The sequence below is a fragment of the Macaca fascicularis genome, chromosome 10 (genome assembly GCF_037993035.2).
Source record: "Macaca fascicularis isolate 582-1 chromosome 10, T2T-MFA8v1.1".
Lineage (NCBI taxonomy): Eukaryota > Metazoa > Chordata > Mammalia > Primates > Cercopithecidae > Macaca > Macaca fascicularis.
In genome coordinates, this window is record NC_088384.1 from 52,358,529 (window position 1) to 52,430,617 (window position 72,089).

Sequence of the window (72,089 nt, forward strand, 5' to 3'; positions counted from 1 at the left end):
ATGAGACCAACTTTTTAAAGTCCACCTATGAGTGGAGTAGGCTTCCATTTAAATCACATTGGCCTATGATTGGATTAGACTATTTGTCTTTACCTTTGGAGCTGATAGAGGAATCCAGATTTCTTAAGAACATTGCCACAACTTTATTCCAGAAATTCGATATCTTTAAGGAAGAAAATGGAATATGTCTTTGATTTTTAAGCAATGAACAGTGTCTGAAACATAAGATTACTCTGGAAACCTAAACTTAAATTTCTTTAAAACATGTGAACTAAGTTAGAAGATTTAATGTTAACTCCTGTTATCGGAATCATGCTTGTTCAGGAAGAACAAACTGCTAAGGTGGACGTAGCAATAGAAGTGAGGCTTTTTTTTTTTTTTGACTTATAGACTGTATTACACTTCTACATACTGCCTATTACTAATATCAGACCCTATTGTGTTTATAAACTTTGCATTTTTTTTTTTTTTCAGATGGAGTCTGGCTCTGTCGCCCAGGCTGGAGTGCAGTGGCTGGATCTCAGCTCACTGCAAGCTCCGCCTCCCGGGTTTACGCCATTCATCCCCCTCAGCCTCCCGAGTAGCTGGGACTACAGGCGCCCGCCACCTCGCCCGGCTAGTTTTTTTGTATTTTTTAGTAAAGACGGGGTTTCACCGTGTTCGCCAGGCTGGTCTCGATCTCCTGACCTCGTGATCCGCCCATCTCGGCCTCCCAAAGTGCTGGGATTACAGGCTTGAGCCACCGGGCCCGGCCTAAACTTTGCATTTTTAACAGTAAAGTAAACTTATACTTTTGAAAATCATCCTCAGGGTCTTGTAAGTTTCAGAGACTAGAATAGAATGTGATAATAAACATTGAGTTTAATTAAATGGCTGACTGAAAATAGGAAGACTTTTGAAATTATTACTAATTACATAGAAAATGATGATTTAATTTCAGAGAGAAAAACATGTTTGGTATGACCCAGTCAAAATATAGACATTGTTTTAAAATTGTAATTTCACCATCCACCTTATCTTTTAGAAACTAACCGAGAAACAATTTCTACAGCTATAATTGAAGAATACAGTTAATATACTAAAGTTAACCCTCAATAAATATTAAAACAACATGGTATCTGTTCTCAACTTCTCATCGAGTTTGGTAAAGCATTTTTATATTTTAAACAAATAGAAATTATACAAATATATTCTTTAGGAAATTTATTAGAGAAAAAGCTATTTTAAAAATGATTGGTCCGTAGTTGGTAAATAACTGAACCAAAGGAATCACTGAACACTGTACAATTACATGCAAAATTGTGTATACATATGGTTCACATCAGTTTACACATACAGTGCATCCAAAATTATTATTAAATCAAATATAAAATATTAAATTTATAAATGCAATAAACCATATTTTGGTGTTCAAATCTCTTTATTCCCAACTTAAATATTACATGGTATTTATAACGCCATGCATGTTATTGAAATTCACATTACATTTCATTTGCATTAATTTAAAAATACCTCTCGAGAGCCAATAATTAGTTAAAAGTTTTACAAGAACTAGTTTTTATAAGAAGCATTTTTAAAAACATCATAATTTACGTATAAAGAAAAGAATTAAAATTTAAACATAATCCACTTTGGAAAGTTCAGTCATATATAATCAAGTTAATAATTAAGGAATATGAATTAGTTTGGGTCTATAGTATGGTAAAATCAAGGTATTATATTATATTTAAAACTGTTTGATGATATTCAATAATTCTAGTATCAAGAAGTACCTTGATTGTAAAAGTAAGCAAGAGGCCTAGACTATTGTAAGAGGCATGCATACCACCTTAGAGAAATACATTTAATTATAAAAGACTTTCAAACACTATAACATTAGACAACAAACTCTAGAGTACAGCCTTCTTTTACAAGGATTTCTAGCTTTAGAAAATTAATCCATGGAAGAATGTACATTGACTTCTATAAAAGAAAATATATAACCAAATAGTTATAATAAATATGCATATTTTATGTCTGTTTTTCAATATCTCTCATTTAAGGAGCAGTGAAATTTACACTCTGTTACAGTACTTTTACGTTTAACTATCCAAAGTTTTTTTTTTATTATAAACAGCATTATTTGTTTTTTCTATCCCTCCAGAGGCTTTCTAAAAATTAAAAAATAAAACACAAGTAAGGCAGAAGCAACTCGATTCGGCTATTTCAGCATAGACAGCTGAAAGTGTGGAAAGTAGTACTGAAGGGAGGGAAGAAACAATGATTGATATCCTTGTTGGAAAGATAGATGATATCAGTCTGACAGTTTCTGTCTAAAATTCAATTTCCTGCTGCTCAAGCAACTTAATTTCATTTATGGTTTTTTAAACACTATGGCTTTGTAGAAAATATTTCAAAAGGTAATTTGATCTTTGTAAGTTCATAATTATAACATGAATGTTCAAAGATATTTTTCATTTGTTAATTTTGTGTTTTCTTTGTGCTCCTAGTTGGAAGGAGGTATACTTCATGCTTTTCTCTTAGTGTCAATATATCTAGTGTATGTCTTGGGTTGAAAACACAGCAAACATGCATCTATCTGTGGAGTTGTCATTTGTCTTTCTTGCCTATATTTATAAGACAGGTATCTCCTGAGAAGACTAAGTGACATAATAGCAGATCAGCAGGAAATTTAAGTTCCATGTTCTATGTGTTAATGTATCAAACACACCAACATTAAGATGAAGAATGGCGTCCTGGGATGAGGATTGGAATGTGTTTTCAAAAAAAAAAAAAAAAAAGGATCCCTGTGTGAATCACGTTTCTTGCTTAGAGACCAGATGCAAAGATTAAATTGTATTGTTAATGTACTTTTCATAGAAACATTCATTTTCTGTTTTTAAAGCATAATATTATGATAATTAATGAATTATTCTCTGCTTATCTCTTCCAGTCCTGTGGGATGTCTTAAGTTGAAAATTACACCCTGATTAATGAAGAAAACTGAGTTAGAATTAAAGAATGCTTTCAGAACCTATATAATTGAATGATCACAGCATTAAACATTAGAGAAAATATTGCACTCTTTTTTGTGATGATACAAAACGTGGTATAAAGAAGGTAAAGGGAATATGAAGCAACACTTCATTTCTGCAGCTATTCACTTAAGATTGATCATATAAATAGAGGTTTTTGGGCATCACTATAAAATATAACAAAATATAGATATTAATCTTTGAGGTTTCTGGACCTGTATTTGTTAATTAAACAAAGATTAATTGAGTGGCAAACATATTTACCTTTGATTATAGTGAGATATACAAATAGGCAAGATTATTACCTTCAAACATATTAGATACTGTGGTGGAGGGGAGCATTAGGAACAGTAAAAACAAAACAAAAGCATGAACACAATTAAGCAAGGTTTAGCTGACAGATTGAATATGGGGATTAAGGGGTGAAAAGTATGATTTCTAGGTGTTTGCCATGTGCATCTCCCAAGAGAATATGTAATTAACTGAGATGAGAAAGAGTTGGGGAAAAAGGGCATATTTACAGGATTGGAATCAAAATTCTCTTTGGGACATGTTAATTTCATAAATCTACTAGACATCAAAGGTGAACCCCTGGCCCAAAGGAGATTGGCCATGGCCAATGATATAGCCTATCAAGGAAACACTTCCTAAACTAGCCAACTTGTCTGGAATAGGGACTTTGGAAGCTAATTGTATCAATTTCCCCAGGATATTGCACCCATTCCCCAGCTGCCACAAATGTTGGCTGTCTGGCCCCACACCATATCCTCCTTTGGAAAATCACCTTCTCTAGCCTCCTTAGAGGAAAATGACACTGTGTTGCAGAGGTACAAGGCCAGTAACTGACAGGGAAGAAGGGTACAAGAGTCTAATTCCTGGCTTTAAGGTTGGATCATCTTTGTGTGTAGATTGAACTCTATGGGAACGTGACACAAGCATGAAGCTAGTTTCCAGTATAGATCACATCTTTCCTTAGTCATTTTCCTGCCCTTTCCTGCTTCTTTCAGTCCCCCTTCTGAGAACACTTTAAAATATGTATGCATGTATTTATTTATTTTTAATTGATCCATGATGTTTATACATAGTAATGGAGTACACTGTGATGTTTCAATACATGCATGTGTTGTGTCATAATCAAATTGCAGTGTTTGGCATATCCATCATCTTATACACTCATCATTTATCTGTCGTGAGACCATTGAAATCCTCTTTTCCAACTAAAAATATACAATACAATATTAGTAACCATAATATCCCTACTGTGCAACAGAACACCAGAACATATTTCTCTCATCTAACTGTAACTTTATACCTGTTGACCAATCTGTTCCTAACACACACCTTTATTCTCCCTAGCCCCTGGTAACCACTATTCTCTTTCTATTTTAATGAGATCAATTTCTTTAAATGTCACATATAAATAAATAATGCATTGTTTGTCTCTCTGTATCCAGCTTATTTCATTTAATGTTCTCTAGGTTCAACTGTGTTGCTGCAAATGGCAGGATTTCATGCTTTCTGTGGCTGAATAGTATTCCATTTTGTATTTATACCACATTTTCTTTATTAATTTGTCAGATTATGAACACTTAGGTTGATTCCATATTGTGACTCTTGTAAATAGAGGTGAAATAAACATGGGAATGCAGATAACTCTTCAACATATTAATTTTCCTTCTTTTGAATATATATTCAATAGTTGGTTGCTGACTCGTATGGTAGTTCTGTTTTAAGAAACTATCACATAATTTTTTTTAGAAAGCTCCACCCTGTTTTGTATAATGGCTATACTAATTTGCTATTCTCACAGACTGTGTATAATTCCCTTCCTTCCACATTCTTTCCAGCATGTATTTTTGTCTTTCTAATAATTGCCATTCTAGCAGGAATGAGATAATATCTCATTGTGTTTGATTTGTATGTCTCTAATAATTAGTGATGTTGAACATGTTTTAATATACATGTTGACCATTTGTTTGTCTTTTTTTGAGAGAGCTCCATTTAGCTTATTTGCCCATTTTTAATCGAATTATTTACTTTTTTTTACTGTTGAGTTGTTTGAATTCCTTGCATCTTCTGGTTATTAATTTTTTCTAGAGTGAATAGTTTGCATAGCCACATTGTCTCTGTATTTTCCACTTAAAAGGATCCTTGTTTTTATATGGTAGAATTGTTTTCATAATTGAATTGTATTCCATTTTGTATATATACCACATTTTCTTTATCCATTAGTCTGTTGATGCACATTTAGGCTGATTCCATATCTCGGTTACTGTTAGTAGTGTCTCAATAAACATGTCAGTGTAGAGACATCTCGTTGACATACTGCTTTGATTTCCTTGGATATACACACAATAGTGGGATTGTTGAGTAATAGGGTAGCTCTATTTTTAACACTTCGAGGTACCTCCATGTTATTTTTCAGTATCATTGTACTAATTTACATTCTTAAAGTATGTAAGCATTTATTTCTCCACATTTACACCAACATTAGATTTTGTGTGTGTGTTTCTGATAGTAGCCATTCAAATTAAAGTGAGATATCAGATTTTCATTTTGATTTTCATTTCTTGAATGATTAGTAATTTTAAGCATTTTTTTATATACCTCTTGGACATTTGTATATCTTCTCATGAGAAACGTTGCTTAAGATGTTACTTTTGTCTATTTTTAATAAGATTATTTATTCTTTTGCTATTGAGTTATTTGAGTTCCCTATAAATTCTGGATGTTTACTCCTTGTCAGATAAATAGGCTGCAAATATTTTTGCCATTCTGTAGGTCATCTCTTCACTTTGCTGTTTACTTTGCTGTACAGAAGCATTTTAGTTTAACGTAATTCCATTTGACTATTTTGGTTTTTATTTGCCTGTGCTTTTGAGGTCTTATTAAAAAAATTTCTTGGCCGGGCATTGTAGGTCGTTTCTTCACTTTGTTGTTTACTTTGCTGTGCAAAAGCTTTTTAGTTTAATGTAATCTCATTTGTCTATTTTTGTTTTTATTTGCCTGTGCTTTTGAGGTCTTATTAAAAAATTTTCTTGGCTGGGTGTGGTGGCTCATGCCTGTAATCCCAGCACGTTAGGAGGCCAAGTCAGGTGGATCATTTGAGATCAGGAGTTCAAGACCAGCCTGGTCAATATGGTAAAACCCCATCTCTACTAAAAATACAAAAATTATCTGGGCAGTAGTGATGCATGCCTGTAATCCCAGCTACTTGGGAGGCTGAGGCAGGAGAATTGCTTGACTCCGGGAGGTGAAGGTTGCGGTGAGCCTAGATTGCACCACTGCAATTCAACCTGGGTGACAGAGCAAGAGTCCTTCTAGAAAAAATAAAATTAAATGAAAGAAAGAAAGAAGGAAGGAAGGAGAAAGAAAGAGAAAGAAAAAAGGGAAAGGAAAAGAAAGAAAGAAATAAAAAGAAAGAAAGAAAGAAAGAAAAAGAAAGAGAGAGAAAGAAAATTCTTGTTTAGACAAATTTTATAAAGCATTGTCCTTCAAGTAGTTTTATCATTTCAGGTCTTACCTGTAAGTCTTTAATCCACTTTAAGTTTGTTTTTGCATATTGTGAAAGATAAGGCTCTAGCAATGGAACATGATAGAGAACATAGAAATAAAGCTATTCACTTACAGATGACTGATTTTTGACAAAGGCAACAAGATCACACATTAGAGAAATGACAGTCTTTTCAAAACATAGTATTGGAAAAGTTGAATATCCACATGCAGATGAGAACACCTCTTTAAGACTTTCACAGAAAGCATTAACTAAGAAACTTCTAACAAAATAGATTTAAGATACTAGTGTAACTAACACTCAACTGCTGCTAAAGAACTGACAAAATAATAGGTTCCTAAAGCTGAGCTATATCTTGAATTATAATTCAATTGATAAATACCGTGTTAATTTCCAGGAGGCCTGCTTGAGGAACAATTCTTATTCTTTCTTAAGACTTGACTGTATATATAATATTGTTTGCTTCTTCCACTTCTTGCACTTCAAAAATTTTTTATTATCTAAAATACTCTGAATGTATCAATGGCTCTTGCACCATAAAAGAGAATAAGGGACAGAATACCTGATTCAAAGAGGCATACTCAGAAATAGTATCATTTCTTGTTTATGTAAATATTCTATAAATAAATGAGTAAAACTAATTTTTTGAATTTTTAGAATATAATTTAATTGAATGATTTTCTATAAGTTGCACTTGGAGAGATGACTCATGAAACTTGAAATAGAAAAATATTATTCATGCCAAGAATTTTATACCTTTTCTAGTCCTTCATTTATTCTAATTAGTGGATCTTTATGATTTGGAATATCATAGGATTTTAGAAAACAAAGTGGTAGCAGATTGACATCTCTGATTTTCCATATTCCCTTTTCCAACTTATATAATACCTCCTGCCATCACTTGGGGGACATTATGGAATATGACCACCTCCTGCTGTCATTGGGGTGACATGGAATATGGCCATATTCACAATCACATCTTCAATTGGGAAACTGTGCTTTGTTAGATTTTATTTTTTAAAAACTTCCACAATTAAATTGAGAAATTACAAAGCAGCAAAATGATGCAGTTAATCCACTGGGAAAAATTATGTGCTTATAAAGTAAAATACACTGTCTCTTTCATGAACAGTGTGTGAGCTATTTGAAAATTCTATGCCATTAGCACTTTCAATATGTCATTAACCTAGAAAATAAGAGGGAGTAATGAAAGTCATTAAAAGTGGTTGAGTGTCCTGCTGTAGCCTGGCCAATAAGGGTATAAAGCATGAGAGACAGAGCAAGCCATTCTGCTGTGTTACAACTTAGCAGGGCTGTGTCTTCAAGATACACACACACGTACAGTCACTTGCAAATGGGTGTGTATTTTTTCTGCCTCCAAGCTATGCTTCTTGTAAAACAAAAAGGTATTAAATTTTTGACAAGAGTACCAAGTGCCATTCATAAAAATGTTGACTAATATAATATAAATGTAATTATTCTTAATTTTCAAGGTACTGAGAACATCATACACTGTATGTACTCCTAAAACCTGGTCCTGGCATAACCTTCTAAGCTGTTTTGTTTGGGTAAAGTTTGATGATAGAAGATACAGTTTATTGCACTATAAATGACAAGATAATTTTTTTTCTTTAAATACTACCCACCACTGCCAAAATTATTTTTCATATAGACTGCCTATAGATACACCTCAACCCACTCCAGGAAACTCTATGAATTGGCTGATTTAAAACTCATTCTGATACAATCCAGTGATGATTTTGTGCAGTGCCCAAGTTATCAGCTTTATTATCAATATTAGACTGAAAGGAGATCCAAAATCACCAACAGCTTGGTACATAGCCAAGGATAAATTCATGGAAGTTAATGCTCTTTTAGGCAATACAGATGGCAGAATATATGCTATCGTTTATCTTTTTTTCTAAAAGAAATTATACTAAATTATGCTAAGAAATGTTAAAAGGAATCATGCTGAGAAATGCTAAAAGAAATTATACTAAATTATGCTAAGATTAGAAAGAAAAAAGTTAGAATATCAAAATATCAAATGATTGCTCTGAATAGTATAAAAATACATTGGATACAGTCAATTCATATGTGAAGCAGTATGACACAGACACATCAGTACTAACGATGTGTTGAAGGAAGTCATACACTTGAGGAACTAACTCAAAGTGCAGAAAAATAAATAATATAATTTACAGTGTATTTCACTAAGGTGAAATATATAGATAGAAGTATAGATAGAAATGTATATACTACATAATAGAATGAACACATGTATGTATATATGTTATGTGGTATATTAGATATACTGTATAGTAGAAGGAATTTTGTACACCTGACACAATACTTGAGATTGGATATAGTGGAAACTCTCACACGGTACAGTAAAGAATGATGATAATATAGGGGAAAATGTAATGCTTACAACAAATGACTGTATTTTACAAGTTTTAAAAATTCTAAAACCCAGTAGTTTCAATTCACCCTGAAAAACAATAAATCTCACAGAATAGTGAAGACTTTAGAATGTCAAATAACTTGTATAAAAATATGAACTTTGAGACCCTCCTGGGCAATGTGGTGAAACCTCATCTGTAGAAAAATAAACAGAAATACAAAAATTAGCCAGGAGTGGTGGCACACACCTGTAGTCCCAGCTACTCAGGTGAGCTAAGGTAAGGTTAATCATCAGAAGTGCTGAAGGTGGAGATTGAAGTGAGCTGTGATAGCATCACTGTATTCCAGCCTGGGTGATGGAGTCAGACCCCGTCTCAAAACCAGAAAAAAAAATCGAACAAAATAAAAAATTTGATGCTTTGTCAAGTCGTCTTTTTTTTTTGGAAGAAAAAAATGGCTTTGTACATGGGATTAAACAATATAAATTCAGAACTGACAGATAAGGGGTTAAGTCTATCACTCAACTCTTTAAAAAATTTATATGAATATCCAGTCAAAACCAATGAGGTATTGCCCTTGAAATGTTATCTACACGGATTTGCAAAGAGACCACAGCACTGTGTACTGTCTTGGAATGTCCTCAGAAGGCTCTGTCATCAATCAGGTAACAATGAAAACCCCAGAGTTCTTTCTTACAAATGGAAAAGGGAAAGCAGAGGGACAGAAGCTATTCAAACTTTGTCTTCTTTCCTTGTGGCTAGTAGTCGTTGTTTAAAATGATAAAGTTCTTTCAAAAAAATCCAAGAATTAAAAAATTTTCCATTCAGGCATCATTTAAAATAATAAATTTTAATTTATATACTTTCGATTCAGAATGTGGCTAACACTTAAATTTATTAGGTCAAGCTATCTTGGCACTATGACTGCATTTAGGGAATATTCCTGTATACATATGTGTGTAATCAACAAATAATATGGCAAAAGTTGTATTTATTTATAACCTAAGCATTCTTTGGCAAGATGCTGCCATAACTGAATGGAACCCTAAAAGTGAGAAAGTTTTTTTTTTTTTTTCTACCAGCATATATGGGGTTCTGTACTACACAAGTGACCACAAGTACAGCCCCGGCACGCAAGAATTCCTTTCTTGACATAAAAGTATCATGACTCTAGTACATCCAGATTATCAGTGGCAATATGACCCAGAATAACAGAAAACAAAGCAACCAGGTGGTGTAAAGAAAAGGTTTCCTATAATGTGTTAAACATTTCTGGGGTTCATGAAGCCATCACAAAAGAAGAGACATTAAAGAAAGAAGACATGCTTCAGATATGCTGAAACATGTATTAACTCATTAAATATTCCAAGACAGTGAAGTGAAAAATCATTATTATATACATCAGAAATATTTGCATACATGTGTTCACACAGACATACGCAAACACACAGACACTATTTTACAGGTATAAATTAATATATTTATTTATAATTTATTAATTTTATACAAAAGCTGCAGCTTTTAGGAACAGTGATGATTAATTTTATATGTTAACTGGGGGAGTCCTGGTACCCAGTTTTTTGGACAAACACTAGTTCAGTTGTTGCTGTGAAAACATTTCTTTTCAGATATAATTAACATTTCAATAAGATATTGAGTAAAGCAAATTACCTCCCATAATGTGAGTGGGTCTTATCCAATCTGTTGAAGACTTATGAGAAAAGACCTGAATATGAACTAATTCTGCTTCCAGACTGCCTTTGTATTCAAGATTACAATATGAACTCTTGCAAGAGTTTCCAGCCTGCTGGTCCCCCCAGCACATTTCAGACCTGGCACCACCCATAATAATGTAAGCCAATTCCTTAAAATCTCTTTCTCACTCACTTTCTGCATATATATGTATATGTTTCACATGCACATAGGTATACATATGTGTATACATATGTTTATTGTATATGCTGTATATATTATTACAATATACATATATAAAAATGTATGTATTGCTCTACAATATATCTATTATATCTGTTTTCAGAGAAATAGATATAATTTCATCTATTTCTATGGAGAATCTTAATGTGAGAGTTAAATCTGATTTATGGAGAAAATTATAAGACAAAGGAAATAAAAGTGAACAAGGACAAGCCTTAAGTGCTGATGATTCAAAAACAGATACGGGATTAATTTGAGAGGAATATACCACATATAGTAAGTAATAGCAATCAGGTGACAAAAAGTCATGAGAAAATATCATTAGAGTTGAGCCACAGGGAAATCTGCAAAAAATTTCCTTCCTTAACACAGTAGCTCATTTGACAATTTCCTGAAATAAAATTTGACATTGTCCTAGATATCCTCTGTCCTGTTTTTTTCTTGATGGGAAGTCTTAGGAAATTAAATTTATACATACATACAGATTTACCACACATACAAATTGTTTATTCAGTAACTTTTTGAAATAATGGTATTTGAAAGCTTTTTGAAGAAAACCTTTAAGGAAAATTTTATCATTTTTGCATAAATAATTTTTTCCTTAGTAGGCAACTAAACAATTGCTTTAAGAATTGCTATGATATCATTACAATTTCAGCCAAATCATTCTCAAATTGACTCAGTACCACAGATTCTAGTAAGACAATATCAAACAGAAAAATTTTCAACTATCTGCCAGGTTTTGAAAAAATCTAAATAAAAAAATATGTGTGTGTACATGTGTGTGTATTTGTGTATTTGTGTGTAATAATGATGTAACATCCATCATCAATCTGTGATGTGTGCGAGCTTCTTCAATGTGTTTTGAAATGACTTTTTAAGCCTGGACTGGAAAACATTTTTAAGCATATGCCAAAGCCTTCTACATGAGTGGGTTACATTTATCAAAAGTCTCTCACAGAAAAAAAAAAAAAAAGATCATCAAGAATCCCTGATTTAATCACCTGATATATCACTTTCCAAATGATGATCATTTCACACCCTTTCTTCACCACCCACTACTCGTCACCAACTATCAAGCTGTTTCTTCTTTCTTTGACAAGTTAAAACACATGTGTTAAATTTTTATACTAATTATATTTACTTTCAATTTTATTTTGTTTTTTTATGTTTATTACAATTTATGTTGATTACTGATATAAACTTTTAAAATTATTTCATTGATATATTTTACTATCTTTGATAATTAATTGAAAAACTTTTTCTAGAATGGAGGATGTGCTTAATTTTTTACCTCATTAAATTGAAAAACTTTTTCTAGAATGGAGGATGTGCTTAATTTTTTACCTCATTAAATTGTCAGCCTTTCATTCAGTTGCAGAGTTTACATGAACTCATTTAAGTCTTTAAGAAAAAACAGCTTTTTACATTGTTTCTTTTCTCTTATGAAAATGGAATAAATATTTTTACTGTATGTATTAGGGTTGTACAGAGAAACAGAAGCTGTGCGATATGAAGTGTGTCTATTTAATGCAAACATGTTAACCTGTTTTATTGTAGGGAGAGATTTATGATTTTTAAAAAGTGGCTCATGGGATTCTGAAGGCTGACAAGTCCCAAAATCTGCAGGTCAGGAGGCAAGCTGGAGAGCCAGGAGTGCTGATGGTTTAACTCCAGTCTGAGCCCAAAGGTCTGAGCGAAAGGAGAAATGATTGCGTCGTTTCAGTTCATCAGCCAGCAGGTTTGAGACCCTGGAAGAGCCAGTGATTCCCTCTGAGCCTGCAGGCAGGAAAAAAAGTCAATGACCCAGTCTAAAGGTTGTCATAGAGAAATAATTCTACCTTTACACAGGGGAGAATCAGTGATTTGTTCTATTCAGGCCTTCAGTTGATTTTGTAGGATCACCCATATTAAGGAGAGCCACTTGCCTTACCCATTTTATAGATTTACATGCTAATCTCATCTTTTCTTTTAGTATTCGTATGTTTTATTTTAATATTTACTTTAGAAAACTTGTAAATTATTTCTCCTCTTCTTTGAGATGTAAATCTTTTTAAAAGGTTCTTTTCAGTGTTACAACCCAGAAAAGTCTTTTTCAAGAAACTATGAGCTATCCCTGTGAAAGACAAACATCAAGAAATATAACACCTCTCACTCCCAGTTTGTGTGGCAACATAAAAGTCTAACTTCAGCCTAACTTCAGGCTCCCAGTTCTAAGTGGTAAAACTGTCTTGTCATGAAGATGAGAGAAAGTTTATTTTCCTGAAGGTCAAGCCAATTAGCAAAGGTAGATGGCCTGCAATCCCTCACTTCATTCTTGAAATATTTCCAGCTCTTTGTTTTAGGAGCATTGTCCTCGGACTAAAATTCTGGCTTCTCTACCTATTACAGTAGACTTGAATACAGTCTGTCTTGCCTGGATAACATTGTCTTTTACAATTTTTGCTTTGTTAACACGGAAGGAACAATTACGATCAGGTCTCTACGGCAGAAAGAAATGTAGTGTTTTTAAGTAACAGAAAAGTGTTATTTATGATTCTGTATAATAAGCAAAATATTTGTGAATATGCTTGTAGATATAATCAAAGCCAAATAATGTAAAGTCTTCACGGGTTTCTTTTTGCAGCTAGAAACTATGTGAATATTGATTACTAGAATATGACATCATTTGGATTGTTTGTAATCATGCATTTTAGGTGTTATGTGGTACATAAACTTTATGAGTCCAATTTTAGAAGAAAAAACTTTAGCTACAATTTTCACAATTCATATGAATCTTATGATGGTTTATGACATAGTAGTGACAGATATAGAAAGCATTTTTTTAAATGGTACATATTTAAGGTAGAATTGGCAAATCTGGTTTGCAGATTGGAGAAAGATTAAAGAAAAAGGAAGATTTTGTGTTTCAAAAACTAAGTAACTATTAACTAAATTATATTCAACAGCAAGAGAATGAGAGTCAAAGTAACAGTAGCTTTCAAGACATAAACTTATTTCTCTTTCATGCAAACTTCAGAAATGAACTCAAGTCTAAATTTTTCAAAGTTCTCATGGGCCATGGCTCACTATTCTTTAATCTTTGAGATGTTTTCTTCATCTTCCTAGTCTAAGATGACATAATCTTCATTACAGAAAGCAATCTGGATGTACGTAAGAGAAAAAGGAGAGAAGCTACAGTATACACCCAACATTGATTTTTTACAGTTCCTGGAAACTGCCACATAAAAATATAACTTATGTCTTAATGAATGGCTTTTGTCTTAATAGAAACATGACTGGCTATATCTAGCTAATATTTGTTTTTGGTTTTAATAATAAATTATTTGATAATTCTTAAAATAATATTTTAGAATATTTTCTTCTATTTGATTGGAAGTTATGGAGAATGGATATTATAAGACCAAAAGGAGATTTGGCAAAACACCTAATTGTGGTTCTGAGTTTACCCAGCTGGGAGTACTGGCACACAAATGGCCAGATGATTCAAATCTACATAATTAGCATCCTAACCTGGGGCTATATAGTAAAGTGGTAGCAAAGAACAATCTCCCAATCTCATGTATTTAGTATTATTACATTGGGATGATGTAAACTGACTATATCCATGCTGACAAGATAGTGACAAGGTAACAGTCCTGAAAGTATGATAAAAGTTGTACAAAGGAGAAAGAGGGAGAGAGACCAGAAGAAAGGAAGTACCTTAGTGACATTGAAGAATGGCTTTAGTTCCCCCTTTCCCTACTTATTCTCTCTCTTTCTCCTCTCTCTCTCCCCCACGACTCTCCCCTCTAATCTTGAGCTTTGTTTCTTTTATACGCAATAAAATTACTTCTGAATTATACTTCTGAATATGCTTGCAAGAACATAAGGTAAACATGTATTCCAAAAGTCAGAGATCTTCGTTTTTATACATGGATATATCGCAAGAGAGCCTGTGACAAGACCTGGAAAGTGCATGTGCATGTGTAGGCTCATAATGTGTGTGTGTGTGTGTGCGCGCGCACATATTGGAAACTTAAGAATCAAAAGAATGGTAGAAAAATAGTTACCATAAGTAAGTGAATTTAGCCTGTAGAATTGGTCAAGCTATTTTGGGGATAGAAGCAATGCAGATTGTTTCTAGGTAGCAATCATTGTTACCTGTTGTTGAAGCAACTGAATGTACCATTACCTTTTCTTTTTCTTTTCAACATATTTTAAGTTCAAGGGTATATGTTCAGGTGTGTTACATAGGTAAACTTGTGTCATGAGGACTTGTTGTATAGATCATTTCAACAATGGGTATGAAGCCTAGTACCCATTAGCTGTTTTTCTTGATCCTCTCCCTCCTTCTATTCCCCACTCTCTGATAGGCCCCAAAGTGTGTTGCTCCTCTCTATGTCCATGTGTTCTCATTATTTAACTCCCACTTACAAGATAGAACACGTCTTATCTGGGTTTCTGTTCCTGCATTAGCTTTCTAATGATAACGGCCTCCATCTCCATCTATATTCCTGCAAAAGACATTATCTTGCTCATTTTTATGGCGGCATACTATTCCATGGTGAGTATGTGTACTATTGCTTTTTCTATCAGAATGAGGCAGGAGGATGGTTGGAGCTCAGGAGTTTGAGACCAGACTGGGCAATGTACAGAGACCAGTCACTGCAAAAAAAAAAAAAAAAAAATTAAAAAGTAGCCAGGAGGCTGAAGTGGCAGAATCGCCTGAGCCAGGGAGGTCGAGGCTGCAGAGGCTGCAGCGAGCTTTGATCATACCACTGCACTCTAGCCTGGGTCGATAGAGCAACACTGTCTCAAAAAAAAAAAAAAAAAAAAAAAAAAGGAAAATACTGCTTGCTGTATTCTTTCTTAATCTAAATTAAGATTACTGGCCGGGTGGCTCACTTTGGGGGGCCAAGGTGGGCAGATCACGAGGTAAGGAGATCGAGACCATCCTGGCTAACACGGTGAAACCCGTCTGTACTAAAAATACGAAAAAAATTAGCCAGGCATGGTGGCGGGAGCCTGTGGTCTCAGCTACTTGAGAGGTTGAAGCAGGAGAAAAGTGTGGACCCGGGAGGCGGAGCTTAAAGTTAGGAGAGATCGCGCCACTGCACTCCAGCCTGGGTGACAGAGCGAGACTGTCTCAAAAAAAAAAGAAAAAAAAAATACCTAGCCAGTGATGTTATTTTTTCCTCTGGTGTCAAGTATAGAGCATGTGCATTAAACCTAATGACGAAAGACCTAGCTAACTTATACTACAGTGAATGCAAATTTGTAAATTTTATTATTGAAAAGTAGAATTTCTTCTCCCTGATATTCTAATACTCACTTTAAGAATTTTTGTGGCCGGGCGCGGTAGCTCAAGCCTGTAATCCCAGCACTTTGGGAGGCCGAGACGGGCGGATCACGAGGTCAGGAGATCGAGACCATCCTGGCTAACACGGTGAAACCCCGTCTTCACAAAAAATACAAAAAAAAAAAAAAAACTAGCCCGGGCGAGGTGGCAGGCGCCTGTAGTCCCAGCTACTCGGGAGGCTGAGGCAGGAGAATGGCGTAAACCCTGGAGGCGGAGCTTGCAGTGAACTGAGATCCGGCCACTGCACTCCAGCCCGGGCGACAGAGCAAAACTCCGTCTCAAAAAAATAAAAATAAATTTAAAAAAAGAATTGTTGTTATCTTTGGAACTGAAATTTTTTCTGCATTATCTTATTATATACACTTCTTATACATATAATTAAAAACATGGAACTCAGCCTAATTTTAGGATTTAGTATATTCTCTACATAATAAATAACCTACTCTGCTTTATTGATTGATTAAGTCATTCAGTTAATATACATAGACATATCATTTATACTGAATGTTTCACTAACACATGTAAATAAGACTGTCTAGTAGAAACTTTGATATTAACTGGGAATGATTATTTTAGTTGTGACTAACCACCTCTGATTCTTTCTCAGCATTGAGTTATCTGGGAAAACAAATGGTAAATTAAAATATAGCTTTTCCGAAGGATATCAGGAAGTTACTGCATCCCAGAATTGTAAATCCTAAAAAATAATCTCAGTTATCTCATATATATTGACATTTATATATGCAGCAGCACATCACCCATCTAATTAGATAATGCAATATAAATACTGAGAAATTAAAAATACATTCAACTAATATTTCGTATATTTTTTAGTCCAAAAGGAACATCTTTATGGAAGTTACTGAATAAAAATGTCTCTCCATTTTATTAGATTTTTATATTTTGTTCCATTCTACATTACTTGGCTGGAATATATTTCAGGTTTACTGCTTTCATAACGATACAGGTGAGTCTTACCAAATTTCAAAGCCACATAGACAGCATCTGTGGAGGCACCTTATAAATAGTCCTATTCAAAGCCACATAGACAGCATCTGTGAAGGCACCTTATAGATAAATAGTCCTATTCAACTTGCTTTCCTGTTTTTGTTTTAAGGCAGACCAATACTTATAAGTATTTACTTGTATATTTGTATATATACTTGTACTTGTCTCTAAGGATTGTCTTAGTTTAGAGACTGTCTTCAAGTATTTGATCCTTGCAATACTTTATGTGTCCAAAATTCATTTCTACAATTGCAATTTTCTTTTTTCTTTTTTCTTTTTTTTTTTTTGGGAGACAGAGTATCGCTCTGTCGTCCAGGCTGGAGGGCAGTGGCGCGATCTCCGGTCACTGCAAGCTCCGCCTCCCCGAGACCCTGCAATTTTCATATGGGAGATTTTTAAGTTATGTTTGTGCTTTTTCAACATGTCTGACAATAACAGGAGAACAGCCTACTATGTAAACAGAATATTTGAAGAATATGATTCATGGATTTTACTTTTATACCTTAGAAAGGGAGACATAAATGTAATGTGGAATTAACTTTTTTTTTTACGTTTTGAGGATATTTTACTTTTATATGTATAACATACTTCACTTTTTCCTGGCCACCAAGAACTAAGCGGAATATTGATTCTCACAAATTATTAAATTGTTTCTAATTGCAAAAGAGCCTAAGGGTCAAAAGGGATACGTTCTACATTATAACCAATTCTATGAATTGGTTATAATGGAAAACAAATTGATAATAGACTCTGCTTTCTTCTGCTGTGGCAACTTTGGCACAAGGTCAAGCAGGAATTCTCAGCCTCTAGTTCAAAGTGAGAATGCATTTGCCCCTAAGAAGGTATAAATCTCCAGTTGTAGTTCATCTCTCTGAGGTTTCCTCTTGCTGGAATGTTAGTCCTTATTGCTTCTATACATCTTTAATGGATGGTTTTAAAAATAGGTTAGACATAAAGACAGATTTAGTTAAATGGACATCAAGAAAATAGAAAATATACAAACTGAAGCAAAGAAATCAAAATAATGAAAACTATGTAAAGACTAAATGACATGGAAAAAAAAAGCTTGACTACATGCAACTTAAATTCAGTTGAAGATGAGTGAGAAAGTAAGGTAAAAAATATTTCAATAGACAATAGCTGATGAAAAAATCAATCAAAGGATTCAAGAAATTCTGGAAGTATCAAACAAGATAAACATACAGCAAAGCACACCTGGAAACATCATAATAAAACAACTGACAACAAAAATCAGAGCAAAACGTCAAAAAATATAGTGAAAGGAAAAAAGATAAAGACACGTTATATTGCTATCTTCAAAGAAACAATAGCCTGAAGGCTGACTTCTGAACAGAAATGATGAAAAGCAGAAGGCAAGAGAAGGACATTTTTAAAGAACTAAAAATAATGTTAACAAAAAAATTCTACTCCCAATTCCCACCTAAAAATATTTCAAATATAAAAGATAAAATAAGACTTTTTCAAATGAATATAAAAAGAACAGTGTTATCACTGTACCCAAAGTAATGTTAAACATCTACCTAGCAGAAAAAAAATCTAAGAGAGAAATAGAAAATACTAAAGTATAAAATCAAAAGCATCACAGGATAGAAATATATAAATACATTAAAAATGAATGTTGACTGTATAAAAATGTAAAATAATGAAGAAATTCATGAGAACAATAATACAAAATTATTGTTCATAAGTAGCATAAGTAAAACTCAACTGGTTAGTTGAGTTTTAGCATTATGCAAATAAGATAAAATATAACTATTTCTTTATTGAATCATTTATGTTGTAAACTCTAGATATTCCACCAAAATTTTTTTAAGTAAGTAATCACCAGTTAGTAGAAAACAAAATAATGAGTTGATGAATTCAAAGGAGCAAAAGAAAATAGAGATAATATTTAATGTTAAATGACTGGTCAATTATAGAATAAATGTGTCATATCAGATATAAAGTTAAATATGTAAATAATTATACAGAATATAAATATTCAAATTAAAGATTGAAATGATCAGAGTGAACAAAATACCAAAACCATAGTTTTTGCTGTACATGAGAAACTCATGAAAGGATAGTTGGTTATGAAAGGTTAGAAAAAGATTTTCTACATAAACTCTAACCAAAAGTAAGCTAGTATAGATATGCTAATATTTGATATAGCAAATTTTAATACTGAAGTCCTCACGTCACATGAACAGTTGCTTTATACAATTCAATTTGGCAGAAATATTTCAAAATTTAAATATGCAGACATACAATAACATGCCTTCAAATAAGTTTAATTGACAAAGTTGAGGTAGATATAGAGAGCTCCACAATCATTAAGGAATATTCTTCAAAGAAACACCCAGGACACAGAATAAACCACAATGACAACTAGAAAAATAATTTACATGAATGCCAGTAAAGATATATCAACACTTGTCAGGTGTACTTAAAGTAGTGTTTACAGGATACATTGATCAATTTGAGGGTATATATTAGTATTAGTCAGTTCAAGCTGCCATCACAAAATATCATAGACTGGGGGTGAAGCAACAGAAATTTATTTCTTACAGTTCTGGAGGATGAGAACTCCAAGATCAAGGTGTTAGATGATTCAGTTGGCCCATGAGAACTGTTTTTCTGGCTTTCAGACAGCCATCTTTTCACTACGTCTTCACAAGACAGAGAGAGAGGGAGAAAGCAAGTTCTCAGATATATCTTTTTATAAGGGCACTATTCACATTATAAAGGGCCCACCTTCATAACCTTATTTAAACCTCATTAACACCCAAAAGTCCCACCCATTTCCAAGTACATTGGGATTAGGACTTTATGAATTTGGGCAGGGGGATACAATTCAGTTCCCATAAAAAGATCGATTTTTTCCAATATTGGAAAAGAGAAAATGCTAAAAATTAATGATATAGGCTTATATTTCATGAAGCTAGAAAAAGTACAGAAGAATCAAAGTAAAAATTTAGAAGAAATAGAATTATTAACATACAACTAAGAGCAAAAATTATTGCAATAAGAAAAACTTACAATAGAGAATATTTTTAAAAGGTAGAATTAATTTTAAAAGCTAATGCAAAACAGACTAGTCAAGAAGAAAAGACAAAATTAGAATTACTTTTCTAAGTGTACAAAATAAGGCATTGCTAATAATCATAGTGCTAATAAGAGATTATTGTGTACGTTTGTTAATATTTTCTTTCTTGTTCTACATAATGCTCATGTGAGTGTTTTCAATTTGTGAATATTAATCAAGTTATATACTTAGGGCCAGTCTGTTTTCCTTGTGTATGTTGTAACTCATCAATAATCTTAAAATAAATAAAAATATATTATTGAAATTACTTTTTATGGCATGAATAGGTTCTCTGACCTGACTTGAAACGCATGTGCAGAAATAAAGTAACTATTACAAAAGAAGCAATAACTGTGGACATTTCAGATTGGCCTAAAAGTTTGTTTCCAAATAAAAATGGCATTCATTGCATTCTAATAACCTTATACAAGACATATTTTTAAAAAAGCATAACACTTTAGGTATATTACAATGATAGGTACCTAAAAGAAAATATTCTTATTTATCATTTCCTTCCGATGAAAAGAACCATATTCAGAGATAATACATATTATAGAATATAAATGCCTTTTTGTACCTGTCTCTCATTCTGGATTACCTTTTATTTAAACCACACAAATATACATTAACCAGGTCCTGGGAATAAAGATGAGTAATTAAGTATGTTGGAAAAATAATAAAGTAAAGGAATGTTTAATAAAGTAATGATGAGGACTGTACATATTACAGATACATTAGATGAGCTTAATTAGGAAATCCTAATTTTTCAAGGGTACAAGTGCTTTCAGGTCAATAAATAAAATAACTTTGTGTACGAGAGAAAATATACTCATCAAGAAAAATTAGCTATTTCACCTAATTAAAAAAAAACGGGGTTCATTTATGGATTCAAGATTAACAGATTGATCTAATACATTTCTTAGCCTGTTTCTCAGGAATCCATTCATTGCTAATAAATCCCATATTGTTCCCTTTACATACCTACAGAATCTGTGGTGTTAACTGATTTTTAACTGTGTCAGTTCTGTAGCTAGCAAAGACAAAGGCATTTTTTTTAGGCCCATCCTTAATTCTTTACCAGTTATTTGAGCTGAGACTTTATATGTCAGAGTTTACTTTTAGAGCTACAAAAAGATGTTAGAAAGCAATGAGTGCAGCTGTTGTAGTTCTCGCTTCAGCTGTAGTAACAAGAGACATACTAACAGGCATTTAGTCTCCTAAATTCTATCCGTCTATCTCTTTGTCCACTTGAAATAATTTAAAATAAGGCACAACATATAGCTATATACTGATTATGAGCGGCGCTGGTTACTTTTCCCAGATCATAAAAGCTTTCAGGAATTCGTACTGAGCAAGACCTATATATAAATGAATATCAGGGAACACAAATTGCCAGAGTGAGCAAAAACATGACCTGAAAATTGACATATGGCAACAATAATACACTCTGAAATGTGATTTTCAAAAGCAAGAGCGACTAATTATGGAGATATAGTCTCTAATCATTTAATATTTTCTAATATAACTTTACTGATATTTAAGGGGAAACAAGTTATAAGGTTTTTTGAGGTAAAATTGGAGTTTTGACTATAAACGCATTAAGTAAGAGAAACATGAGTGACGTAATTGCATTCTGGTCGTGGATCAGAAGAAAAGAAGTTTGGGTTAAAAAATGTAAATGACCCAATTCAAAAATCTGGAACAATATTATTAATTTTCTCTCCTTTTCCACTGTGATTGAATGATCTCTGGATACACATTCATTAACAAAAAACATCAGAAATATCATTTTATACAGTGAACATACTTGATAGAAACTAATCCCCTCCATTTACTACCTTATAAATCCCAATGTTTTCTTTAAAACCCAGTATTAACGCCTCGCTCTTCTTAAGATGAACACATTTTCCTACTTCAATGGCTCCAAAAACACTTTATAGATACATTTACATTGTTTTAAATTTTTTCATCTCACACTACTATTTATTTATGAATTTTCTTTATATATCTTTTCCCTTAGTATGGTTCCTAGATCATGGATCATAATAAATCAAAATGAACATAAGAAAAATTTTGTAGGGTCACTTTTTAAAAATAGAAATGACTTTTAGAGAATACGCAAAATGAAAATGACTAAATCAACTGAGATAGTTTTTCATATGTGTGTATAAAGGTATTTAGCAGTATAATTGGACAAACAAATACTAGATATTTTAAGAAACGTTCTAAAATCTAATTAAACAAATTTTTTTTCACAGAAAATAGGACACTATGAAACAGGAGACAATTAAACCAAAGTCAAATACTTATCCATCTATACTTGTCTATGGTCTGTCTATACATTTCCATATGGTCATCATTTATTATGTGTGTATAACAATATGTATATTAAGTATATATACAAACACAAACATATATGTATGTGTGTATATATATGTGTGTCTCTGCATATATATTCTATGTGTATGTTTGTGTTTGTGTGTGAGACAAAGTCACAAATACTATGCTTACATAAATAGGGTGTCAGGCTTCTGATCAAATTATCTTTTTTTTTTAAGGGATAATCTCTCCAATTAATGAATATTCAGTGTATAATAATTATCAAACTGCCACAGTAAGGTAATTCTTTTTGCTAAATTAATGGCTATGTTGGAAAGTATAAGTATTCCTCTTTTCTTCTGAGAATTCCAAAAGTTATTAAGCCAAAGGAGCTATTATGTGAGTCTTAGCCATTCTTATCATCTATGAATTTTTCATTATATTACTCTTTCAAATTTTGATTTTGTATAAATGGGTCTAAAAAATAGGCTTACCTAGACATATTTGAAATGAGCAAATGGAAATTTTTGACAGCTTGCGTAAACCACTGAAACTGCATTTAAATGACACTGAACTCCTGAGTCTTTAATAGGTAGTTAGTCACTCTTGCAAATAAGATTTTTCATTTTGATTCAATACAGCAGTCTTGCCCACAAAAACCTACATTTCAGAACTTCTAATGAATTTGGCAGATCATACAGAATTTTATTATGCGAAGTAAGGTATGCAGTAAATATGTATTATATTCCATTTCCTAGTTTGTATAAGTAATTTTAAATGTCTTTTATAGAAAATCATAATATTATAAATATTTTACTGAAAATCATAATTCCTTATGAATGATTCAATATAAAACTTGTTTGTATATTTTTTGAACAGCCAAAAATAATTTCCCCGTAGTTACTTAAATCAAAAATGATGAAATAAATTTCCTTCCAACTTCCAGAATGATGAAGTTTAGCCCCAAAAGTGTTCAGTGGAAAAGCTGTAAGACACGGAAAATGAGGTTTAAATTAAAAGTGCCATCTCAGAAGGCATAATAAAAATGGGTTTTCAGTCTGCCCCAAACACAAATAGTAATGCTATAAAATATGACATGTTGCAAGTGTGCTATTGCCATCTTTAATTTTTATAGTAGAATTTTCCCCAGATCTTTCTCTATGCTAGAAATAACCTTATACCCCATGAAAGTCATCCACTTCTTTTTCCAGACCTAGAAACTTGGATGAAGTATCAAAATATGCGAATTAAAATATGTGCTGATTTTGGAGATTAAAAAAAGAGTGCTGCAAATCATATAGACATATAATTTTTTTAAAAAATGACACAAATAATTGGAAACCATCCTTTGAAATGACACTTTAATGGGATAATTTAATCTAAATAATTTATAGAATGGAATTGGATTGATCCACTAGAATAGAATTGAAAGAACCTAGACCGATAGACTTTAGTATGGCTTTAAGACTCCATTGCCTACTGCTGGATTATAGTCAATTAGGGAATGCTCTCAAGCATGGGGCTCAGTGACTCAATCCTGCACTGTATTGTTTTATTGTTTATTTGCAGTGATTCAACAAGTGTGGGATTAAGGGAGTAGGATTGGACTTACCTATAGTAGGTACATTTGGAAGTATAAAACCTACTAGAATGATGATTTGCTGCCAGAGGCTATTACAGTAACTACAAAATCTTGAATTTCTAGACGTACAGCCTGTGTGATTGTGCATGTGTGTGTCCGTGTGTGTGTGTATGTGTGTTTGCACTGCTATTTTAGGATATGATCGCATTATTCCCTTTCTGCTATCATAAATTTCACTCCACAGGACACCTATCTGCTGGCCACACTTTTCCCCCATGAAACCAAACTAAATTGACCTGTTAATCAGTTCTTTATAAAAGGCATCCACCTTGTCTCATGGTTTTCCTGACATTTATTTTTGTAATGTAAATCACAAGTTCCGTAATTTTTACATTAATAAGTATTAGTATCATCTATTTGCAAGGACCAAACAAAGCAACACTGGAGAGTTTCCAAGGGTTCAGTGTATTATAGTCACAAATGTCAACAGTAACAGCAGTTTGCACGTTAAGTTGATTATAAAACTTACACTTATGTTTAATTACATAAAATGGGTACATTTAAGAGTGAGAGTCATTATATCACTAGAACACCATTATTAGTATTTCTGACATGAATCCTAGTTACTATATTCCAAATATCAACCCTTAATAAATGTATAATTTAGTGAGCTCCAACAAAATGATTCTAGTGAATTCCAATAAAAATCATTCCTACTTATCTGATTATGGGGTTTCCTCAATAGGTCTTTATTAATCTCACTTAAGTCTTTAGTTTGCATTCAGAACAATTTTTCAAATGAAGTGGGGTTGAATATCTTGTGTTTTATATTCATACAATGCAGAAATATCTGCTTTTTATACAATTGTTTTCTTTGTTCAAAGTTTTGTTGCAAAGTCCAGAGTAATAGAGGTCAAGTAGTAAACATTGTACCATGTAGAACAAAGGCTCCAGCTGCCAGAAACAAATGTGTTGATTTGTTTTTGCTTGGGGCTACTATGCCCTAGGCCTTGTTTTATGTAGCTCTTGGGTAGGCAGTGGTTTCCACAGAAAGCACATCCTTTAGGATAACAATCCCAGGACTAATTTGGCACCTAGAGGGACTAGTTATTGATTGTCCACTCAACATTAGGTTCCAATAACCCAATTGACCCTATATTTTGGACATAGTAATTAATCTTGTTGAAAATACTGAAAATGCTTATCAATGAACTTGTGCCTTATTTAAGATGAAAGTTTATGCCTAAAATGAGTTGTGACCTAATGCAATCAGTACCTTTAGACATTTGTATTTGTTATGATTTTGTTCTCTCCATCCTGACCTAAGAATAAAGATGTTGCTGATGTTACCAGTACATTTCCAGCATTGCCAATGTCCCGTAAATTTTATAAATTGAGTGTAAATCCTCGGTCAGATTCCATCATCCCTGGGACCCCAGTAACCAAATGCTTTGAAGTGATGTTTTTGATATATAGAGAATGTTTTTTGTTGTTAAAGTGGCTTCATTATTTTTTAATTCATTAAAAATGTTTATTGAATACCTACTATATGCCTGGCAATCTGCTCATGCTGGGGTTGTATCTATAAGCAAAACTATGGAAACTCCTGTTTTCAGAGCTTATGTTCTTCAAAAAAAGAGAGGTAACAAATGGGATAAATAAGTGAAATATATAGCATTTTTAATATAGGTAAGCTCAAAGGAAGAAAATAAAGCTGTAAACAACTATAGGAAGTTGAACGGGTATGATTTTAGATAGAATAAACAGTGAATATATTTTATATTTAAGTAAAGATGAAAAGTAAGTGCAAGCCATACAGTCAAAGAAATGCAAAAACAGTAAAATGAGATGTCATTACATACACATCAGATTGGTATATTTTTACAAAGCTGGTAGCAATTTTACAAAGCTATAATGGTTAGTCTTCTCAGAGATTCAGGTAAAAGCATATACATAAACTTTGCATGCATGTAATTTGTTCCACCTTTCTCAGGTAATCCTGCAATGTAAATTATAGATAAAATACACATACTCTTCACATTAACAATCTCATTCGTTTGTTTCTGCCATACAATTAGATAGACAGATATAAATATAGATATATACATAAGAAACAATATATGTTAAATGTGACTGTTGTTCCGAGAAAAAAATAAAAAATCACTCCGGTGAATGACTATCAATGAAGGATTGAGTAAATATATTACTCACTTTACAAGAAACATCATTTCATGAATAAAATTGAATTAGAGTAATAGCAGTTGCCTTTGAAACATCTCCAGGTTGTATATTTTGAGGCTTTTCTTTTCTTTCTTTCTTTTTTTTTTTTTTTTTTTGAGACGGAGTCTCGCTCTGTCGCCCAGGCTGGAGTGCAGTGGCGCGATCTGGGCTCCACCTCCCGGGTTCACGCCAGCCTCTTGCGTAGCTGGGACTACAGGCGCCCGCCACCACGCCCAGCTAATTTTTCGCGTTTTTAGTAGAGACGGGGTTTCACCGTGTTAGCCAGGATGGTCTGGATCTCCTGACCTCGTGATCCGCCCTCATCGAGCTCTCAAAGGATTACAGGCGTGAGCCACTGCACCCGGCTGGCGTTTTTTTAAATTGAACAAGATTACATCTTTTATTAGCTATGATTTGGGGACATTGATGCTTAGGCAATAGCTTGCAGTTACACCCTACTGAGTTTTTAAGTCTTCATGACCCTTAGTTAGAGATTAAGTACTTAAATCAAAATATGGAAAAATAAGAAGGGTAATCCAAAATGGCAAGCTCATATGAGTTGCCATATTGTGTAACATAAATAAAGGGATAGAAAATTGAGGCTAAGGAATGTAATGGTTGGGTAGGTACATATGTCTAAACACACGAAGATGTACATATTAAATGTACATAATACTTTTAATAACAATTATACCTCAATAATGCTAAAATAATCAGGTACTCTTAAAGATATTAGATATGAGCAATTTCAAAATACCAATTACATTTATTAATAAGTAATGTAATATTATTATGAATGATTAAACATTTTTTAATAGGTTCACAAATCACTTTTAGTGTCCTGATATGAATTCTGTATGACATATAGCCCTACATACACTTTTAGCAAGCCACCAAACAAGATTTGTAAATGATAATTCAACCAACTTCAGGGCACCTAAGAGGAAAAAAAAAAATTCAGGCTTATGCCTAATTAATACTGATAGTAAAATGTTTAGGGGTAGGAAGATTGCTCTTTATAGCTAGCTTTAGAAATGTTCTTTTTCTTCTCTGTGATTATTTTATTTCAGATTTGGTTATATTTATTTCATAATTTTACTCAAATATGAGAATAGAAAGTTGAAATAACAGCTTCAGTGTCTATTTGTTGTATCAGTATTTGAGTATGTCAATTACTAGTGAGTTTCATTTTATATTTAACACTTAGAACACAAAGTTTTACCAAAGTAAAATGTTTATCTTTCTGATAATAAAAATGTGATGTTTTATTACTAATATAAATTCAACCTGATAGAGATTAAGCACAGTCTTAGAGTTTAGCAGGGAATACTCATGTTTTCCTTCATCGAGTTTAAATCTATCAGGGATTACAAATCCTACAAGTGAGAAATGTATGTTGTTGTTGGACAGTTTTGACTAGATAGCCTACCCTAGTCATAGATGGCATTAAATCAGGGGCCCTTAATTTAGCAATTAATTCTAAAGAATGAGTTAGAATTAGACTGAAAAATAAAATACAGTGAGAAGTTAATTATGAGAGGAAAGTGAGAAAAGTCTCACGGGAGAGAGAAGTAGGATGTTGCAGAAACTGAAAAAGGCCCATAATACGGGCTTGAGAGGAAAGTAAAGTGTAGTATGAAGTAATCTATTGAGGTGAGTATGTCATGGTTAGCAAAGATAATAATTTTTAACTTAATTATCAGCAATGTAAAGCAAGTTATAAGCATTTATGACAATATGAGTGGTTAGATCATATAAACATTTTGGAAAGATCACTTTGATCTCAACATATAGCAAATAGGTTTGAATACAGCTGAAGTATCATGGAAAAAGAGAAACACTGCCATGAGGTATGAAGTGATCATACATTTAACAACCTAGGAGGCAATGGAGATGCAGATACAGGTTACACTTATGAATTAAACTAGTCAAGACTAAATCATGACTTAAATATGAATGAACAAAAAAAAACTGTTTTCAGGGAGAATCTCAGATTTCTGAGAAAGGACTGGCTAGAGATAGAATTTAGGAATGATTTATATGCAGTTGAACTTCAAAGTGGGATAGTGACCATAATAGCATAGGGATAAAATAAATAAATTGTGAGGAGAGGAAGCACAACACAGCATGTTAAGTAAGTGCAATGGCCTATAGAATAGTGTGAACCTACAGACTGGCACAGTGGCAGAAGAGAATGCAGATGAAGTAAAGTAAGTAAATTAGACCAAATTTTCAGCTGTGCTGTATGTACCTGATCTATCAAGAAAAATGAGACCCCATTGCAGACAAGTATTCCTGGACTGTAATATAAAACAAAACTCAAGAATAAGGTTTATAGAAATTTATATAAGCCTAACAAAAAAGAACATAAATAATCAGAAAAACAAAGATAATTCTAACATGAAAGAGGAAGAGTAGCAATTTGTATATAAGGCCAATAATATGAAAAGGGGTAAATATGCATATTACAATTGAGTAAATATACATATTATGCTATACTAACCATATCTATTTACTTGGAAAATAACAACATCAATTATATGAAACCCCTCCAAAAAAATCAACTCAAAAGACCAAAGACATGGAAATCATGGTATATAAAAATAATTTCCACAAAGTAAATAAAGATTGACTGTTTAAAAGTAATTACTGGAATAAAATAACTAGCTAGCTTAATTGCACAAAGAAGAACTATGCATCAATGAAAAATGGAAGCCATAGCAATGAGGTTCATAGATTATGCAACCTATGCAATTAAAACTTTACTGACTCTTTATGGGCATTCTTTACTATTCTTTTATGTTTGCCAGCATGATAGACAGATATATCCAAAGTTTTAGTTTTCCTTTCTTTGATTACTTATGAAGAGAATAGATTTTCACGTGTTATTTAGCAAGTTAATTTCTTATTAGATGAATTATTCAATTTAAATTTGGTTCACTTTAATCTGTAATTAGTTTGAAAAAAATAATTGTGGTAATACTACAAAACTCTTATCCATCATTGGTTTAAAACTATGTGTCCTGTTTTGAAATGTTGATATTTATAAAAGAGAAGTTAAAAATGATTACTTTATATAATCTTCAAATAATATACATGTAGTTTAGATAACTTCTTTTATTAAAATAATGTTTTCACCCTTATTATCTTATTTTCTTCCTTGCCCTCTGAATTTAGTGTTTCAAGTTTGAGGTGTCATAAAGTTTACAAAGCATCTAATTACTTCTGAAAAACACTACTACCTCTTAAGCCTGTTTGAGTTATCAGTGCTACTGACTTAATAGTTGAAGTGCCTGCCTACCTCCTCACCATGTTTTTTGGAAAAGGCTAATATAACTATAGTAGTAAACAGGTAGCTCAATGAAGCAATGTAACAATACCCGCAGCCCCAAATCTCAGAGCATTGACTTCTAGTCATATATTTTAGTCAAGAACTTTCTCCTAGGAATGTCCTCTAGTCATTTTGTGCATTTAGCTTTTATGCTTAAGGGTATAAACCTAAAGAAATAGTTGTAAGGGATTAATTATTTCTTTTAATTAGGCTAAACACCTTTTTTAGTTATTTGTTGTTGAAAATAATATCTGTTCACAATTGTATTGCCATGAAAGTGTGGGCATACACAAAATTGGAATCCCAATTTTTAACTTTTGTATTAACACCAACACCAACCATACCGTTCCTATTATTGTAGTTTTAGAGTATTGAAATCAGATTGATTTCAGTACTTGACTTTGTTTGCTTTTGTAAAAATCATTCCACCACTAACCTACATTATTATAGAAATAGAAATGTATAACAATAGTATAATTATGTGTACCTGTCTATTGATATACATATATGTATATGTATGTATATATATATCTCACAAAATTAACAGAAAAATATTTTAAATCATTATTTGGTAAAAGAAAAATTATAAATGAAAATTAATGAAAAAATTACAGATTAAAATTTATAAATGTACTCAAAACATACTTGGAGGGATATCCTAATGTAACATATACTTGTCTAAAATGAAGAGTAACTAAAGGCTAATATGCAAGGACTTGTTTATCATGCATCTTACTATGCAAAATGGGACTTTTAGGAGATTGCATTGTAAATAAGTATCTTAGCTATGAAGTGCATCTTAAAACTTATTTTCTCTAAACTCAAAATACAGCCTTCAGAGGTACTACATTTTTTTTTATTTTTCTCCCTTTCCTATCAGACAATCCCTTGTACCTTACCTAATATCATGCTTGTTCAGAAGCTCCTTAGGCCTATTTTAAGCCAAGCAGACATGGAGACCCAACTGTGGAACTCTTCCCTACCTAGATATTATCTAAAAGTAAGTAATTTACAACCTGTCCATGATCCAGATGATTTCAGCTAGGATTACAGGTAGATAATAATTCAGGATAGCCATCAGGACAAAACATTCAGATCTGCACCATACACCACTCCCATATGTTTCCCATACCAAGTGTCCTTTTATAAACCTCCTTGACCAACCCTAAAATTTTAAATGATCTTTTTGAAGCACAATTCTGGCCATTTCCCAAGTGCTAGCATTTGAACAAAGTTGGTTTCCTCACCTCACTTTGCTTCTTTTATTTTTGCTGTCAAGGAGGAAGTGGCCAGACTTATGTTCACTTACACATTTGGTGCCCTATGTGAGGAACTATGTGATTCGAGTAGCTTAGCCTGCTGTCTCTGCCTGGTTTCCAACAAGTGGAGCAATTGGTGGCAGCAGTGTGCCAGGACTTATCTGTTCACATTACCATGTGGAGTAATTGCTGTTCATAAATGTATTTGCTTGTGAATAGTAGACCCTGTAGCTGGGGACTCCAGAGACCTCTTGGCGGCTGCTGAGGATGCTTTTGTCCCAGGAATTTCCTTTATGTCCAAAGTGATTTCTTTTCTAGTTCCCTAAGCATCGGCTAGTCTGAGAAATAAAGGGAAAGAGTACAAAAGAGAGAAATTTTAGAGCTGGGTGTCCAGTGGAGACATCGTATGTCGGCAGGTTCTGTGATGGTCTCGAGCCATAAAACCAGCAAGCTTTTATTAGCGATTTTCAAAAGGGGAGGGAGTGCATGACTAGGGTGAGGGTCACAAAGATCACCTGCTTCACAAGGTAATAAAATATCACAAAGCAAATGGAGGCAGGGTGAGATCACAGGACCACAGGATGGGGCAAAATTAAAATTGCTAATAAAGTTTCGGGCATGCATTGTCATTGATAACATCTTATCAGGAGACAGGGTTTGAGAGCAGACAACTGATCTGACCAAAATGTATTAGGCGGGAATTTCCTCCTCCTAATAAGCCTGGGAGCGCTACAGGAGACCGGGGCTTATTTCATCCTTTCGTTTATGACCGTAAAAGACGGCCACCTCTAAAGCGGCCGTTTTAGAGGCCTACCCTCAGGGGCACATTCTCTTCCTCAGGGATGTTCCTCATTGAGAAAAATAATTCAGCGATATTTCTCCTGTTTGCTTTTGAAAGAAGAGAAATATGGCTCTTTTCTGCGCAGCTTACCGGCAGTCAGAGTTTAAGGTTATCTCCCTTGTTCCCTAAACATTGCTGCTATCCTGTTCTTTTTTCAAGGTGCCCAGATTTCATATTGTTCAAGCACATATGCTCTACAAACTATTTGTGCAGTTAATGCAATCATCACAGGGTCCTGAGATGACATACATCCTCCTCAGCTTATGAAGATGACAGAATTAAGAGTTCAAAGTAAAGACAGGCATAGGAAATCAAAAGGATATTGATTGGGGAACTGATAAGTGTCCATGAAATCTACACAATTTATGTTCAGAGATTGCAGTAAAGGTAGGCATAAGAAATTATAAAAGTATTAATTTGGGAAACTAATAAATGTCCATGAAATTTTCACAATTTATGTTCTTCTGCCATGACTTCAGGCAGTCCCTCCGTTCAGGGTCCCTGACTTCCCACAACACCATCAGTGACCTACAACACTTTGCTAACACAAGAAAGTGGCCCTGAGGAAGTTGACAGGCTTCAGAGCTGGGTACGTTGACTATAGTACTCTAGGGACTCCTCAGTCTCTACTCTCTGAGTCTTAGTGCCATCTGGGTTTAGCATCCTATGCTAATTTTGTGGTGCTGTCTGTAGTTGAGACACGATTTAAGACTTTTTCTTCAGTCTCTCCTTTTGGGGACCAGTTTGGAGTGCTCTTTCTGTATTAAAACCATTTGTGTTTGTGTCTGCGATTACTGTTATTCTTTGCATTGCAAGTGTTTCACATGGTCTCTATTCCATCTGTAAAGTGGGGTTCTACCAGACAATACCAAGTTCACATGATTGTCAGAAAGCAGCAACATAGGCTGCACCTGTCAGCACTAGAGAAGTAACAATTTCCAACTTTCTGGCCCCTGATTTTGCCATTCTCTTTGGGACTCTAGAATATTTCCTATGTCTTGTTAAGCTTTGTGGGTGAAGAAAGCATGTGAACTCTTTTCTAGACTGAGACTCAAGATGGTTATATGTTATAGTCTCTTCTTGTGCACATTTTAAACTAATGGGAAAATTACAGTAGGACAAATTGAGAGCTCAAATGGTTAACCTGAAACTATAGAGTTAACTAGAACCTTCTAAACTCTACATATTTCCCATTTTTCTTTTCTTCCTTCTTTGAATCTGCCATTTTTCAGCTATTGGTGTTTAGATAAAATTCACTATTTTAAGGCTCTATGGAGATTTTGTTTTTCTTATACATTTTAGCCAAATCTTGCTAAAATGTAAAATTGGAAACTTATTTGAAACTCAAGAAAATAAAAGAGGCTTTTGAAAAAATCAAATTGTCATAGACCCTGCTTTACCCAAAATTTTGCTCCACAGCTTTCCCTGGATTAGTTATCAGGGAAAGTAAAATTTAGCCTAGATAATGTTTCAATTTGTTCAGAAAAATAATTTAGATCCAGCTATATTTTAAAAAATGGTGAATTTATATTGCTATATTTGGCAAAAATTCTGAGGTAAAAGCTATTGGATCTTTATTTGTTTGTATATATATTTAGATATGTTTATACATTATGTACATGTATTATGTTATATGTGATGTCTAAAATACTATCAGATTGACATAAAAGTAAATAAACACTGATAAATCCAAATCCTTTTCAAGTTCACATAAATTTAGCAATTTTAGATAAATAGAAGTGATTTCAAAACCATTAATAAAATAAAAATAGAAGCATCTTCCGAATTGTCAGCTACATTTTTGTTGGTTAAATAAGACTTATATTTATCTATGGTAGATATTATAAGGTTTAAGGTGTGGCATCAAATTTATAAGACAATAAATCCAGCTAAAAGGTGAATAAACTTTGTGTAATTTTTTTGAAAAATAAGACTAATTTAATATTGTTAATTTTTAATAAAACAGTTAAATTTTATGTTATTGGCAAAATACCTAGGTGTTTAAAATTCTTACTTAAATGAACACCTGATCTTCACAGACTTTAAACATTATTAACAGCCAGGCCTTTGGGAGGCCGAAGCGGGTGGATCACAAGGTCAAGAGATCAACACCATACTGGACAATATGGTGAAACCCCATCTCTACTAAAAGTACAAAAATTAACTAGGCATGATGGCACACATCTGTAGTCCCAGGTAGTCGGGAGGCAGAGGCAGGAGAATCACTTGAACCTAGGAGATGGAGGTTGCAGTGAGCTGAGATCACGCCACTGCACATCAGCCTGCCAACAGAGCAAGCCTCCATCTCAAAAAAATTAACAGAAAAAAAAACTAGGTAATATATAATTCTTCATGTAATGTTTTCCAAAGTATGATGTGTTTTAGGTAAAGAAAAAAATTATTTTAAAATAACATAACATATTCTTAATAAAAATAAATTTTGTCTAATTCAAAAGTTATTTATGTAACAAAATAAAAGAAACCAGTAATAAAGAGAGATGCAAAAAAATGTTATAGAGGTCTTTTTTGCTAAAAACTTAAAAAAGTAATTTAGTATGAGAAAGAATCTTACATGATTAAGCAAAATGACTAATGATTTAAGAAAAGAAAATTCAGGACAAAACAAAGTCAAAGCATGTCATAGATAGTCTATGTAAGTTGTAAAAATGTTTATAAGAAATTCATATAAGATATCTGTTTTGATCAAATGTTTTGAGTCTTTTAACATCTTTGACACAAATCTTCAAAACTGAATTGTAAGTTGTCTATGGCTTATTGCTGCAGTTTATCAAACTATAAAAATTCATCACTGCAGAGTTATAAAATCATTTTACAACTTCCAGTCAGGTCATGGACTCCAGTATCGCTACCTTTAGCCCCTTAAAAAGGTCCTTATGAGGTGCTATTAACTAATCTTTGTACTACGAAGTTTCGGAGCTTTGACTCCTGGTTGCATGTATCTCATCTAAATAAGACAATGACTTCTGCGAATATCTGACACGAAATTCCAGTTCATCAAATCCTCATCCTTAGATCTGGGAGAAGATGACTATCAAGATAAACTACCTGCAGTTGACACTGGACCAGGCCTGTATACAATGGCATACATACTCATTTCATGATTTTGCCTCTATTTAACTTACTGTAATTTATTATATGCCTGGATGCTAAGTAATTTAACAGTTTAGCTACCTTGTGAGCTTCTTTTCCTGCCATTCTCAGAACAAGGCAGCACTTCTAACCTTTTTCTTTAAAATATTGCTAGTTCTTTATGCTTTGTTTTACTTCTAGGATTTAAGATCACTTAATTAAGCCTCCAGGCCCTGAGACTATCATGGAAAAAAAGAGTGCATGATATTGTAAGAGCTGATTTGGAGGAATAAAATTAAGTCATACCCTCCAAGTCAGAGATAAACACACATATGCCTAAATAGCTGATGACTCAACATGTAAAACTTAAAGACAAATCAATTTTATAACCTAAATTTTTGGCTTTTGGTTTTTGGTGGTTATATTGCCTAAAAGGGGTTTCAAGGGTCAATAAGTGTCTGCCCACATGATGGACCCAGAGCATGTAGTACACCACCCCAGCATCAATATGGAAAAACTAAAATAAACGCTTGATTATCAATACTGCCTCTGGCATATCTTGACCAAAAAGGGGGAATATAAACTAAACAAAATAAAATAGAACTATAAGCCCCTCAACAGACTGAATGGACCTCCTGTTGGCCAAAGGGGATCCACAAAGAAACACCAATAAGTTCAAGAAATGACAGAAAATTGTGGGTTAGGGTGTGGGTCAGACATACCTCATAATACTCTCTCTCTTTAGGAATTTAATCACAACTGACCAGCATTAACAGTAACATAGAGGTTGTAGGACTGACAGGCTCTTTATAATAAGAACGTACTACATTATAAACACTTTCTGAGACCATGCTAGGCAAGCGTTAAGTCACATCCTTCTAAACTTAAAAAGTAAACTATGTTCCAACTGCTGCAAGGTTTTTCTTTTTCTCTAGCAGTCAGACAGGAACCAACCTTGAAATAGGCTACTGACTACCAGCCCGTTCGAACAGCCATAACTACAGCTTTAATTAGACAAAAGACTGATTTTAGTAACTTTCTCCTGACAAAAAGACCACCAAACATGAACTAGTTCTGCAAAAATTACACACTTACATGCCTTTGTGTCCTGACCAGACCTTTTAATATATAGGGTAAAATTATAATACACTTTAATATTTAGTCTCCACCCCAAAATGAACATGAGACATATGTTACACGCATATTTCTTCAAGAAACGTATGCTAGCACCACCTTTATAAATATTCATAGCTCAAAATCAGAGAACCATAGAGATCAAGTGGGGTTCAGGAGGGTTTATTTTAGGTGTACACTAGCTCAGCGGACATGCATCCTGAAAGTCTGAGCAGCAAACAAAGAAAACAAATGTCTTTTATGTATCTTAAGATGGTGATTATGTGATGCAGGAAGCAGGCTTACAGAAGCGAGATTAAAAGTAGTGAATTATCAGGTGACATTTTTAAGATTTAGTTATATCTTGTGAAAATGGGTTTTGTAACTCATGCTTATTAATTTTGTGACTTTGCAGCTGTACAGTAAGAAAAACAGGAATTTATAGAACTTATAATATATGTAGGGGAGAGATACAGTTAATGCTTTACAAATTTTACAGAAAGGCAGTTAATTTTTTTAACTTTTATTTCAAGGGGGGCTTTTAATTCTTATTTTAGCCTAACTTTATATAGTAACTTTAAATTTTTTAAAGATTTTCCCACTTTATTACTATAACATAAATATGTTTGTTTCGCCAATCTATTATCAGATCCCCACAGAAACTCTTGGTACAATTGACAGTGGGAAATGTGTACAATAACTAAAACTAAATGCTGTCTGTACATTCCATATAACTGAAAATATATCCTCAGTCCTACAAGACACATATAAGCAAAATAGTAATATGTCTGATTTCACAATTTCTTTAAGTCAACAGCTCTCCACATAATGTGGATTAGATCCCTTGTGATGACAGAAAGAAAATTACTTGGAGTTTTAGCCATGATTATGGGAATAGGTTTATTCTTCTGCTGTGAACTGTATTGCTGTTACATACTCACTGTGATGCCCAACAGGTCTCTTCTATAAGCCCAGGGACTCAAGAATATAATCAACTCTAGGTAGACAGATTCTGTTCCATTGCTCTGCAACTATGTCCCTTTCTACCAGAAAATAGCCAGATTTGAACTGAAATAAAATTTGTCAGTTGGGGAATTGTAATCAAGCATTTTAGGTATAAAATTAATCTTGAAGCTTTTATTTCTAAACTCAGAATATCGCCTTGGAATGTACTTTCATCCTCTTTGTTTCTCTCGTTTTCCCAGGAGGCACTCCCTTGCACCATGCATATTTATCTAATGGCATGTTTAGTTAGAACTTTCAGGGGCTTATCCTAAAGCAAACCAGACATGGTGACCCAGCTATGGAACTCTTACCCACTTAGAGATTACCTCAAAGTGGAAATTCTACAATCCAGCCACAGTCCAGATGATGCCAGTTGGGACAGCAGGTGGAAAACTATTCAATATAGCCATCAGAAAAAGACATGTAGGCCTGTACCCTGCATCACTCCCTCATGTTTCCCATTCCAAGTTTCCCTTTTTAACCCCTCTCAGTCAGTCCCAAAATTTGGGATAGTCTTTTGGAGCCATGAGGTTGAACATTTCCAATCTGCTAGCATTTGCATAAAGTTGCTTTCATTTCATCAAACTTTGCTTTTTGTATTTTGGCTTTGAAGCTGAAGCAGCTAGGCTTGCACTCACTGACTGACAGCCTCTAGAGTTTCAAAGCTTCCCAGAGACTGATGTTGGGTTGTTCTCTTATTTATTTATTTTCCCACATCTAGATGGTTGCTACTTTCAATGTTTTAACTTACAATTTTCAACTTTATGATAGCTTATCAGGGTATTTATTGCATTTTTAACATATACTACTTTTTGACTTATATTGGATTTATCAGGATGTAACCACATTGTAAGTCACAGAGCATCTGTATAGCCGTTTATTAAAATCTTGCAACAATGCTTTATCTTTTTTGTTTGTTCATGTATAAGACATTAGTTTTTAGAGCAGCTTTAGGTTCATAAAAAATGAAGCAGAAGGTAGAGGGATTTCCAGTATAACTCCTTCTCTCACACAAGCCTAGCCTCCCACATTATCAATTGCTCACACCAGAGTGGTACATTTGTTGTTACAATTGATGAACCTACACTGACACATTATTGTCACTCTGCCTATAGCTGACATTAGGGTTCACTCTTGGTATTACATATTTTATAAGTTTAGACATATTTCCAATAGCATATATTCACCATTATAGTATCAGACAAAATAGTTTCACTGCTTAAAAATCCTTTGTGTCCTCCTTACTCATCCTTCCCTTCTTCATAATGACTTCAAACCACTGATATTTTTAGCATCTCCATAGTTACCTTTTCTGTCATGCCATATAGTTGGAGTCATATGGAAATGAACTTTCTTCTTTTACTAAGTAGTATCCATTTAAGGTTCCTCCATGTCTTTTCATGGCTTGATGACTCAGTTTTTTTCAGTGCTAAATAATATTTTACTAAATAGATACATTTAATTCCATTCTCTGATTGAGAAAGGCTTATTAGTTGCTTCCAAGTTTTGGAAAGTTTGGAGTAAAGCTGCTATAAACATCTGTGTGCAGGTTTTTGTGTGTATGTAAGTTTTCAACTCATTTGGATAAATACTGTGGAGCATGATTGCTGGACTGAATGTTAAGAGTGTGCTTAATTTTGTAAGAAGGTGATAAATTGTCTTCCCAAGTAGCTATACCATTTTACATTGACACCAGCAATGAAAGTTCCTATGTTCCACATCTTTGCCAGCATTTGGTGTTCTCAGTGTTCTCGCTCTTATAATAGGCCAGTAAAGGTATTTTATTTTTGTTTTATTTTTTATTTCCCTAATGGCATATGACACAGAGCACCTTTTTGTGTTCTCATTTGTCATTGTCATGTGTTCTTTAGTGAAACGTCTGTTGAGGTCTTTCACCTATTCCTTAATTAGGTTGTGTGTTTTCTTATTATTGAGTTTTGAGTGGCTTTTTTTTTTAAATATCTCAGATGATAACCTTTATCAGGCATGTTGTTTTGCAAATATTTTATTCCGGTCTATGGCTTCCCTTCTCCAGATTATCAGTTACTTTTTCTTGGATATCATGCCTTTGGTCTTGTATTTAAAAAATCATCCCCATAACCAAGATCAACTAGATTTTCTCTTATGCTCTCTTTTAGGAGTTTATAGTTTTGCATTTTGCATTTAGGCTTGTGAACCATTTTGGGACAATTTTTGTGAAGGGTATAAAGTCTGTGTTTAAACTTACTTTCTTGCATGTAGATGTCCAGGAGTTCCAGCACCATTTGCTGTTTATGTTTTCACTCATTTATTTTAGATGAATTTTCTGTTTATGTAATGTTTCAGCAACAGTTGTTGAAAAGACTTTTTTTTTCTATTGTATTACCTTAATTTTTTTTTCATTAAAGATCAGTTGACTATATTCATGTGAAGCTGTTTCTAGGCTATCTATTGTGTTTCATTTATTTATTTGTCTATTACTTTGCCAACATCACACTTTTTTGATTATTGTGGCTTTATATTAAGTCTGGCAGTTGGAAATCAGTCCTGAAATTTTGTTCTTATTTAATATTGTGGTAGCTCTTCTGGGTCTTTTACCTCTCCAGATAAACTTTAGAGTGACAGGTCTCTATTGATTCTTTTTTGTTTAGTTGGTTACAAATTGTTGTAAGTAGAATAATGGTCCCTCAACAATGTTCATGTTTGAATTCCCAAAGCCAGTACAGATGGCTTTAAAAATGTGTTTCATTTAAGATATTACCATTACTTTGAATGGTAAGAACAGCAATTACTTTTGCACCACCCTAATATCTTGAGATGGGAAGATTATTCTGGAATATCCAGGTGAACTCAATGGAATCACAAGATCTTTATAAGAAAGTGCCAGGAGGGTCGGAGTTGGAGAAAAGTATATCATGATAGAAAAAGAGGTCATAATGATGCAGCCACAAGTTGAAGAACACAGGAGAAAAGGAAAAAATAAAAAGAATTCTCCTAGAGCCTCAAGAAGGAATGCAGTTCTGCTGACACTTTGATTTTGTCCCTGCTAAACCCATTTTGGATTTCTCACAGCAAGAGTGTAAGATAACACATTTGTTCTTTTTTATGCTCCTGAGTCTGTGGTAGTTTATTGCTGAAGCAGTAGGAAAGTAATATACAAATCATTTGTATATTTCAGGATTAGGTGAGATCAGTGATTGGTGTAAGTCCATTTGACAATATAATCCCTTGTTTATCAACCACTATATTTGTACTAGATGATACAGATTACCTAAGAGAAAAAATGGTATGTTAGGTATTCTTAAAATTATATCACTTTTTAATATACTCCTAAATATGCAGAATCAATTATACTCCACATACACCATGCCAATGGTGTGCAAGTGTAGAATCTTCATCTTTAGAGATAACCAGTGCATATCTATGGAAGATGATATTTAATTAATTTTATCACCATTTCTTTTCCCCAGTGTGATCTATTCTATTTTCATGAATATTTTTCTCTGTATTGCTAACAATTTTTTGGTTTATAGTTTTGCAAACAAATACTATTCCCTTTTTTGAAACTAATATATGCTGCTGAAAGCTTTAAAGTAAGAGACACCGAAAATCTAATGGCTACTAAATAGATTAAATTAATAACTTTGGATTTGTATATAAAATGTAAATTAACTATAACAATTTATTCATTATATTTTAACATAAAAGAAGGTATTAAAACTACCTTTTGGACACAAACTTTTTATCCCTTTGTTCCTTTCTTGCTTTTCTTTCTTTTCCTTCCTTCCTTCCTTCCTTTTCCTTCTTTCCTTCCTTCCTTCCTTCCTTCCTTCCTTCCTTCCTTCCTTCCTTCCTTCCCTTTCCTTCTTTCCTTCCTCTCTCTTTTCCTTTCTCCTTTCCTCTTTTCCTTCCTTCCTTCCTTCCTTCCTTCCTTCCTTCCTTCCTTCCTTCCTTCCTTCCTTCCTTCCTCCCCTCCCTCCCTCCCTCCCTCCTTCCCTCTCTCTCTCTCTCTTTCTCTCTTTGCCTCTTTCTTTCTTTCTTTCCTTTTGAGACAGAGTCTTGCTCTGTTGCCCACACTGGAGTGCAGTGGCACGATCCTGGCTAACTGCAACCTCTGCTGCCTAGTTTCAAGCAATTCTCGTGCCTCAGCCTCCTGAGTAGCTGGGATTACAGGTGTGTGCCACCATGCCTGGCTGGTTTTTGCATTTTTAGTAGAGAGGGAGTTGAAAGAGGGTGAACTATGTTGGCCAGAGTAATCTCGAACTCCTGGCCTCAAACAATCTGCTGCTCTCGGCTTCCCAGAGTTCTGGAATTACAGGCGTGAGCCACCGTGCCCTGCCTGGAGACAAACTTTTCAATTTGACATTGTTTTGACTCAAGACTTTCCTAATTATATATTTTTCCATTTACAATATTTCATAATATGTGAATTTGTGCTTAAAAATATATTTATTCCAGTGAAAATATTTACTAGATATTTTTAGTCTAAATGAGTATTTTAGATGTCATTATACAATATTTTGAGAGAATGTGGGAAAGTTGTAGCTTATGTAATTTAGAATTTATTCCATAGCAAATATTATTGGACCACAATGTAGCAATTTTACATTTATATACAAATTGTAATTCATGCTTGATTATAAATGCTAGCTTCATGGTCACACCATTCTTACTTTAATTTGAGCAAGTAAAATTGTTTTGAAAATTTTAATTGCTGAAATATTTGCATTTGTTGGAAGAAATATGCATTCTCCTCAGTCCTTGAGGGAAATAGAAAACTCTATTTTTACTTTATTGCATACCTTCATGTCTGGTTGAAGTAATTTTGCTTCAATGCCACTTTGAAAGTTAGAGGTCCTTGTATACCCCTCTCTCAGCTGAAAGTAATGAAGCATCACAATTCTCTCCCCATTCTATTAATAGACTTACTGCAGCAGAAAAAATTCAAAGCCTTTTTTCAGATCTTGGAGAATTTTACAACAGTATCACGAGCAAGAGACCATAGAAAAAGCAAACAAAGCAAAACCTACTCTTTGATGTGATAGGAGATTTAGTTTGCTTATCAAATACTTTATACGGATCTAGCATTTTTTTCTTTCTCAAGCTAAGAACACAATAAATAAATTATTTTGGCCTATATTTTTTGACTGGGAGAGAAATTTTTTTACCTGTCAATATCCTGAGACAATACATCAACATTTTAATAATTTCAGAATATATAAATTGAAGTGAATATAGATTTCTGCTTAATTTGTTATTTGTCAAAATGAAATCTGATTTTAGGAGAAATGATTAGGTAAGCCATATCAATTAGTTATTTTGTACTATAATTTCTTAAATGTTCATGCAAACAAAACAATTGAGCTTTGAAAAGCTTTAACTTAGTGTAATTGTGGAAAATATCTAAATTTCGCATCTTGAATTATCTCTGCAATGATACTTACACTAAGCAAAATCATCCACTATATATTACTTGCTGGAGATGGTAAGAAAATAAGGAATTACATTATGTTGTCTCACTTGGAAATAGGATATTTACAAATTAAATCAGTGGGAGTTTGCTTTTTCCCTCCTACGTTTGCTGTACTTTCTCACTAGCAAAACTTTCGGGTCCACTTGGGATGGGACTAAACCTCATCCACACCTCTAGAAGTGGCCTCTAAGGGAACTAAAGTTGTGGCTATCTATCCACGGCGTATATTAGAATAAATCAGAAAGTTGTCTGGTTTATTGTTTTTAATATTCAGATTTTTCATATTGTTAACAAAAATACCTAATCAAGTAATAATATACTTTCATTGATCAATTGATTAGGTCTAGGAGGACATAACTAAGATCAGTATACATTTTAATGTCCATACACGATTCTAACATGCAGGCAACATTGGAAGTCACCAGATTAAACTATTCAAGATAATCCTAACCATCTCATTTAGTATGCATCTTCTTAAACTAATCAATGGGATGTGACGTATTATTATCTAGTCTGCAAGACTTGACACAAAAGTAAAAATCAGTGTGGAAATCTGAACATTATTTGGTAATTCTAGGTCACAAATTGTCTTTCTTGCTCTTCAAAGATTGGTGTATAAATATGATGTGTAAACTGCTTCAGTCATTCAGAGGATGAAGTCCGCACGAAGACTGATGAAGTCCCAAGAGAATCACAGAAATTTTAATATAGTTTTGATTGTATAGCAGGGGCAGTATGGAACCTTCAGCATTTCCAGTGCAGTCAGCAAGAAAAAAACTCTTTCCTTCTTTGATTGGACTTGATATTACCTTACTTCAAACTTAAATTATTTTGACTGATGTAAAAAAAAAAAAAAAGAAGACGTCCTTTAGCTTTGCACTTGCCACTTAATTTTACTTTAAATTCTTTTTATTTTATCTTAAGCATTTTGCTAATTTTTAATTATAAAATATATTTTATTCCTTCGTGTGAACTGCCATATTTAATCCAGAGAGAATAAAAAAGAAACTAAGTAAACATGGTGATGAATTCTAGGTAGTCAGGCAGTATCTCAATAACAAAAGAGAAGGATTTCCATGGACAAAATTGGATGCTATTTTCGCTATTAAACACCAGGATATTGGACATTTGGTCTACATCACTGAGAAAAAAACTATGAAAATATTGGAAACTAAATCAGATACATATAAATAAACTCTCACATTAAATTAAATAATATCTGAATTAAAATATTTTTCATGAAAATCTCAAAATACAACATAATTACCAAAAATAGGTGCCTTCTTATATGAGCCACAATGTAATATAACACAGTATAAAGTAAAACAAATTTAAAAATATAAAATTTTTATCATATATATGAGAATTAAAAAATACAAATATCTAAGAGGCATACGATAAAATTATTTAACAAAATATATATGACAAAATATATTCTTCAATTTTTTATATACTATCAAACCATCTAGAAGAAATTAAGTAAAAATTAAACTGAGTAAAATGTAATAGACTCAATTGCTAAGCCTTTTCAACTGGGATATAGTCAACAGATTTAAAGAAATAATTCATTTAAAAATTTTACAGTAGATAGAATACACATTATTTTGTTTTTATTTGTTATAAAATACAAATTTACCAAATGAGGCATCAATTTTCACCTATGAAAATTATAATTTTTATGAATTAATAATAAACTAAGGTTTTCTAGAGATAGATACTCTCTTCTCAACACTACTCATAAAAGTCTATATAAACTAAAAATATAATGGAACAATTGGCAATATATAGTCAACAACCCAAGTTAGGTGTATAATTTGACCTTTTATATTATTCACTTTATTCACAATTTTATTCATTGTGTTTTATCATGGGCAACCCCCAATACAAACCCACAAACACAAATGCATTCACTTTAAAATTGACTTTTTCATGGCTTACACATATGTTTGAAAGTGTCTACAATATCATATCCTTGGTTTTTATTCAAAATCAGCTATAACAATTAATTACTTCTTCCTTTGATCTCCAAATCTAATATGGTGGTATATCCATAGAGTCTACCTCAGAATTATATTTGATTGCATTATTTTCTTTATATTGTCATGGTCTCTCTCTTAATCCATGCTCTTATTATTTTTAATTTAGACATCAGCTAATTTACTCACCTCCTTTTTTTTGTCTCTTCTACCTCGTCAATTCTTCTAACCCAGTTTAGCCTTCTTGGTTCAGATAATATACAGGTAAATGGGTTGAAAATACAAAAAAAAAATAAATATATAAATACTCATTCAGCAATGTGCTCTGGATTGGACAAAAAGATCCTGAAATGGAGATTAAAAAGTTCATGTCAGATAAAAAGAAACTCAGTTAACACTTAATCTAACAAGGCTATAGTGGCAGAAAACATTTGCAGATATAGGAGTAATGAATTCCAAGTAGACGGGACAATGTACTGAAAATCTGAATCTTGAAAGTACTATTGTGCTCTGAAGTTAGTTTGTCTAGAAATGAATGAGTAAAAAAGTGAGTGAGTGATCTTTGATACATTTAGAAAAGTAAGCAAAAGAAGAATATTTAGAGTTTGTTAGGGCATTGTAAAGAGATTTAATTTTTTCTAAAATCTGTGGAAAATATTTACATGTATTAAGAGGGAATCAGATGGAAACTATTCTGATCTGTTTGAGGAGATCATCCCCAGCTCCAATCAACCTTGAAAATATATTTGCGGCCGGACGCGGTGGCTCAAGCCTGTAATCCCAGCACTTTGGGAGGCCGAGACGGGCGGATCACGAGGTCAGAAGATCAAGACCATCCTGGCTAACACAGTGAAACCCCGTCTCTACTAAAAAATACAAAAAACTAGCCGGGCGAGGTGGCGCCCGTAGTCCCAGCTACTCGGGAGGCTGAGGCAGGAGAATGGTGTAAACCCGGGAGGCGGAGCTTGCAGTGAGCTGAGATCCGGCCACTGCACTCCAGCCTGGGTGACAGAGCGAGACTCTGTCTCAAAAAAAAAAAAAAAAAAAAAAAAAATTGCAACTCTATTAATTTCTGTGTTGGACATTTATTTCAAGTGTATATTATTCATTTACTTTTTATGCTTTAATTTGTATGTGATTCTTGGAAATCATTAATTTTAACAGAATATACTTTTCAGACTTTTTAAAAATTTAGCTTTGTTTTGATTCCATGAATCCGTGAGAGAACACATTAGAGCTTCTACCAAACAAAATTATCATTTATTTTCTGTAGTTTCTGCATTTCCTAGAGATTATTTACTTTGAAAGCAAAACTGCAGAATGTCTTAAGATAAAATGAGAATGAATCATCATGTGTCATGTATTACAATATGTGTTTAAATCAGTGGTCTTAAATACTTGTAAGACTAAAGTGAAAATGATTGAATTTAAGACATAAACATCTATGTCATGTATGTAATGAAATAAAACAAAGAAAGGCACAAACATTACTTTTAAGAGGAAGATTAAAATTAAAGAAATGGAATATATGAAAACAGCATAAGCAGTTTAGTAAATGTAAACTTAAAAATTATAAATATGCGCTATATATGTCATAACACATGTACTATTTATAAATAATATATAGTTGATACGGTAGGTTTTACTTTTATACACAATAAATTGGTGGAGTCATTACAGAAAAAATCATGGTAGTTCCTCAAAAAATTACAAAATAGAACTACTCTATGGTCCAGCAATCTCACTTCTGGTTATATATCCAAAGAAAGAAATCATTGTCTTGAAAAGATATCTGCACTCCCATTTTCACTGCAGAGCTATTTTCAATAGCCAATATATGGATACAACCTAAGTCTTCATCACTGGCTGAATGAATAAATAAAATTTGATACTGCAGATAGACGTAACTTCATTCCGTCTTTAAAAAGAAGGAAATCGTGTCATTTGCTGAAACATGGATGAATCTATAGAACATTACGGTAAACAAAATAAGTCAGGCATATGATCTCTCTCTCTTCTTCTTCTTTTTTTTTTGGAGACAGAGTCTTGCTCTGTCGCCCAAGCTGGAGTGCAGTGGCATGATCTCGGCTCACTACAACCTCAGCCTCCCGGGTTCAAGCAATTCTCTGCCTCAGTCTCCCGAGTAGCTGGGATTACAGGCGCCCGCCACCACGTCCGGCTAACTTTTGTATTTTTAGTAGAGATGGGGTTTCACCATTTTGGCCAGGCTGTCTTGAATTCCTGACCTCGTGATCCAACCACCTTGGCCTCCCAAAGTGCTGGGATTACAGGCGTGAGCCATTGCGCCCGGCCCATCTCTCTTATATGTGCAATCTAAAACATTTTAACTTACAGAAACAGAGTAGAATGGGGGTTGCCAGGGGTTGAAGGGTGAAGGAAATGGGGTGGATGCTGGTCAAAGGACACAAATATTCAGTTAAACAGAGTGAACGAGTGAACAAGTTCTGGAGCTTTAAAGTCAGCATGGTGACTATAGTAAGTTATACTATACTGTATACTTGACATTTGCTAGGAGAATTGATCGTAAATGTTCTCACAACAACAGAAAGAAAACTATGGGAATGATGCACATCATCACACTGCACACTGTAAATAAATGCATTTTTAAGTTCTCAACTATACATCAATAAATCTAGGGAAAAAAGAACAAAAAAGTATATTGGGAGTAAAAATAAGGACTTAAAAGTATTTTAGGTCATGTTTATGAAATTGTACTTAAAAATTGTTCTATAGTATTTCCCCAAGAGATAAAAGGAAATATATATTTGAGACAAGAACTTTAGTATTTTTGTGCTGAGTAATTATGTGATGTAAAATATTTGGATCTTTCTGTAAGATAAGTGTAACCTAGGTGTAGCAATTAGAATACTGTAAATAATTTCAACCTGAGGTATTTTCAGAGTAGGGCAGTAATAAGTATAATTTCTTGCCTTACAACCATATATCCATGGCCTATATTACTGAATAACTTTGCTTTGCAGGTTTTCATATACCCATTATTTTTCTATACAAACTTTTCTGGATAAATTATTTCATTAATGACAAAAACATGAAGATCAGCTTTTACTTCATTTTGCAAAAATGATGCTCCACAAAAGTGCCATGTGTGTTTTCACATTTTCCGAGTATATGAATAACATTTTGTCAATATTTTTTATTTTGATAAATGTATTATGTCTATAGAAAGGAAATGGAATAAAATATTTTGAGACTAAATGTAAACAGTTTTATCACCCTTGTAATTTCAATTCATCTAAAACAAGACACATGTCGACCAGAATGTTCCATGCATCACTGTATTAATTTATTTTAGTTGCACACAAATTCACACACACACACAATACTATGGAAGAAAGTTAAAATATTTAGTGGTTATCTAGTCTACCGTCATGGTACGGAACACTATGCCAAGGAAAAATAATAATAAATTAAGATAGAATATATTTTATACATATGTGAGAATTAACTGCCATTCAATCTGTAACTTCTCTGTACAGTACTTTCTATAATAAAGTATACAACCACAGGAAGTAAATTATTTTGAAATTAGCTATGGCTATTTCAAGCCTCATGAAAATAAACTGTGTTATTTGTAAGGGTTATAATAGAAGATAAAATATCTATAGGAGCTATCACTCCCAAGACACCACAGTGGTATAGATTACCCATAAATCCTATGAACCATAGCTATTCCTATCGAAAGAGTAACAGCCACTCTATAAGGTATCATGAGGTTATAAAGGACTCTGGCAGTCTTATGAACCATATCCATTTATTTTACAGAGAACATGTACCAGTAGTTGCTTTATGGGATTTATAAGTGTTTAAATAAAAAGACATTATAGAAATGCAAAATAATTGCAGTAGTAGTGATATCTTTAATTTTATATTTTTGCAAAAAACTCCTCCAATCCACTTATGGAAAATAATAAGCCTACCTACCTAAGTGGGATTACATGAAAATAGGAAGCTTCTTTCATCAAAGGAAACAATTCATTGAGTGAAAAGACAACTTACGAATTGGGAGAAAATATTTGCAAGCCATACATCTAATAAGGGGCTAATATCCAACATATATAAGGAACTCAAACAACTCTACAGAAAGAAAACAAATAATCCAATTGAGAAATGGGCAAGAGACCTGAATAGATTCCTTCTATTCTTTCTCTATTATATTCTTTATCGAAAGAAGACACATGGATCTGGTTTTGCATCCAGGCTCTGGGTTAGTAACATAATCTCTGAGAAAATAGTCTACAGTTTCTCTAGGTGGCTAGATCATAGGCACTGATGTATTACCAACCCAAGTACTTATTTTTCAAAATAAGACATGGAAGGAGAAAGAAACATTGAGTTTCATATTTAGAGAAAGGACACAGAAGTTTTTATGATGTACTGGAAATAAAAGACCCTCCTTCATATCCCACAATATGAGGTGGACTTTTCACATTTTCCTGTGGCCTTGAGAAAGATGTAAGTTTCAATTCCCAGATGCATTAATTTCCTGTCACAGCTGTAACAAATGACCAAAAGTATCATAAAACTTATTTATTTATTTATTTACTTGTTTGTTTGTTTACAGGTAGGGTCTCACTCCTTCACCCAGGCTGGAATGCAGTGGCACAATCACAGCTCACTGCAACCTTGAACTAGTGGTATCAAGTGATTTTCCTGCCACAACTTCACAAATAGCTGGACTACAGCTGTGCACTACTATATCCAGCTACGAAAACCACACATATTTATTATAATACAGCTTTGGAGGTCAGAAGTACAAAATTAGTCTCATTTGTCCAAAGTCAAAGTGTGACCAGAGCTAGTTCCTTTTAGGGGTTTCAGGGGAGAATTCCTTTCCTGTAACTTTTCGGCTTCTAGAGGTTGTCTTTATGTCTTGACTTGTGGCCCTTAACTATACCCTAAAAGGCAACATTATTGTAGCATCTTAAACTCTTTCTCTCCTTCTAGCATCATAACATCTTTATTTTTTATTTACTTTTTTAAAATTTAATTATTGGCCGGGCGCGGTGGCTCAAGCCTGTAATCCCAGCACTTTGGGAGGCCGAGGTGGGCGGATCACGAGGTCAGGAGATCGAGACCATCCTGGCAAACACGGTGAAACCCCGTCTCTACTAAAAAATACAAAAAACTAGCCGGGCGAGGTGGCGGGCGCCTGTAGTCCCAGCTGCTCGGGAGGCTGAGGCAGGAGAATGGCGTAAACCCGGGAGGCGGAGCTTGCAGTGAGCTGAGATCCGGCCACTGCACTCCAGTCTGGGCGACAGAGCGAGACTCCGTCTCAAAAAAAAAAAAAAAAAAAGAAAAAAAAATTAATTATTAATTTTAATTACCACATAGTAATTGTATATATTTATGAGGTATAGTATGCTATTTTTATGCGTGCATGCAACTTGCAAAGATCAAAATCAAAGTTGTTAGCATACTCATCACCTCAAACATTTGTCATTTCTTCGTGTTGCAAATATTCAAAATCTGCTCTTCTAGCTATTTGAAAATATACAAAAAAAATTGTTGTTAATTAATTGCAAAGTGCTATAGAACACTAGGACTTATTCTTCCTATTTAGCTGTAATTTTCTATCTGTTAACCAAACTCTGGTTATTCCCTTCTCCTCCTATCCTTCCCAGCTTCTAGTAACCATTATTCTACTCTCTGCTTCGATGACATCAACTTTTTTAGCTGCCATGCATGAGTGAGAACATGAGGTACATTTTTCTTCTGTTCCTGGCTAATTTGACTTAACACAATGTCCTTCAAGCTCATCTATGATGCTATGAATGTCAAGATGTCTTTCTTTTTCATAGCTGTATAGTGTGCCATTTTGTATGTATACCACATTTTCTTTATTCATTCTTCTGTTAATGGACATTTAGGCTGAGTCCATATTTTGGCTTCTGTGGCCTCTAACTTCTGGGCTCAAGTAATTCTCCCACTTCAGCCACCTGAGTAGCTGGGACTAGAGGTGCATGCTACTACACACAGCTAATTTTTGTTTTTGTTTTTGCAGGGATGGCTTGTCAGTATGTTGCCCAGGCTGGTCTTGAACTCCTGCCCTCAAGCAATGCTCCCATCTTAGCCTCCAAAAATGTTGAGATGACAGGTGTGAGCCACCCTGCCCAACTGCTTAATATATTTTAATCATAAAATGAAATCAGTAATTTTTACATCTTTGTTATTTAATATGTGAAAGAAAGGGGTTTCTGCAGATAAGAGTAATTTTTCAAAACAATAAATATGAATTAATTAAATTATACTAATTATACGGCTTAAGAGAAGTAAAATTAAGTGTCAGATTATCTAAAATCGTCAACGTATTCAGTGAATATCAATGATTATAAGTCTTTCTTGATTTTTGCTCCTATTGTTTAATCAAAAATGAACTCAGTAAATTCAGAAGAGGCAAACAGATAGCACATGATCATGTCTCTACAAATATAGCTACTCCCTTGCTCAAAGTGTGGTCCACAAACCAGCAGCATCAGCATCAGCATCAGCAGGGAGCTACAGAAATGCAGAAGCCCAGGTCCCACCTCAAAATATGGAATCCAAGTTTGCACTTTAATGAGCGCCCAGGGGATCCATCTATGCATAAGCATTTGAGAATTACAATCAAGGACCCAGTCCTTACCCTCCCTCCCATGTTCAAATGCATCATCACCTAAATCATACACCAAAGTTTCACTGTTACAGTGTGCCATAGGATGGACAACAATTCAAGACAAAATTTTTCACCTGCTTTTCTGATTTTTGAAAGTTAACCCTCGTCCATTCACCTATTGGAATGAAGGAAATTGCAGTAGTATGATTGATCACCTATGGGAAGTTGGGAAGAGCAATGGGATCAGTGCATGGACTTACCAACTGTAAGAACTTTTAACATATGACTTAACTTCTCTAATTCTCAATTTCTTAATCTGAAACCTACCTCAGAATATTATTGAGAAAACCAAATGAAGGAATGTATGTGAAAAATGATTTCATAATTAGTTAGCTTTGGGGTTTACTACATTATTGTGTTTTTTAATTTTTAAATTATTTTAATATTTTGGGGGGAACAGGCGGTGTTTGGTTACATAGATAAGTTCTTTAGTGATGATTTCTGAGATCTTGGTGCACCCAACACCTCAGCAGTGTACACTGTACATATTGTGTGTAACATATGGGGATACATATTTGTATCCCTCACTCCCCTCCTACCCTTCCCCTCAAGTCCCCAGAGTCATTCTTGTGCCTTTGTGTCCTCATCGCTTAGTTCCCACTTAAGAGTGAGAACAGAGGATGTTTGGTTTTCCATTCCTGAGTTACTTCACTTAGAAAAATGGACTCCAACCTCCATCCAGGTTGATATTAATGCCATTATTTTGTTCCTTTTTATGGCTTAGTAGTATTCCATGGTGTGTGTGTATATATATATATATATATATATCCCACATTTTCTTTATCTACTTGTTGGATGATGGGCATTCAGGTTGGCTCCATATTTTTGCAATTGCAAATTGTGCTGCTATAAACAAGCGTGTGCAAGTGTCTTTTACATATAATGACTTATTTTCCTCAGGGTAGATACTCAGTAGTGGAATTACTAGATCGAATGGTATTTTTACTCTTAGTTATTCAAGGATTCTTCATACTGTTTTCCATAGCCATCGTACTGGTTTACATTCCCACCAGCAGTGTAAAAGTGTTCCCTTTTCACTACATCCATGCCAATATCTATTATTTTTTGATTTTTCGATTATGGCCATTCTTGTAGGAGTAAGGTGGTATCACATTGTAATTTTGATTTTTATTCCCCTGATAAAAGTGATGTTTAGCATTATTTCACATGTATGTTGTCATTTGTATATCTTTCTTTGAGAATAGTCTATTCTGTTCTTAGCCCACTTTTTGGTGGGATTATTTGTTTTCTTCTTGCTGATTTTTTTAAGTTCTTTGTAGATTCCAGATATTAGTCCTTTGTTGGATGCGTAGTTTGGGAATACTTTCTCCCACTCTGTGGATTGTCTATTTACTCTGCTGATTATTTACTTTGCTGTGTAGAAGTGTTTTAGTTTAATTAAGTTCCATCTATTTGTCTTTGTTTTTGTTGCATTTGCTTTTGGGTTCTTGGTCTTGCCTAAGCCAATGTCTAGACGAAGTTTTCTAATGTTATCTTCTAGAATTTTTATGGTTTCAGGACTTAGTTTTAAGTTTCTGATTCATCTTAATTTGATTTTTGTGTAAGATGAGAGATAAGAATCCAGTTTCATTCTTCTACATGTGGTTTGCTAATTATCCCACAAACATTTGTTGAATAGGGTGTCCTTTCCCCACTTTATGTTTTTGTCTGCTTTGTCAAAGGTCAGTTGGCTGTAAGTACTGGGCTTTATTTCTGGGTTCTCTATTCTATTCTATTGGTCTACATGCCTGTTTTTATACCAGTACCATGCTGCTTTGATAACTATAGCCTTGTATAGTCTGAAGTCAAATGTGATACCTCCAGATTTGTTCTTTTTGCTTAGTCTTACTTTGGTTATGTGGCTCTTTTTTGGTTCCATATGAATTTTAGGAATTTTTTTCTAGTTCTGTGAAGAATTATGATAGTATTTTGATGGGAATTGCATTGAATTTTTACATTGCTTTTGGCAGTATGGTCATTTTCACAATGTTGATTCTATCCATCCATGAGCATAGGATGTGTTTCCATTTGTTTGTGTCGTCAATGATTTCTTTCAGTGGCGTTTTGTAGTTCCCTTGTAGAGATAATTTACCTCTTTGATTAGATATTTTCCTAAGTATTTTATTTTTTGCAGCATTGTAAAATGGGTTGTGTTCTTGATTTGATTCTCAGTGTGGTCACTGTTGGCGTATAGCAGTGCTGCTAATTCGTGTACTTTGATTTTGTATCCTGAAACTTTACTGAATTTATTTATCAGATCTAGGAGCTTCTTGGATGAGTCTTTAGGGTTTTCTAGGTAAATGATCATGTCATCAGTAAACAGTGATGGGAATTGCATTGAATTTATAGATTGACAGTTTGATGTCCTCTTTACCCATTTGAACGCCCTTTCTTTCTTTCTCTTGTCTGATTACTCTGGCTAGGACTTCCAGTATTATGTTGAATAGAAGTGGTAAAAGTGGGCATCCTTGTCTTATTCCAGTTCTCGGGGGAATGTTTTCAACTTTTCCCCATTCAGTATAATGTTGGCTGTGGGTTTGTCACGGATGTCTTTTATAACTTTAAAATATGTCCTTTCTATGCCAATTTTGCTAAGGGCTTTAATCATAAAGCAATGCTGAATTTTGTGAAATGCTTTTTCTGCATCTATCAAGATGATCATGTGGTTTTTGTTTTTAATTGTGTTTATGTGGTGTATTACATTTATTGACTTGTGTATGTGAAGCTAATCCTGCATCCCTTAATATACTGTTTTTAATATACTTAATATACATCTTTTTAATATACTGTTGGATTTGTTTCACTAGTAGTTTGTTGAGGATTTTTGCATCTATGTTAATCAGGGATATTAGTCTGTAGTTTTCTTTTTTTATTATGTTTTTTCCTGGTTTTGGTATTAGGGTAATAATGGCTTCATATAATAATTTAAGAAGCATTCCCTCTTTCTCTATCTTTTGGAATAATTTCAGTAGGATTGATACCAATTCTTCTTGGAATGTCTGAAAGAATTCAGCTATGAATTCATCTGGTCGTGGGCTTTTTTTGTTGGCAGTGTTTTTATTACTGTTTCAATCTCGCTACTTGTTACTGATCTGTTCAGAATTTCTATTTCTTACTGTTTTAATCTAGGTGGGTTGCATATTTCCAAGAACTTACCCATCTCTTCTAGGTTTTCTAGTTTGTGTGCATGGAGGTGTTCATAATAGTCTTGAATTATCTTTTGTATTTCTGTGGTATCAGTTGTAATGGCTCCCATTACGTTTCTAATTGAGCTTATTTGTATTTTCTCTCTTTTCTTGGTTAATCTGACTAATGATGTATCAATTTTATCTTTTCAAAGAACCAGCTTTTTGTTTCACTTATCTTTTATATTTTGTTTGTTTCAATTTTATTTAGTTTTGCTGTGATCTTTGTTATTTATTTTCTTCTGCTGGGTTTGGGTTTGGTTTGTTCTTGTTTCTCTAGTTCGTTGAGGTGTGAGCTTAGGTTGTCTATTTGTGTTCTTCCAGAATTTTTTATGTAGACATTTAATGCTATGAACTCTCCTCTTAGCACTAATTTTGCTGTATTACTATTATCATTCAGTTTGAAAATTTTTTAAATTTCCATCTTGATTTCATTGTTGACCCAAAGATCACTCAGGAGCAGATTATTTAGTTTACATGTATTTGTATAGTTTTGAGTGTTCCTTTTGGAGTTAACTTTGAATTTTATTTCACTTTGGTCTGAGAGAGTACTTGATATAATTTTGATTTTCTTAAATTTATTGTGACTTGTTTTGTGGCCTAGCATATGATCTTGGAGAATGTCTCATGTGCTGATGGAAAGAACGTATATTCTACACTTGTTGGGTAGAATGATCTGTAAACATCTGTTAAATCCATTTGTTCTAGGGTATAGTTTAAATTCATTGTTTCTTTGTTGACTTTCTGTCTTGATGACCTGTCTAGTGCTGTCTGTGGAGTATTGAAGTCCCCGTCTATTGTTGTGTTGCCATCTATCTCATTTCTTAGGTCTACTAGTAAATGTTTTATAAATTTGAGAGTTCCAGTGTTAGGTGCATATATATTTAGGATTGTGATATTTTCCTGTTGGACTAATCATTTTATCATTACATAATGTCCCTCTTTGTCTTTTTTCATTGTTGTTGCTTTAAAGTATGTTTTGTCTATATAGTCTATATAAGAGTAGCTACTCCTGCTCACTTTTGCTTTCCATTTGTATGGAATACCTTTCTTCATCCATTTAAGTTTATGTGAATCCTTATGTGTTAGGTGAGTCTCTTAAAGACAGCAGATATATAGCTGGTGGATTTTTATCCATTCTGCATCTTTTAAGTAGAACATTAGGCCACTTACATTCAACATTAGCATTGAGATGCAAGGTACTGTTCTATTCATCATTTTAGTTGTCATATGAATACCTTGATTTTTATTTTCTCTGTGTTATTGTTTATTAGGCTCTGTGAGATTTATGCTTCAAAGAGGTTCTATTTTGGTGTATTTGAGGGTTTTTTTTTTCAAGATTTAGAACTCCGTTTAGAAGTTCTTATGATGCTAGCTTGGTAGTGGTAAATTCTCTCAGCATTTGTCTGCAAAAGACTTTCTCTCTCCTTCACTGATGAAGCTTAGTTTGCTGGATACAGAATTCTTGGCTGATAATCATTTTGTTTAAGGAGGCTAAAGATAGGATACCAATCTTTTCTGGCTTATAGGGTTTCTGCTGAGAAATCTGCTGTTAATCTGATAGGTTTTCTTTTATAGCTGATCTGATGCTTTTGCCTCACAACTCTTAAGACTCTTTCCTTCATCTTAACTTTCGATAATTTGATGACTATGTGCCTAGGTAATGATCTTTTTGCGATAAAATTTCCTGGGTGTTCTTGTAGCTTCTTGTATTTGGATGTCTAGATCTCTAGCAAGACTAGAGACATTTTTCTTGATTTTTCCCTCAAATAAGTTTTCCAAACTTTGAGATTTCTCTTCTTCCTCAGGAACACCACTTATTCTTATGTTTGGTTGTTTAACATAATCCCAAATTTCTTGGAGGCTCTGTTCATTTTTTTAAATTCTTTTTTCTTTGTCTTTGTTGGATTGGGTTAATTCAAAAGCCATCTCTTTGGGTTCTGAAGTTCTTTCTTCTACTCATTCGATTCTATTATTGAATTTTTCTAGTGTATTTTGCATTTCTTTAAGTATGTCTTTCATTTCCAGAAGTTGTGGGTCTCTTTTCTTTATGGTATCTATTTATCTGGAGACTTTTTCATCTATATACTGTATTTTAAAAATTTTTCTTTAAGTTGGTTTTCTTCTTTCTCTGGTATCTCCTTGAGTAGCTTAATAATCAATCTTCTGAATTTTTTATTTGGCAATTTAGAGATTTATTCTTGGTTTGGATCCATTACTAGAGAGGTAGTGTGATCTTTTGGGAGTGTTATAGAACCCTGTTTTGTATAGTACCAGAATTACTTTTCTGGTTCCTTCTCATTTGGGTAGACTGTTTCAGTGGGAAGATCTGGAACCCAAGGGCTGCAGTTCAGATTCTTTTGTCCCATGGGGTGATCCCTTGATATGGTACTCTTCCCCTTCCCTTAAGCTTAGGGCTTCCTGAGAGCTAGACTCCAGTGACTGCTGTTGCCCTTCTGGGTGTAGCCTCTCAAGGGCTCCAGGGCCCCAGGCTGGTGCTGGGGAAATTAATGAAAAGAGTCCTGTGATGTGATCCATCTTCAGGTCTCCCAGCTGTGGACACCAGCACCTGTTTCAGTGGAGGTGGTAAGGGAGTGAAGTGTGCTCTGTGAGAGTCCTTGGCTATGGTTTTCTTTAGTGTCTTGGCTTTCTTGAATGCTGGTTATGCTAGCAATGAAGTTGTCACGTGGACAGACTCATGATCTCTGTTTAGCCAGGGTGTTATAGGCAGTGGAATTAGCTGTTGTTTTCTCCTTCTTCGGAGCAGAGTTGTTCTGCTATAAGTTGCTGTAAAGGCCTGAGTTGGTTGGCATCCAGCCAGGAGGTGGTGCTTTCAAGAGAGCATCAACTATGGTAGTATAGGGAGGATATAAGCTTGCCCTAAATTGGCCAGTATTTTATAAGTACTCGGATTTCTTAGGCAATGGGTGGGGCCATAGAGCTCCCAACAGTTTATGTCTTTCGTCTTCGGCTAGGCCAGTAGAGAAAAGTCACCAGGTTGGGGCAGGGCTAGACAGGTCTCAGCTCAGATTCTACTTGAGCAGGGCTTGCTGCAGCCACTGTAGGTGATGAGGGGCAGTTCTCAGGCCAGTGTGGTTATGTTCCCAGGGAAATTATGGCTGCCTCTGCTGCATCATACAGGTCACCAGGAAAGTGGGGGGAAAGCTGGCAGTAATGGGCCTCATCCAGCTCCCATGCAGCCAGCAAGGCCAGTCTCACTCCCGCCCTGCCCCACCAACAGCACCAAGTTTGTATCCAGGCAACCAGCCAGCAGGGCTGAGATCTTGCCCCAAGCTACAAGCCTCCCCACTGAGAAAGCAAGCAGGGCTCTCAGGTCTCACCCCTCCCTACCTGCCTGCACTGTCAGCTATGGCTTCTGTACTCATATCTGCACTTCCTGTTTGCCTCCCACCCTCAGATTCTGCTTAGGAAAATTGTGCTTAATGAAAATTATTACAAAGTTCAGCTAGATGCTTCCTTCACCCTGTGGTCCCTCCCCAATTTCACTGGCTCCCGTCCTCAAGGACCCCTGTAAGATGAAGCCAGGGGTGACTTCCCCGGGCTCAAGCTGGGGATGAGGGGTGCCTACAGGGATCGTCCCACAGCTGCTTCTATTTTTATATTTTGCTTGACTCCTTAAATCCATTTCAGGTCTAGGTAAGGTTAAATCCTTCTCCCGTGATATGGATTTTCAGGTTCCCTAGTGGGGACACGTGTTCAGAGGCAGACTTTTCCCCTCTCATACTTTCAGAACTCACAGTTTTTCCACTTCTTTTCCATCTCTAGATTACTTCTAACAACTAATAAATGCTATAGAAATAGTCATTATCATGTGTTTCTAAGTTTGTATTATGTTTTGCTTGTTTTGTGGACGATCTTTCTTTCTTGGGTGGTTGGATCCGTGCATGAGGAACCTAGGAATATAGGGAGCTGACTATATTTCTGAAAGCACATGACCCTTGTTGCCTCTGGAACAGCACAGATGATACACGTTGGAGAAATGCAAAGAATTTAAAAGTTGTCCTGCTGTTCTTTCAGCTTGAAGAAAAAGGACACTTTCTCTAAATTTTAAAATCTATTTTGAAGAACGCTTTCATCTCAGCTAGGCCATCATGTAGCAAGAAGCAGGAAGACAGCACTACTGGTGAATTTGGATGATGTCATCACCTTGGTTTTATGTAGAAGGGTTTTGTCAATTGCTTCTGTGATGCAGAGCACTCCGATCTTCCTTAATTAGAACAAGGCCACAAAGAAGTGAGTTCACTCTTGATGTCTGACGGTTCATGAAGGCAAGTGCTCCTTTGTTATGAAATCCCCAAATGCTCCGTGCTGTTCTGGAGCTCAGGAAATGGTTCACCGGCATGAGCAGAGCCACATTATTTTTTCCCCCCAAAACAATAGCTCCTGGATTCGTTGATTTTTGGAGGGTTTTTCGTGTCTCTGTCTCCTTCAATTCCTCTCTGAGCTAAGTTAGCTCAGAGAATTTTGGAATAGTTTCCTCTTGCCTCTCTAGCTCTTTTAATTGTGGTGTTGGGATGTCGATTTCAGATCTTTCTAGCTTTCTGATGTGGGCATTTAGTGCTATGAATTTCCCTCTTCACACTGCTTTAGCTGTGTCCCAGAGATTCTGGTACATTGTCTCTTTGTTCTCATCGGTTTCAAATAACTTCTTGATTTCTGCCTTAATTTCATTATTTACCCAGGAGTCATTCAGGAGCAGGTTGTTCAATTTCCATGAAATTGTGTGGTTTTGAGTGACTTTCTTAATCCTGAGTTCTAATTTGATTGCACTGTGGTCTGAGAGATTGTTTTGATATCAGTTCTTTTTCATTTGTTGAGGAGTGTTTTATTTCCAATTATGTGATCCGATTTTAGAATAAGTGTCATGTGGCACTGAGAAGAATGTATATTCTGTTGATTTGGGGTGAAGAGCTCTGTAGATGTCTATTAGGTCCACTTGATCCAGAGTGCTGAGTTTAAGTCCTGAATATCCTTGTTAATTTTCTGTCTCATTGTTCTGTTTAATATTGACAGTGGGGTGTTAAAGTCTCCCACTATTATTGTGTGGGAGTCTAAGTCTCTTTGTAGGTCTCGAAGAACTTGTTTTATGAATCTGGGTGTTCTTGTATTGGATGCAGATATAGTTAGAATAGTTAGCTCTTCTTGTTGAATTGTTCCCTTTACCATTATGAAATGCCCTTCTTTGTCTTTTTTGATTTTTGTTGGTTTAAAGTCTATTTAATCAGAGGCTAGGATTGCAGCTCCTGCTTTTGTTTTTCATTTTGCCTCTTAATCCACATGCCTAAGCCCACTTGTCCAGTTCCTAAGATCTTATTAGGAAGCTGCCAATCACCAGCTACAGGTGTTTTTATCTATTGGGAAACTGCCTTTCCCTAGCGCTGGCTGCGACCAATTATTATTTTAGAGAGGGAGTGCTACAACCGCCTGACCATCACTTGATGGTCACCTGGCATTCCTGGTGGGGAAGTGGAAGCCCTCTCCTGCCCTGTTTTGTTTGACTAGCTATCCACTGTAACAATATCATATGTTCTTTTTTTTTTTTTTTTTTTTTTTTTTTTTTGAGACAGAGTCTCACTCTGTCACCCAGGCTGGAGTGCAATGGCGTGATCTCGACTCACTGCAACCTCCTTCTCCCAGGTTCAAGTGATTCTCCCGCCTCAGCTGCCCCAGTAGCTGGGATTACAGACACCTGCCATCATGCCCAGCTAATTTTTGTATTTTTATAGAGATGGGGTTTCACCATGTTGGCCAGGCTGGTCTTGAACTCCTGATCTCAGTTCATCTGCCTGGCTTGGCCTCCCAAAGGATTGGGATTGCAGGTATGAGCCACCACACCCTGCCATATGTTCAGTTCTTAGGAAAGAAAAATCTAACAAATCCTACACTAACAAGTGTTGAAAGTGTGGTAGGAAATTGTGAATTTATATACACTGCTGATGAGATATCTTTGAAGAGCTAGCTGGTAATATCAGGTAGTGTTAAAAATTGAGCTTGTCCCATGACTCAGCAAACTTTATTCTAGAAAATCTAGGCATCAATCTCTGAAATGTATGCACAATAAGAAATATACATGGTGCGTTTTTTTAAAAGCACCATTTGCACAAGTAAAACCTGAAATGACCTAAATGTCCACCAACAGCAAAATAGATAAAGTGTGACATATTCATATACTGGAATGCTACTCATTGGTTAAAGTCAACATGCTATTCATGTATTATCAACAAGAATAAAAAAAAATTGGTGTTTGGGGAAAGGGGAATAGAGAGTTGTTTGATGTGTGTAGAGTTTCAGTTTGGAAAGAAAGTTCTGGAAGTGGATGGTGGTGATAGTTACACAGCAATGTGAACGTACCTAATGCCACTGAACTGTACAGTTTAAAATGTCTAAAATGGACCCATGTTGTTCAAGGATCAACTGTACTTCAATCAATCAGTGGAAGTGAGCATTGACTTTGCCTTTAAAAAACCCTTCAGGAGAGGGCGGAGCAAGATGGCCGAATAGGAACAGCTCCAGTCTCCAACTCCCAGCGCGAGCGACACAGAAGACCCGTGATTTCTGCATTTTCAACTGAGGTACTGGGTTCATCTCACTGGGGAGTGCCGGACGATCGGTGCTGGTCAGCTGCTGCAGCCCGACCAGCGAGAGCTGAAGCAGGGCGAGGCATTGCCTCACCTGGGAAGCGCAAGGGGGAAGGGAATCCCTTTTCCTAGCCAGGGGAACTGAGACACACAACACCTGGAAAATCGGGTAACTCCCACCCCAATACAGCGCTTTAAGCAAACAGGCACACCAGGAGATCATATCCCACACCTGGCCGGGAGGGTCCCACACCCACGGAGCCTCCCTCATTGCTAGCACAGCAGTCTGTGATCTACCGGCAAGGCAGCAGCGAGGCTGGGGGAGGGGCGCCCGCCATTGCTGAGGCTTAAGTAGGTAAACAAAGCTGCTGGGAAGCTCGAAGTGGGTGGAGCTCACAGCAGCTCAAGGAAACCTGCCTGTCTCTGTAGACTCCACCTCTGGGGACAGGGCAATAACAAACACAGCCGAAACCTCTGCAGACGCAAACGACTCTGTCTGACAGCTTTGAAGAGAGCAGTGGATCTCCCAACACGGAGGTTGAGATCTGAGAAGGGACAGACTCCCTGCTCAAGTGGGTCCCTGACCCCTGAGTAGCCTAACTGGGAGACATCCCCCACTAGGGGCAGTCTGACACCCCACACCTCACAGGGTGGAGTACACCCCTGAGAGGAAGCTTCCAAAGCAAGAATCAGACAGGTACACTCGCTGTTCAGAAATATACTATCTTCTGCAGCCTCTGCTGCTGATACCCAGGCAAACAGGGTCTGGAGTGGACCTCAGGCAATCTCCAACAGACCTACAGCTGAGGGTCCTGACTGTTAGAAGGAAAACTATCAAACAGGAAGGACACCTACACCAAAACCCCATCAGTACATCGCCATCATCATCAAAGACCAGAGGCAGATAAAACCACAAAGATGGGGAAAAAGCAGGGCAGAAAAGCTGGAAATTCAAAAAATAAGAGCGCATCTCCCCCGGCAAAGGAGCGCAGCTCATCGCCAGCAACAGATCAAAGCTGGACGGAGAATGACTTTGACGAGATGAGAGAAGAAGGCTTCAGTCCATCAAATTTCTCAGAGCTAAAGGAGGAATTACGTACCCAGCGCAAAGAAACTAAAAATCTTGAAAAAAAAGTGGAAGAATTGATGGCTAGAGTAATTAATGCAGAGAAGGTCATAAACGAAATGAAAGAGATGAAAACCATGACACGAGAAATACGTGACAAATGCACAAGCTTCAGTAACCGACTCGATCAACTGGAAGAAAGAGTATCTGCGATTGAGGATCAAATGAATGAAATGAAGCGAGAAGAGAAACCAAAAGAAAAAAGAAGAAAAAGAAATGAACAAAGCCTGCAAGAAGTATGGGATTATGTAAAAAGACCAAATCTACGTCTGATTGGGGTGCCTGAAAGTGAGGGGGAAAATGGAACCAAGTTGGAAAACACTCTTCAGGATATCATCCAGGAGAACTTCCCCAACCTAGTAGGGCAGGCCAACATTCAAATCCAGGAAATACAGAGAACGCCACAAAGATACTCCTCGAGAAGAGCAACTCCAAGACACATAATTGCCAGATTCACCAAAGTTGAAATGAAGGAAAAAATCTTAAGGGCAGCCAGAGAGAAAGGTCGGGTTACCCACAAAGGGAAGCCCATCAGACTAACAGCAGATCTCTCGGCAGAAACTCTCCAAGCCAGAAGAGAGTGGGGGCCAATATTCAACATTCTTAAAGAAAAGAATTTTAAACCCAGAATTTCATATCCAGCCCAACTAAGTTTCATAAGTGAAGGAGAAATAAAATCCTTTACAGATAAGCAAATGCTTAGAGATTTTGTCACCACTAGGCCTGCCTTACAAGAGACCCTGAAGGAAGCACTAAACATGGAAAGGAACAACCGGTACCAGCCATTGCAAAAACATGCCAAAATGTAAAGACCATCGAGGCTAGGAAGAAACTGCATCAACTAACGAGCAAAATAACCAGTTAATATCATAATGGCAGGATCAAGTTCACACATAACAATCTTAACCTTAAATGTAAATGGACTAAATGCTCCAATTAAAAGACACAGACTGGCAAACTGGATAAAGAGTCAAGACCCATCAGTCTGCTGTATTCAGGAGACCCATCTCACACGCAGAGACATACATAGGCTCAAAATAAAGGGATGGAGGAAGATTTACCAAGCAAATGGAGAACAAAAAAAAGCGGGGGTTGCAATACTAGTCTCTGATAAAACAGACTTTAAACCATCAAAGATCAAAAGAGACAAAGAAGGCCATTACATAATGGTAAAGGGATCAATTCAACAGGAAGAGCTAACTATCCTAAATATATATGCACCCAATACAGGAGCACCCAGATTCATAAAGCAAGTCCTTAGAGACTTACAAAGAGACTTAGACTCCCATACAATAATAATGGGAGACTTCAACACTCCACTGTCAACATTAGACAGATCAACGAGACAGAAAGTTAACAAGGATATCCAGGAATTGAACTCATCTCTGCAGCAAGCAGACCTAATAGACATCTATAGAACTCTCCACCCCAAATCAACAGAATATACATTCTTCTCAGCACCACATCGTACTTACTCCAAAATCGACCACGTAATTGGAAGTAAAGCACTCCTCAGCAAATGTACAAGAACAGAAATTATAACAAACTGTCTCTCAGACCACAGTGCAATCAAACTAGAACTCAGGACTAAGAAACTCAATCAAAACCGCTCAACTACATGGAAACTGAACAACCTGCTCCTGAATGACTACTGGGTACATAACGACATGAAGGCAGAAATAAAGATGTTCTTTGAAACCAATGAGAACAAAGATACAACATACCAGAATCTCTGGGACACATTTAAAGCAGTGTGTAGAGGGAAATTTATAGCACTAAATGCCCACAAGAGAAAGCAGGAAAGATCTAAAATTGACACTCTAACATCACAATTAAAAGAACTAGAGAAGCAAGAGCAAACACATTCAAAAGCTAGCAGAAGGCAAGAAATAACTAAGATCAGAGCAGAACTGAAGGAGATAGAGACACAAAAAACCCTCCAAAAAATCAATGAATCCAGGAGTTGGTTTTTTGAAAAGATCAACAAAATTGACAGACCACTAGCAAGACTAATAAAGAAGAAAAGAGAGAAGAATCAAATCGACGCAATTAAAAGTGATAAAGGGGATATCACCACCGACCCCACAGAAATAGAAACTACCATCAGAGAATACTATAAACACCTCTACGCAAACAAACTGGAAAATCTAGAAGAAATGGATAATTTCCTGGACACTTACACTCTTCCAAGACTAAACCAGGAAGAAGTTGAATCCCTGAATAGACCAATAGCAGGCTCTGAAATTGAGGCAATAATTAACAGCCTACCAACCAAAAAAAGTCCAGGACCAGATGGATTCACAGCCGAATTCTACCAGAGGTACAAGGAGGAGTTGGTACCATTCCTTCTGAAACTATTCCAATCAATAGAAAAAGAGGGAATCCTCCCTAACTCATTTTATGAGGCCAACATCATCCTGATACCAAAGCCTGGCAGAGACACAACAAAAAAAGAGAATTTTAGACCAATATCCCTGATGAACATCGATGCAAAAATCCTCAATAAAATACTGGCAAACCGGATTCAGCAACACATCCAAAAGCTTATCCACCATGATCAAGTGGGCTTCATCCCTGGGATGCAAGGCTGGTTCAACATTCGCAAATCAATAAACATAATCCAGCATATAAACAGAACCAAAGACAAGAACCACATGATTATCTCAATAGATGCAGAAAAGGCTTTTGACAAAATTCAACAGCCCTTCATGCTAAAAACACTCAATAAATTCGGTATTGATGGAACGTACCTCAAAATAATAACAGCTATTTATGACAAACCCAAAGCCAATATCATACTGAATGGGCAAAAACTGGAAAAATTCCCTTTGAAAACTGGCACAAGACAGGGATGCCCTCTCTCACCACTCCTATTCAACATGGTGTTGGAAGTTCTGGCTAGGGCAATTAGGCAAGAGAAAGAAATCAAGGGTATTCAGTTAGGAAAAGAAGAAGTCAAACTGTCCCTGTTTGCAGATGACATGATTGTATATTTAGAAAACCCCGTTGTCTCAGCCCAAAATCTCCTTAAGCTGATAAGCAACTTCAGCAAAGTCTCAGGATACAAAATTAATGTGCAAAAATCACAAGCATTCTTATACACCAGTAACAGACAAACAGAGAGCCAAATCAGGAATGAACTTCCATTCACAATTGCTTCAAAGAGAATCAAATACCTAGGAATCCAACTTACAAGGGATGTAAAGGACCTCTTCAAGGAGAACTACAAACCACTGCTCAGTGAAATAAAAGAGGACACAAACAAATGGAAGAACATACCATGCTCATGGATAGGAAGAATCAATATTGTGAAAATGGCCATACTGCCCCGGGTAATTTATAGATTCAATGCCATCCCCATCAAGCTACCAATGACTTTCTTCACAGAATTGGAAAAAACTGCTTTAAAGTTCATATGGAACCAAAAAAGAGCCCGCATTGCCAAGACAATCCTAAGTCAAAAGAACAAAGCTGGAGGCATCACACTACCTGACTTCAAACTATACTACAAGGCTACAGTAACCAAAACAGCATGGTACTGGTACCAAAACAGAGATATAGACCAATGAAACAGAACAGAGTGCTCAGAAATAATACCACACATCTACAGCCATGTGATCTTTGACAAACCTGAGAGAAACAAGAAATGGGGAAAGGATTCCCTATTTAATAAATGGTGCTGGGAAAATTGGCTAGCCATAAGTAGAAAGCTGAAACTGGATCCTTTCCTTACTCCTTATACGAAAATTAATTCAAGATGGATTAGAGACTTAAATGTTAGACCTAATACCATAAAAATCCTAGAGGAAAACCTAGGTAGTACCATTCAGGACATAGGCATGGGCAAAGACTTCATGTCTAAAACACCAAAAGCAACGGCAGCAAAAGCCAAAATTGACAAATGGGATCTCATTAAATTAAAGAGCTTCTGCACAGCAAAAGAAACTACCATCAGAGTGAACAGGCAACCTACAGAATGGGAGAAAATTTTTGCAATCTACTCATCTGACAAAGGGCTAATATCCAGAACCTACAAAGAACTCAAACAAATTTACAAGAAAAAACCCCATCAAAAAGTGGGCAAAGGATATGAACAGACATTTCTCAAAAGAAGACATTTATACAGCCAACAGACACATGAAAAAATGCTCATCATCACTGGCCATCAGAGAAATGCAAATCAAAACCACAATGAGATACCATCTCACAGCAGTTAGAATGGCGATCATTAAAAAGTCAGGAAACAACAGGTGCTGGAGAGGATGTGGAGAAATAGGAACACTTTTACACTGTTGGTGGGATTGTAAACTAGTTCAACCATTATGGAAAACAGTATGGCGATTCCTCAAGGATCTAGAACTAGATGTACCATATGACCCAGCCATCCCATTACTGGGTATATACCCAAAGGATTGTAAATTATGCTGCTATAAAGACACATGCACACGTATGTTTATTGCAGCACTCTTCACAATAGCAAAGACTTGGAATCAACCCAAATGTCCATCAGTGACAGATTGGATTAAGAAAATGTGGCACATATACACCATGGAATACTATGCAGCCATCAAAAAGGATGAGTTTGCGTCCTTTGTAGGGACATGGATGCAGCTGGAAACCATCATTCTTAGCAAACTATCACAAGAACAGAAAACCAAACACCACATGTTCTCACTCATAGGTGGGAACTGAACAATAAGATCACTTGGACTCAGGAAGGGGAACATCACACACAGGGGCCTATCATGGGGAGGGGGGAGGGGGGAGGGATTGCATTGGGAGTTATACCTGATGTAAATGATGAGTTGATGGGTGCAGCACACCAACATGGCACAAGTATACATATGTAACAAACCTGCACGTTATGCACATGTACCCTACAACTTAAAGTATAATCATAATAATTAAATTAAAAAAAAAACAAAAACAAAAACAAAAAACAAAAAACCCTTCAGGAAAACAACACATCTTATATTTTTCTTTGTGGAGGGTCTCCCTGTGTCACTCAGGCTGGAGTGCAGTGGCGCTATCTCAGCTCACTGCAACATCCACCTCCTGGGCTTGAGAGATCCCCCACCTCAGCCTCCTGAGTAGCTAGGACTATAGACATGAACCTTCACAGCTGGCTAATTTTTAAAAATTTTACAATTTTTTGTAGAGATGTTTTTTGTAGAGATTTTTTGTAGAGACCAGCCATTTGCCCAGGCTAGTCTTGAACTCCTGGGCTCAAGTGATCTGCCCACATTGGGATCCCAAAATGCTGGAATTATAGACTTGAGCCACCACGTCCGGCCAACAAGCATCTTCTGAAGTACAAATTATTGAAGGGTTTGCAGCACTTGCTCACTCATGTACATGAAGTCCCTGCACTGGTGCTTTCCATCAACTAGATGGATCCACTGGTGGGAGGAAGTGGATGATAGAAGTGGGGTTCATGAGGACCGGCAGGACAGCAGGCTGCTCAGAGGACCGGCAGGACTGCAGGCTGACAGGAAATCCAAGGGAAGCAAAAGGTCTGAGGTAGGAGGAGGAGAGGCAGAGCCCAGGCAGCCTGGGCCCCCTGCCTGGGAGTTCTGGGGCGCTGCCCTCAGCCGAGCTGGGGGAGAACTGACACACTTTCACTGCCCTTGCCACCTGGCTCATATCATCGGGGCACCATGCCACTGCAGGGACACTTCTCAATTCCCCAACCAGCAAAGGACCCCTGGAATTTTTCTTGACTCTGAGGTTTTAGTGAAAGTAATGAGAAAAATATCTAAAAATAAAATCGTGATGAATTCAAGATGTATGTGGCATTATGCTTGTCAGAAAGAGCTCAATGACTTAAGTTTTGTCCCTATCACTCCTTAGGAGCCACCAGGTAAACATTTGCACCTGGCTGGAGAGGGCAGAGAGGAGCCTTGGTTCCCATCAGGCCACCAGCCCTAGGATTTGCTGGCATCATTCATTCCGTGGTGCCTACTCACACACACACGTGCTCCCTCCCCAGCCTCTCCTCTTCAGCACTGTCCCTCCCCAGTGTCCATACCTTCTCCTACATCTGGTTGTGGACGGAAATGTCTGAGAAATCACAAAAGGGCCCTGGTAGTGAAATAGACACAGGGGTCGGCCTGCACCCTTCTTGACCTTGGGCTTGACCTAGTATCTTTGCTGGGTAGTTCACAGTCTGAACCAGGTGAGCAAACTTCTTATGTGAAGAGCAGACAGCAAACATTTCAGTCTGTGGGGGCCATCCAGACTCTGCCACAACTGGTTAACTTGCTGTTGTAGCTTCAAAGCAGCCATAGGCAATACATAAACAAATTGTGTCACTGTGTTCCAGTAAAACTTTATTATATACACTGAACTTTGAATTTCATATAATTTTCGGGTGCTGTGCAATATTAATCTTCCCAGCCACCTAAAAATGTAAAATCCACGGGTCATACAAAAACAGGTGGCTAGCCAGATTTGTCCTAAGGGTCATAATTTGCCAAGCCCTGACCTAAATACCCAAATAATTATTGGAGCCAAAACCACAGATGCCACCCAAGAACCATGTGCTCAGGTGAAAGCAGCTCTGTGAAGAAGGGGTAAAAAGAGCAGACAGAAATGTTTACTTTTCCCTTAAAAACCATCTACTCCGCCCTGCTTAGGATAATTAGCTCACTCTCCACCAGCTGCAGCAACTGAAGCTGAAACAGTCAAATTCCCACAGCAGCAACAGCTAATGACGCTTCCCAGCACCTCATTTGATCATTCCTGCAACCGATTAGCTAGACACAGGGGAGGAAACTGGAGAACAGACAGGATGAGGACCTTGCCCAAGACCTCAGATAGTTCATGGCAGAATCAGTATCTGGACACAATTGGTCTAGTCCCTGCTGCCCCCACTGTGACACCTTTGTGAAAATTGTGAACAAACGCGAAACTGCAAGAGTCAATCCTTTAAGATGAATCCCATGTGGGTGACTGGCCCTATATTTAAAATATAGCTGAGTGGCTATTTGCTGATTCGAGGTCACACAGGTAACTCACACAAGCACTCTGAAAACCAGCACCTTTTTAGCTTTGGGACGCACAGAGCTTACTTGAACCAACCAATCAGAGCTCACCTACCTTTGCATTGAAAGCTTAGCTGACCAATCACAGCTCACCTGTATCCAATCATAACTCAGCTGCATTGACCAATCGGAACTAAGCAAGTTTGAATCCTTTATATGCATCAACCGACCTGATTGGGATCTTGTGTGGCACTTTTGCTACAAAACCCAAACCCTCTCTTTGGCCCCGGGAAGATAACTTTCTTTTACACCAAAGCTGTGTCTCCCCAGTTTGCAAACTCTTCATTGGGGTAAAGTCTCTCTCCTCCCAATTTTGTTTTTCAGGGAACTTTGCTCACAAAACAAAGCACAGCCGGCCCAAGGCGGAGCTGCAGGCGGGCAGAGAACCCACGGCAGAGGGCTCTGTCCCTGCAGAACCAGGCAGATCTGCGTGAGCAGCAAACATAAACTCAGGGCACCAGGCTCTGTCTTGAGGGCTGGAAGGAATGATGGAGCCACGGCGATCATTTTTCTCCAAGACGCATTTCCAGGAAGTTGGAATTCTGATCTTACTGAGCCTTTATTTTTCTGAGCTTGGCGTTGACTACTTAGACACTGAGTCACTGTTTACTGCTTTCGAAAATAAGACAAGCTCATGGATTTGTTGCGGATGAAGCAAGAAACTTGTGGCCCCACCAGGACTGGCGCCCAGAGCCCGGGTCACCCTGTGCACAGAACCAGCACCTTAAAGAGACAGAGTGGCGCCGGCGCCCTGGGCCACCCCGAGGGCCCGAAAGCAGAAGAGGGTTGAGGGAGGGTGTATGTAATGCGAGGAGCAGGCCCAGGAGGGAAGAGGACAGGTCGGGGGTCTCAGGGCAGTGTGTGCCTTTCTGCCAGTCGCTAGGGCGGACTCGAGGTCGCCCTCCACGCCTTCCTCTTTGTCACCTCCCACAGCCAAGGCAGCTGCCAAAGTCACTCCTAAATACATCCCAAGTCCACCCCATGCTCCTCCCCTCAGCCGTCATCCCAGTCCAGACCACGATTCCGCCCACACCCTGCATGGCCCCTCCCATCTCGAGCTCCACTTGGGGACCAGAGGGATCTTAAAATGTGGATGGGACAGTGAACGCCTCTCCTTAAAAACTCAAGAAAGATGAGAATGTCCTCGTCCTTTCTCAAGGCATTTGCAGTTCCCCTACCCCGGGCGCTGCCCCACCCCTCACGGACTCCTCTCCATCCCCCGGTCTCCTCCTGGTCACCTCCCTCAGGAAAGCTCTTGGGCCCCACTCGTTATCAGTCTCTTTAGAACCTCTCCACTCACCCTCTGGCGTTCGCCTCTCCCTCTTGCCGGTTAGAGTGAGGCCTTGATGAGGCACCTGCCTTGTTCCTCCTGCCTTTCCTGATGGCTCCTGCCCACCTCCACAGCGAGCCTGCTTCTCCGTGCCTGGCAGCTTTCCCAGAAGAGCAGGTCTGAGGGTATACGCGGGTGCACACAAGCAACAGGCCGGGAGCACCCCTCACCCAGAGACTCTGCCAGTGTGTGTGCAGACCTGCGCTCCCTCGCCCCAGGAGGAACAGTGCTAATGTGTGTGTGTGTGTGCGTCTCTGTGTGTGTCTGTGTCTCTGTGTGTGTATCTGTGTGTGTCTGTGTGTCTGTGAATCTGTGTGTCTGTGTCTCTGTGTGTCTGTGTGTGTGTGTATGAGTCTGTGTCTGTGTGTCTGTGTATGTGTGTCTGTGTCTCTCTGTGTATCTGCATGTGTGTCTGTGTCTGTGTGTGTCTCTGTGTGTGTGTCTGTGTGTGTGTGTGGTTCTCCAGGGTTCCTCCCAGGACTGAGCTGAAGTTGTCCACAGTGGCCCCTGCTGGAGCGCGCACCTTGATTCTCTGCCCCTGCTCCCCTGCCTCACTTCCCCATTCTCTTATGGCTGTTTCCTGGCATTGCCTCTCAGATAAGCCACTTTGCGCTGATGGGAACCCAGATGCTGGGAGTACACATGCACCTTGGTGTCAAGCTCAGCAGCTGGCACAGAGGGAGGGAGGGAAGGAGGTGGACTATCAGGTTATTGTCTGAACAGTAGCCTCTGGTCACTGCTGCTGTGAGGCAGTGAGCATCCCTTCTTGCCGGCTGGGCTGTCAGCGGTCAGCCTTGGGTGCTGGGGAGACTCGGCCAAGTCCCAGTTCTCTGGGGCTATCTCTCTCCTGCCCTGCGCTTTTGTATGTCCCCTCCCCACATTCCCTCTTTCATCCTGACCCACTACTCTGGTTGTAAATAAAATAAGCAGACTACACGGCTTACTATCACACTGCCTTGTTCAGCCATGAAACTGCCTTGTCTTGAAGGAATCCTAGTATTACTACTTGAATCCTAATTGCTCTTAAGTTTACAAAAACAAGGCTAATGGAATTTGTACAACAGTTGTATCAAGAGCAAAGTCTGCAATAATTACTGTAAAAACGGCCCAGCTCCATGAGCTTTGCAAGGGGTGATCTCCCCAGCGGTGTGCTCATCCTCAGCTATAGTCCCATTCTACAGATTAGCAGAGGCCTAGTGAGGCTGGGTCACTTGCCCGGATCTCTTGCAAACGTTTGGCCCATGTCCCTAACCACCATGCTCTTTTTTTTTTTTTTTTTTTTTAAATTATTATTATTATACTTTAAGTTGTAGGGTACATGTGCATAACGTGCAGGTTTGTTACATATGTATACTTGTGCCTTGTTGGTGTGCTGCACCCATCAACTTGTCATTTACATCAGGTATAACTCCCAATGCAATCCCTCCCCACTCCCCCCTCCCCCCTCCCCCCTCCCCATGATAGGCCCCGGTGTGTGATGTTCCCCTTCCTGAGTCCGAGTGATCTCATTGTTCAGTTCCCACCTATGAGTGAGAACATGCGGTGTTTGGTTTTCTGTTCTTGTGATAGTTTGCTAAGAATGATGGTTTCCAGCTGCATCCATGTCCCTACAAAGGACGCAAACT